Source organism: Erpetoichthys calabaricus, chromosome 5 (assembly GCF_900747795.2).
Source record: "Erpetoichthys calabaricus chromosome 5, fErpCal1.3, whole genome shotgun sequence".
NCBI lineage: Eukaryota > Metazoa > Chordata > Cladistia > Polypteriformes > Polypteridae > Erpetoichthys > Erpetoichthys calabaricus.
In genome coordinates, this window is record NC_041398.2 from 62,245,605 (window position 1) to 62,317,693 (window position 72,089).

General features: G+C 39.4%; 1 protein-coding gene across 1 annotated transcript; it reads left to right on the plus strand.

Moving 5' to 3' along the window:
• The first annotated feature begins 11,462 nt into the window (after positions 1-11,462).
• Positions 11,463-51,437, plus strand: LOC127527998 (uncharacterized). Its single transcript, XM_051928535.1, has 4 exons — positions 11,463-12,177; positions 12,261-12,438; positions 44,922-44,998; positions 51,269-51,437. The coding sequence occupies exons 1-4, from the start codon at positions 11,933-11,935 to the stop codon at positions 51,435-51,437; spliced, it is 669 nt and encodes a 222-aa protein (XP_051784495.1). The 5' UTR covers positions 11,463-11,932.
• The last annotated feature ends 20,652 nt before the right edge of the window (positions 51,438-72,089 follow it).

Here is a 72,089-nt window from a genome sequence, read left to right on the forward strand (position 1 = left end):
CTTCCCATACCCCATTACACCACCACCAGCATCCTGTGGTACGGCATTATGGATCCTAACATTCATGAGGTTTGTGCAAAATTGTGACCGTGACGTCTGTGTGTTTCAGCAGAAATGGAGATTTATCCAATCAGGTTACATTTTTCTGGTCTTCATTTGCCCAATTTTGGTGATCATGTGCCCACCAAAGCATCGTCTTCCTGTTCTTAGCTGACAGAAATGGAAGCTGGGGTGGTCTTCTGCTCTTCCACCCCATCAGCTTCAAGGTCTGATGTGTCGTGTATTCAGAGATGTCCTTCTGTTGTAATGGTCTGCTACTTGAGTGTTTGTGGACTTGCTGTTCATTTGAATAAGTTCAGTCATTCTCATCTGACCTCTCTCAATAACAAGGTGTTTTCCTCTCACAAAGCTGTGAACTGGATGTTACTTGGCCATTCTCCACTGACCACTCTCATTAACAAGGTATTTTCACCCACAGAACTGCTGCTCAATAGATGTTGTTTATTACTTACTGCATGTTTTTTATTTATTGCAGCACTCTCTACAAACTCTAGAGACCACAGTGTGTGAAAGTCCCCAGAGGGCAGCTGTTTTTGAGATGGTGGATCCACCAACTCTGGTACAAACAATCATACCACAGTCAGGCATTGCTTATTATTATGTTTGGTCAAGCAACAGCTAAAGGATTCAGAAGAAATCAGAATCATTGCTGCAGAATGGCTTCTGGAGGACAGTATGGTGGTACATTGAATGGTGACTCGAATTTGGTATGAGCATTCAGCAGTAACTTGGGATTCTGTCCTGGGTGAGCATCTTAGAATCAGCAGTTTCTCAAAATGGAGAAAATGTGAAGTTTATGTACTCTTAACGTGAGTGTCAAATATGTACTGAGATCCAAAGTGACACCTAAATGCATAACACAGGCTGAGGGGGTCTCACCAGTGTTCTGTCAGGCAAATTTATCTGGCATAAACAGATTATCAGATTAATCAAAAATAACCGCCATTCTTAGTTAGATCTGAGATAAGCTGAATATCAGGAGTGTGCAGGGCAAACTAAAAGAGGATGTAGGACTAGCAGAAGTCCGAGTTTCTTTGACTTACAAAGTAGGAGCAGAGCTAGAAGAACTGGAGAACAGGTAAGCTATGCAGTAGCACCACCTCTCACATTAATATCTGCGATGCTTTGACTCCCTCCAGATGTTTTGGATGTGGCTTTGGTAACTACATTTTTCATTTGCCAGTTCTGGGTCAAACAGGTATGTCAGGGGAATGCCTGCAGCCACCTACTAGAGCTTTGAGGTAGGAACAACAGGTCCCCCTTTCCAGGGCACTTCTCAATCTCTTGTTCTTTTCCTATTTTTGTTTTCTTTTTCTCTTTCATCTGTTTGGTTCCTGCCATACTGCCAGGACAGTTGACCAACCAACAAACTACCTTTTTTTTTTCTGAGCTCCTTTCTATAGCAAACACTACTTCATGGCACTACTCAAGTACAGATACTTAATATGAGTGCTCTGAAATATTTGACACTTAGAGAGGAGGCGGGTTACACAGGATCAGTTGAAGGAGCTGAACTAGCAACCACAGATAAAACTTTGTATCTCTAATGTTCTCTTTTTTCAGTGTGGGAATAACCTTTACTTTTTTCCAGCTACCATGTGATGTAAACTTTACCTCTGAAGCCAGACAGTGAATGAGTGTAATTATGTTCCCAGACAACAAACTGACTGGTTTCAAGTGCCAGCATAAGATTACACCTTGGATGCATATTTAAGTGTTGTCTGTGTGTAAAGGATCAGAACAAACCTTCAGTACTCACAGATCGATGAGTAAGATAAATACACTGTGCTTTGGCCTGAAGGGCCTTTCATGGTGTTTCTCACCTTTGAGATGAATGCCAGAGTGTGGCACAGCATGGGCAGGCTTGTTATCTTTCTGGGTTGAAAGTGGACCTCTAGCCTATTGAATCATTCCATCCTATTCCATCTCTGATCACATTTGTCTCCTACTTCACTCCCTCCTGACCTTTCTTTTAGAATTAATGGTCTGCAGTTTAATTCAGGAGATGGCACATATTCACATTTGTTATGATTTGTGTAGCTCACAAAACTCAAAAAAGATCAATATAAAACCAAATAATATAAAAACTGCTTTCCCACAGTTGCCTCAGCAGTTCAGTGTAATGTTGCCGACTAACAGTCATTCCAGGAGAACAATTTCTTTATGAAGAAGTCTGCCGATGTCGGAAAACACACGATCATTGTTGCTTTGATGTTTGAAATCACTTGATCTGATTTTTTCCGCTTGAAGAAAAAAATCGGCAAAGTCGCATGCATGATTGTAGAATAAACATCAGAAATTCACACTTGATCAAGTCAGCACAATGGCACTTGGCATACTGATTAACCATACTGCAGGCATACAATACCTAGCGGCATATTTGAGAACTACACCCTACTCTCCATGCTACTTACTGATTTCTAGAAAGTTTATGGATCTCCGTTGTAAGCACAGCACTGGCATTAGGTTTCTTAAAATCTTATATAAGGCTGGGAGGTTGTCCCACAGCGTAATTAACAAACCAATGTTCTTTGATAAATTACATGATATAAACAGAGCCAAAACACATTCAAAAACAGAATTTATAAAATAATATTTAAGAGACAATAAGAGCATAAAGTAAATGGAATAGACACTTTTATAAAGGATGAAACCTAGGCGGTTTCCTCCAGGTGCTCCGGTTTCCTCCCACAGTCCAAAGACATGCAGGTTAGGTGGATTGGCAATTCTAAACTGGCCCTAGTGTGTGCTTGGTGTGTGTGTGTGTGTGTGTGTGTGTGTCCTGCGGTGGGTTGGCGCCCTGCCCGGGATTGGTTCCTGCCTTGGGCCCTGTGTTGGCTGGGATTGGCTCCAGCAGACCCCTATGACCCTGTGTTTGGATTCAGCGGGTTGGAAAATGGATGGATGGATGAAATCTAGGCTATAGCATAATTTTCATTTTTTTGTAAATCAATTTACTATAGTGGAATGTTGAGGATTCAGGGAGTAGAGTTGGCGAAGGTGGATGAGTTTAAATACTTGGGATCAACAGTACAGAGTAATGGGGATTGTGGAAGAGGTGAAAAAGAGAGTGCAGGCAGGGGGGAATGGGTGGAGAAGAGTGTCAGGAGAAATTTGTGACAGACGGGTATCAGCGAGAGTGAAAGGGAAGGTCTACAGGACGGTAGTGAAACCAGCTATGTTATATGGGTTGGAGACGGTGGCACTGACCAGAAACCAGGAGACAGAGCTGGAGGTGGCAGAGTTAAGGATGTTAAGATTTGTACTGGGTGTGACGAGGATGGATAGGATTAGAAATGAGTACATTAGAGAGTCAGCTCAAGTTGGACGGTTGGGAGACAAAGTCAGAGAGGCGAGATTACGTTAGTTTGGTCATGTGCAGAAGAGAGATGCTGTGTATATTGGGAGAAGGATGTTAAAGATAGAGCTGCCAGGGAAGAGGAAAAGAGGAAGGCACAAGCAAAGGTTTATGGATGTGGTGAGAGAGGACATGCAGGTGAAGGGTGTAACAGAGCAAGATGTAGGGGACAGGAGGATATGGAAGAAGATGATCCGCACTGGCAACAACTAATAGAAGCAGCCGAAAGAAGAAGAAGATTTTACTATGGTCTGGTCTGCACTAGATAGATAGATAGATAGATAGATAGATAGATAGATAGATAGATAGATAGATAGATAGATAGATAGATAGATAGATAGATAGATAGATAGATAGATAGATAGATAGATAGATAGATAGATAGATACTTTATTAATCCCAAGGGGAAATTCACAGGCAGCAGCATTATTGAGAGAAAACATTAAGACATTAGAACAAGGACAGGCCATTCAGCCCAACTGAGCTTGCCAGTTCTATCCACTTAATTCTAAAAAAATATCATCAAGTCGAGTTTTGAAAGTCCTTAAAGTCCTACTGTCCACCACACTACTTGGTAGCTTATTCCAAGTGTCTATGGTTCTCTGTGTAAAGAAAAACTTCCTAATGTGTGTGTGAAATTTACCCTTAACAAGATTCAAACTGAGTCCCCATTTTCTTGATGACCTCATATTAAAGTAACAGTCTTGATCCGCTCTACTGATTCCCTTCATATTCTCAAACACCTCAATCATGTCATCTGTTTTGCTTCAACTGAAAATGATCAACCCGTTTAATCTTTCTTCCTAATTCAACCCCTGTAGCCCTGGTATCAGCCTAGTCTTTCTTTTCTGGACTTTTTCGGTGCTGCTGTGTCCTTTTTTGTAACCTGGAGAACAAAACTGCATACAGTACTCCAGAAAGGCCTCACCAATGCATTATAAAGCATTAGCATTACCTCAATAAAATGGCATCAAGAGATGGTCATGGTAAAATAAACTAGCTAAGGTCAAAACCAGGGGAGTAAGAATTGAGTTACAGGCTCCCAAAACATGATGGAAAAAAAGTGTAGTTAACATTCAGAAAAGGGAAAGTGTAAAGCAAGAATTTGCACAAAAACTAAGCCAGAATGTAAAACGAAATGGTGGTCAAAGGGACAGAAAAAAATTGTATCCAGAATTCAAACTAAGATTTAAAGAAAATAACGCTAGGCTTTCTAGGTTCAATCCACAAACTTGGACAATTAGAAAGTGTGCGATGCTGACCTTTATACCTATGACCTATGACCCAGTGATGTTGTGCATCACACTCTTCCTGTTGACATTGCCTAGCAACGGTCTAGTAACAGACACAAAGAAAACAAAATTGCGGCAACCATAAGAAAAACAAATTGCACTATGGGAGAAAGTAGTTAATGTTTAAAATAACGCAAACACTTCAAATGCAAAATAAATGTATCAACTATATTTCTTTACTATTAAAACCCCCAATACTATATCTCTAGTACTTTTAAAGGCTAAGAAAAGGCTATCAAAAAAACAAAAAAACCTCAGATCATGACAATTTCTTGGTCACACTAAATCACCCATTTTTTTAGTCAACATCACTTTTATTCGCCAGTACCTGAACACACACACACATACATACTTGTATATATACTGGACATACACATTGGAATAAAGAGACGAACAGAGATTTATAGGTCTTTGGGGCACCACAAGTATCAAATAAAACATGTGGTATAGTGCTATGAAAGAAAAAAAAACGTCTCAGCAATGCGAGTCTCCGTCAGACTGATTCAAGATGGCATTTCTTCCGGAGATAAAGGTTCTGGGCAGGAAGTGGTGGGTCCAGGCATGCGGAAATGACATCAGAGATGTCATGATTGTCAAACTTCTGGTTTTCAGAGAAAGGAAGAATATAGGCTTTAGTCGACAGCGCCCTCTGGCTTTCCGGAGATAAAGTACAATTATCTGAGCCCTTAACCGTCCCCTATTCACGTACGTGTGACAACATACACACACCTTCATACAATATATGAGAGAACACATTAGTAAGTGGAGAAGACAGGCTAAATTACTGGTTTGTGAGGGCTATGGCTCTGGGAAAGAAGCTGTTCTATCAGTCTTAGTTTTAACTGACCGAAAGCATTTACCAGAGAAGAGTTTTTAGAACAAATTATGTCCTGGGTGACATGAGTCCATGGTGATCCTTTTGACATGATTAGCAACACTAAATGCGTACACGTCAATTATTCTCTCAGCAGACCTCACAATATTGAGTGCAGAACCATTAATTTCTAGGGGGAGGGATTCTAACTGATGTTTGCGAAAGCTGATTTCCATTTCCATTGTCTGTGGAATTGAGTACCTGGTTATTTGTATTTCACCAAGACACAAGATGAGTCACCTCATTTCTGCAAGCTGTTTCATTGCCATTAGTAATAGTGGTGTCATCAGCAAACGTAAAATCACTGGGCCTACAGTCATTTGTGTACAAGAGTAGGGGGAAAGTGCACCGCCTTGAGGGGCACCTGTGCTAATAAAGAGAAAGCCTGAGAAGTGGGGGCCCATCTGAACATACTGTTTCTTATTTGTCAAAAAAGCTGAATCCATTTACAGATGGAAGCATTCAGTTCAGTATGTAGAAGTTTAGCTAACAACAGCTCAGAGACAATGGTGAGAAATGCTGAACTGAAGTCTACAAACAGTATTCTGGCATAAGTTCCTTTACAGTCCAGGAGCTCCAACACAACGTGAAGGCCAATGTTTATAGTGTTGTCCAAAGATATACTTGCCCTGTATGCAAAGTGAAGTGGGTCAAAGTGAGGAGCAGTAGCAGACTTATAATGGTAAGAACTAGTCAAATATCTTTGCCTTGCCAATGAGCTGCGGAGTTAAGAGATGTCAAATGGTGAGCACTGAGGATCTGAAGGCTGCCTTACGTCCACAATATCTGTGAATGCAAGAGATTTTGAGGAACGTAGAGTGGGATGTATTAAATATTCTTGTACTCAGCTGGTAGCATTGCAATCACTACTGCAATGGGAGTGGGAGCTATCTCATACTGTATCAGAGGAGCAACTTGTCCAAGGATGACAAAGGTGAAGATCCAGAGTGCGGATAAATATAAGGTGGAAACATTCCAAATCTGGCCAGCCATGTCAGCTTTTTAAGTTGAAAGAACTATCACATCTCATGGAGAGTTCAGGTATTATAGCATTTTGGGTATTGCAGACAACCAGCTTAAACCTTCATATGCTATTTAATGCTAGATGAGGGACGTCTGATGTGTTATAGGCCCCACAAGGGGGCCACAGCAACAAAAATGACAAAGTAGCAATTTCTGAAATGTATGGAAGCTTCGCCTCTACCAGAGAATGAGCTACGATAAACGGATCTGGAACTGAACTTCGTTGACCTTCAGTGGTGATGTAATCTGGGTCTTTGGCCCTAAAGTCTACTGTCTGTGGAATACAGGTAAAGTGGAGCAGCAATGAGATCACACAGCTTTCAGTCAATCGTCCAAGTTACATCTGAGGGGCGGGCAGAAGTTTGTCCCCTTAATGTATCTCCAACAGAACCACTTAAGTGTGAAATGTTCCTACTGATTACTGCTCCATTCTACAGTCCGTTTTCACTGTCCACTCTACAACAGGAACCCATTGTTTCCTACATAGCATCACTTCTGTGATATATTAAATTAACAAAGAACTATTGTGGCCACATTTTTTTCAGATGCACACTCCACAGATGTAATCAGACGGAGTGGAAAAGGTTCTGGAAACCTATGTGAATAAGGTGTACAAAAAAAAGAAAGCACATTACAATTAAAGCTTAAACATGTTATCCAGACTTTGAAATGCTGTCTGAATTCATCCACGGTACTGACTACCAGGGGGGTTGCATCTTCCTGTTGATGCCTCTTTTTAAGCTAAAGAATGACTCACTGCATTGTGAACACTGTAAAGGTGAGTCATTCTGAGTACTGGTGTCTTCCTTTTGTAGACACAGTGAGCTGGACCTGCTGTATTCAAATGATCGTGCCTTTAAATATAAACCTGTGGTACATCTGGACAGGTCTCACCATTTTACTGTCACTGTCAAGCTTGTTATTTTCAGCAACAGCTCTTCAGTTCTTATGTGTGTTTGGAGGGTTGTTGTTTGTTTATATATATATATATATATATATATATATATATATATATTCTCTTGGGTTTGTGGAAAATTTTAAAGTATATCTAATTTTCATTAGAATTGACATAAGTGCAATGGGTCTGTAGTCACTGAGGCAGCGTATTTTGTTTCTTTTTTTTTTTGTGAACTGCAACAATAACAGAAGATTCCAAGCAATCTGGAAGGGTACACCATGCATGAGGCTGGTTAAAGTTTGATGTGTTCTGTTTTTCTGCTCCGAAAGACCCGCCTCCCCGCCTAAAGGCGGCGATGTCATGTTCTTAGTTTTATCTTCAAGTGGGCCCGCTGGTACTATTAATATGGTACTATTGCTGCTTCTATTATTACACAAGAATTATAGTGAAGTGAAATAAAACTCTGCGGTGGGTTGGCACCCTGCCCAGGATTGTTTCCTGCCTTTTGCCCTGTGTTGGCTGGGATTGGCTCCAGCAGACCCCCGTGACCCTGTGTTCGGATTCAGCGGGTTAGAAAATGGATGGATAGATGGATGAAATAAAACTTGTAGTTTAATGTAATTAATTTTATTTTCTTATGTGCATATTAATGTGTTCTTTTTTTTTTCTTTTTAGCGACTACATAGCGATACTTTGACAAGTAGTATAATCTATACTAATAAAAGGCAAAGCCCTCACTCACTGACTCACTCATCACTAATTCTCCAATTTCCCGTGTAGGTAGAAGTCTGAAATTTGGCAGGCTCATTCCTTACAGCTTACTTACAAAAGTTAAGCAGGTTTCATTTCGAAATTCTACACGTAACGGTCATAACTGAATCCTACTTACGTACATATATACGTCCATAGCCTGCAGCTCAGTCGCTGTGTGAGGCGGGGTTGCATCCTGCATCCTGCGTCCCCCGGCCTCCCACGTAGTTGGCTACCTTCCTATATTACACGTTTGGAGAACCGCCAATGCCTCTTAAACATCTTAGATTCACAGGTGACGATTTGAGTAGTGGACACTTTGATGTTTATGAATGTTTCAACTCTCAAAAGTTATCGATGAAACCGGTTGTATGATTACAACACTTGACAGATGCAGAATGTCACTTCAGCACAACAAGTCCTGCAAATACTAACGTAAGTGAAACAAACCATGAAACTCAAACCGATTATGACAGCAGCAATCCAAGCTGTGAGAAAACAGTAAAAAGGAGGCGTGTCAGACGTCGTGGTATATTTTCTGATGCAGTTAGATGGAAACAACTTTGTGACGCTGCCGCCAAATACTCGCAGAAAAACCTACAAATTAATAGACACGCTGTCGCTAAATACTTGTGGGCATAACCACAAGTTCATAGAGACGCTGCCGCTAAATATTCGCACGCAAATCCACAAGTTAATAGAGCTTATGTTTCTAGGTACGATCCCAATAATAAAAAGCGGCTCATACGAAAACAACAGGTTTGGCTCAAAAAAGCCGATTGTGTATTTGCGTACAGCCACTGAAACTTTGTAATGGCACGAGACTTCAGGTCACGTGTCTGCAAAAGAACCTAATTGAGGCAACTATTTTTACTGGCAGTAGCTCAGGGGAGAGAGTTTTTATTCCTCGCATCCCTGTTATACCCTCTGATCTCCCATTTCAATTCAAACGCCTCCAATTTCCACTAAGGCTCTGCTTCGCAATGACAATAAGTCTCAGGGACAAACCCTACAAAATGTTGGCATTGATTTGAGGCAAGATTGCTTTTCACATGGCCAACTGTACGTTGCATGCTCAAGAATAAGCTCAGAGCAGAGCTTGGTCATATTACAACCGGAGGGCCGAACTGACAATGTGGTATACAAAGAGATCCTTAACAAATAATTATTTGTATATTTTCCCTCAGTTTAAAAATGTTTACTTTTCTTCTTAATAACAATTTTAAGGCAGTACTTCGCTGCTGCAAAATGCGGGTATTTTGCTAGTAAGTAATATACTGTAACTATAAAATAGTGCTACTACTATACAAGGATTATAGTGAAGTGAAATAAAACAGATGTAGTTTAATCTAATGAGAATTTATTTGTTTTGTACATATTAATGAATGTATTTTTTTTTCTTTTTACCAAACTGGTTTCAGTAATATAAATATCTATAAATAGTCTGGACAGAATTGCGTTATAATTATGTTTGTTAATAATAAATAATAATGCTAACAATAGGAAATTGCAGTGCAACAAGGTAGTTGTACTATTATTAAAGGCCTTAAAAAAAGTCAGTACTAGTATTAGTAACCATTATATTTATTTATTTTTTTGTGTGTCCCTTTACTCTTTCAGAATTCAGAATTAACAGTTTCTGGTATCTCTTACCATGGCCGTCACTAGTGTTCCTATATGAGTCTTTGTTTGTAGTAGCAATGTTCCTCTCAAAACAAAGGTTTCTTTCTTTACTTGACATACTGGTTGATTGTGTTGTTTTAATAAGCCCAACATCACCTGTGGTGTTGACATGTAAGTATTCATAGGTTAAATATCACAAAGGTTAATTTGAAAAAAAATCAAACTTTTTGGAATATTGGGCTTGGTGCCTATAGAATTTGTTCAAAGGTGGCGGTTTATCATCCTGTTGTTCCCTTATTCGTTTTTTTCCCTTTTTCATTTTTGCATGCTCAGTTACTCTTTATTTTATCTCTGTTGGAGGCAACGTCGCTTGGTGCAGACTATATGTAGGATGTAACCTATTAGTTGTTCCCTGAAGGCCAATTTGTAATATTCTGAAATTTCTTTTAATTTCAGTTTTTGGTAACCTAAACTTTAAATGTAAATGTCTGCCAGTTTCCTGCGGATCTGTTTCAGGTCGCTCGTTGCATTTCAGCTGGTTACATTTGAAGAAAAACAGAGGTGTTGTAAAACTTTGGAATGGAACTGTAACTTTCTCTTGGTTTATCTAATTTATCCAACTTGAACCCTGTGCCACAGTTCCGCCGGCAGACCTCCGGCGAACTGACCCTCAAGGCCTCCGCCGAGGCGATCCAGGTCGCCAAGGCAAACAGCCTGAGCGGCTCCGTGCTGTTCAAGGTAAAGTCGGCTGAGATGGTCAGGGAGCAGGCCAGGAGACGCGTGCAGGCAGCAGTTGGTGACTCCTGGGACTCCAAGCTGGTGTGCAGTGCCAGCGAGCTCCAGTTTGGACAGTACCGGGGTCAAACGTTTAAATTGTTGATGACCCGTGACCTCGGCTATGCCGTCATGGTGTTGGCAACCCACCTGAGGGAGCACGAAGATGGCCAGGTGTTGGATAGCCCACTGGCGAGCAATAAAAATGCCCTGGAGTCCTACGCCTGGCTCTTTCCCGACGTGAAAACGGCCATCCGTCAGCGATGGGAGAGAGATGGGTCGGCCAGGACCCTGGACGAGGGCGAGAGGCTCGTCGGCTTCAGCCAACACGGACACCTGACGTTTGAGGACCTTTATGATACAGAAGATCGGGAGGCCAAGAGGTGAGAAAAAGACTTTTGAGTGGGGTCTGAGGGGAAGGGCACAGCAAGGTAGTGGGACCCTGCTTCCATCTGTTCACCTGTTACTGTTCCCACTGTTGTACCCCAACGCAGTTACATAAAATGGCTCCGGCGCCAGACCACCAAAGTTGGGACCAAGATGCATGCACTCCAGCTGTATGTGCGGTGGAGAGAGAGACAAGGCAAAGACAGCAGCAACCTTATCCCTTCCCAAAACCACCGCTGTTGCCCCCACCGCCTCTCTCTCTGCAGCAGCCTCCGTCGTCGAGATTCCCGATGACGTGCTGCTGTTGGCCAGCATGGAGTTGGAGGCTGGTAAGTGACAGCCACCCATGGAAACTGGTGGTGGCTCCTTCACTTTTTCTGTTTAACTTGTTATTTGTTTGAATTTGCTCGTGTCCCACGAGCCGGTAAGTCTCTCCCAACGAGTCGTGATATACCTGTGGAATAACTGATTAGTACTCCCTTTTCTCACTTTCGCTCTCTTCCCCCAACAGAATAGCCTTGGAGCTGACACTGGCCCGGGTTACTAGCACTTGGTCAACCTGGCCTGCAGTCTCTTGAAGCTGCGTCACCATGCCTACATGACGCAGCAGCAAGTGGCGGAGATCGTCGCCCTCTGGGAACGATTGCCAGAGGGCAATAAGGCCCCAGTCCACTTCCCGACATGCCACCAGGAAAGACTGGTGAAGGGGAGGTTCCGACGCAAGCACTCGCAGACCAGTGTCACACCGGGAGTGGAGAGCTTGCGACGGTAGGTACTCAACCTCTTTGGTGTGGCCTCTTTCCTTTTGATTGGATATCGATGGCAGGACTGACTGACTGACTGACTCTCTTTCTCTCTGTCTCTCAAACCCACCCCCCGAATTTTGTAGGTGTATGGTCGGCCAAGGCGGCCAAGCCGCAAAGATGCCAAACATCAGCTGCCTTGTGGCGGCCGTTTGTACAGAGCTGTCCAGGATTCACCCCGAAAGAACCACCATCTGCAGTGTGAGGGTGAACCACTGGGCAGCTGTGATGCGTGATTACATCTGCATTCAACAGAACATCCTTACAAACCCGGTACTCATGGCCCAGACACGTATCCAGTTATTCCCCCTCAATCAGCGCACCCTGGCACAATGGTAAGTACACACTGGACAAGTGGGATCCACCATACCCCCCTCCTCCCTCCCACCCTGACTTACTTTGCTTTCTGTCCCTGTAGGCACTACGTTCACACCAGGGAGCTGGTACGGCGGGTTCTGGAGATGGCCGTGCCATTGCCAAGCAACTCGGCCCTTGCTTCAGAGCCCGCCCCTGCCATACGCCCACGACCCACAGGCCCCAAGCAGACCACTGCACAAGATTTTGTATACCATGACCCACCTGACCTATCTGGTCAGGTGACACAGCGAGCACGGGGCCCCGTGGAGGTGACACCACCAATCGTCGGGCACCCCCCCCGTGCCACATGAACCACCCACCACCCAGCCACTCCCCCCGCCGACCAACACTGCCGTTCCACCAGCTGAAACTTCAGAACCCCACACCACTGCCTGGCGTTGGAGGAAGAAACAGGAGGCGGAGGAGCTGGCACGACAGCAAGGTATCCCTCTCAAACAAAGGAAGAAGGTGGAGGCCTTTGTTTGCCAGTGCTGTGGCCGTCCTAAAACAAAAGAGTTCGGCCACAGCCGCTTTGGGAGGGAAACCTTTTGCTCCACCTCAGCTGGCAAAACTGTACAGAAGTGGCTGGAGGAAAAGAGAAGTGAAAAGCAAAATCGTGCCGGGGGGATTGCCATTAAAATTTTTTTTTTAATTAATTAATTCTATTTATTTATTTATTTAATTTAATTAATTAATCAATCAATCAATTTGTAGATGGGCCCATACATTGCTTCTTTTTTTTTTTTTTAATTTGTTCACGAGGAGGCCTGCTTAAGGTTTGTGTTAATCTGTATAACTGCCTGGCACTTTGTATGTTGGCAGAAAGGGAGGCCTTCTTCCTTTTTCAAGCTGTTTTTCCTTTTTTTTTGGCAATCTTTGCAAATGACTGGCACTTTATATGTTGGCAGGCCTCCTCCTCTGAATTTTCTTTTTTAATTTTGGGCTTCATCTGCAGGTTATGGCCCTGACAGTTATTTTTTTATTGCAAAAATTGTTGTTTGATTTTTATTTATTGTATGTATATAATTATTTCATGTTATTTTTTCTTGGATTGTTGTTTGATTTCTATATATTGTATGTATATAATTTTTTAATTTTATTTTTTCATAAACCTTGTTGATTGAATCGTTGTCTGCCTGCCTGCCTGCCTGCCTGCTTCTGTCCCGCCGCCACTTTAAGGGCTGTCTGTTTACCTTCCCGCGAGCACGTGGCTAATCGGCTATGCGTCCGTCCCTTTCACCTTTTACGGACCGGCTCTGCAGAGCAGGTGGTCTTCTTCCGCCACGAAGATCGGCTCACATTTTGCTGCAAGGATCCAGTTCAAAATTCATGTCTTGACCTTTGGTTCTCTGAATGGTTCTGCTTCTCAGTATCTCCAGTCTTTGGTTGCTCCATGCACCTTTTCAATAAGTCTCTATTCTACCACTGCCTATCTTCTGAGCATCCCTCCTCTTACCAGACATGCCAAGGCTGGACTGTGCTTCTCCATTCTTGCACTAAAGCTGTGGAATGGTCGGCCTTTGCCTATTTAATTCTCTAACCCATGGGATGTCACAATACATTAGACTTTTTTATTCACTAGACATATATTTTACAGAGGTTCGGAACATTGAGGAAATCGAAAATGATCTGTTGGCTTTGCATTTTTTGAAAGGAACTTTTTTTTTACATTTATTGTCATTGTATTTTGAAAGCTTCCATGTTGCCATTTTGTTTTCTGTGGTTGCAGCTCTTTTCTGGTGCCATTGCTGTGATGTGAGGTCCCGTTGCTAGATGTGTGATCAGAGAAGTTGTGATGACATTACAAGATTGTGGATACTTTTTAACAATACTCAAGTTTACATTCGTGAATTGTTTGATTAATGATCTGAAATTAGTGCTTCCATGCAACTATTCTGGTTTAAGAGTAGGATTTGGCATTCTTGGTTTAGATAGAATTAATATGCCTGCATGATGCCTCATTGTGACTGTGACTGCTAAGTCAGAAATGTTTCTTTCTTTTAAATTTACTTCCATTTTAGTCATTTTGGTCTATCTATCTATCTATCCTTGGAACCTAATTCTGGCTTAGGATGCCATCTCCTGGTTTATTTACTCAACCCAATTGGCCTACAATATTCCATTTTTGGCAGGGCATGAGGTGAAAGGAAGCAGGATTAGAATAATCTTAGTTCCTGAATGCATCATTCCTTGTCCACTGCTAGACTCAATCAGATAGGAGTGTTAGGCTGTCCAGCTGAGTGGTCATATACAGCATCAGCCTGGAGTAGCGAGTGTAGGCTCTCCTCTCACACTCTGATGATGAGGTAGTGAGCTGTGCTGGCTGGTGACAATATGACAGCATAGTCAGGCTTATTTATTTACTAGCAAGCCCGCAATTCTCGAAAGAATCGCAAATCCAAGAACGGCAATCACTTTCTGTTCCCTCCGATATTTGGAGGGATGAAATATCATGGAGGGTGGGTGCGTCCTGGGAAAGTTCATTTAATTAAATAAACCTATTTGTACTAAAGTGGTTTCTTTGTGTGGGCGCCTTCGTTCATTGCTTTTATCCATACGGGTTCGTTTACAGGTCGTAGCCATACGGGCTTGTGTTTGTATTACTAATCGTTGAACTCCTTCCATTTGGAGCCGTGCCTCCTTTGCCTGTGCTGTGTCAGAAGCGCGTTGTGGGCGCCTTCGTTCATTGCTTTTATCCATACGGGTTCGTTTACAGGTCGTAGCCATACGGGCTTGTGTTTGTATTACTAATCGTTGAACTCCTTCCATTTGGAGCCGTGCCTCCTTTGCCTGTGCTGTGTCAGAAGCGCGTTGTGGGCGCGCTCGTTCATTGTGTTTATCCATACGGTTCTCGTTTTGTATTTTCGTTAGTTGAGCTCTTTCATTGTGGAGTCGTGACGTCTTTGCTTCTGGTGTGTCTGAAGCGCGTTGTAGGAGCCTCCGTGTATTGTTTTTATCCATGCGGTCTCGTCTTTGTTGTCTGGAGCTGTGACTTCTTTGCTTGTGGTGTTTTTGAAGCGTGTTGTAGGAGCCTCCATTTGTTGTTTTTATCTATGCGGTCTCGTCTTTGTTGTTCTGTGGCTGTGTCTTTAGGTAGATGTCGTTTACTGTTAGGAATTATAATTGAACATGCCACACAGACTGCTGGCACAGTGGATTAGAGCAAGTTTAGTTTACAGGTTGTGTTGTTTGGGCGCCACCTACTGACTCTGGGAAGCAGCTGCGTTTGACTCTGGGGCGCCACGGTGCAGTGCGCATGCGCTTCAGTGCGTCCGCCGTGCATAAACTAAACTGTCGTTTAGTAATATAGATTTGCTATTTGCATCACACCTGAAGGTAAAGTTGCAGAAGTGCTGACTCTCATCTGCTCAGGCATAAACAGTGGCGTGCCATGGGGCCTGGAGCCCAGTTACTGTAGGTCTTGTGAGAAGTGAACACCTTCCTGGTGTTATTAATTAACCTTCTCTTGATATCAGAAGATGTATTGGGGCAGGAAAGTGCTCAGGTTGTCCAAGGTCAGAGTTACTAGCCGCCTTCCTCCTCCAATAATCACATTTGGTTTTCAGTGTGCGCAATTCATTCTGGCAAGTTTTAATGGTTAATCAGTTCTTTCAATATCATGCTGTTTGTTTTTAATCAGAGCTCTCTGACTGAGCTCCACTTTCATAACAGCATGGCAGATATTGAGTTCACCACCAGGTGGCACTTTAAAGAAAATGTATAATTACACTCTCAATTTCTCAGCCTCTGCTCTCCACCTCCCAAAACAATGTTCCCCTCATCTTGTGTTACGTACTGCACTCTGAGCTTTGCCATGGGAACTTGTCGTCACTTAATTATTTAAACTGCAGTCGGCTTATTTAAAATTTAATCAGTCCTGTCAGCTGGAGGCTGTCATCATTCTGGTATGTGCGCAGCTGCAGACTCTTTATGTTTGGCAGACTCTGCTAAAAGTGAGGTGTATTTTGAGGGGGCAGGGAGTTCCTTTTTGGAAAAAACAATGGTATATGTCTTTATAGATATAAGAAAATGCACACTAGACAATTGAAATTTGTGTCTTACATTGCAATTAAACTTCCTGTTTTACCCAAAATTGAGAAGCAGAGTGGGAGATTGTGATTGGGAAATGAACTAAAAAAAGAAAGTCGAGATCAAAACAGGCAGTGTTCAAAAGTCAGAAAGTCAAAAAGAAACCAAAACACCAAAGTCAAGGCATTAAACAAAAAATTAAAGTCAAAAGTAACTTTGTTCCAAAGTTGCTACACTAAAGTCTTAGAAAATGTCACCAAATGCACAAGAGATTTGTTTTTGTTTGAAATGTAAAATGTTCGATACCAGTAGCCGCATGCCACCATCTTAAACTCTTCTACACTAAGGGGATTTTTGGCATTATTTAACCTAAATTGCACATCAAAAAATAAACGGCTGTTACTCGTTTATTGTAATAATGGAGCTGAAAATGGCCGAAGAGCAATTCAGTCTTCCCCGTCCATCCTCGAACCTAGGTCGCCTAATCTGTGAATCCCACTTCTGAACACCAGTGTAGTAACTTCCGTGTCAGGTTCGAAAAACAAGAAAAAAAACAGATGGACGAAGTAAAGTTCACAAAAGTTTACTTGAATAATAAAGAAGAAAAAAAAAACCACAAGGTTGTAAAAGCAATAAAAATTGAACTATTTACAATCTCCTATATTTCTCTCATATTTGCGGTCCTGAGAGACGGCGTTAAAAAAAAACAAAAACAGAAAAAGAAGAAAACACCAACTTTGTACCCCTACAACACAACCTTCTAGCCCCTTCTTCAACGAACCTCTCAACCCTCCTCCCGTCCCAGGTACCACCCCCTTACCACATCAATCATACCCCCGCTGTCTGTCCTCCACGCTGTACTCCGCCCTCCCTCAATCAGACCCAACAGTTACTCCAAAAGGGGCTTCAGCCTGGGATGCTACAATATTTTATGATGCTCAACCCTGGAATCAATGTTCTTTTGTGTCCCAAGTCTGTGTTTTTCATAATGTGTCCCATTATAAGGATATTTTAGATAAAAATAACGGATGGTACCCTCAACAAATATGAGCTGTATCCTGAGATGCAGTCAACCATAGTTTCACGTCTGAAACACAATGCAAGGCAGCTCAAGTTTTGTTAGATTAGGCTGAAGCCGAACCATCTCCATCGGCTCACCTTGTCTCATGTAGGTAGGCCGTGTGCACCTCCATTAATAATGCTGAAGCTACTGCACTGACACTGTGCAATAAAAGAAAACCTGTCTGTTTTAGGTACAAGGGGAAATGTGTCTTGGAGTTTCTGAGATCTTCAAGAAGTAAATAAGCTCCAAGTCCACCTCGCTTACTATTTGTGTCTGCCAGGGTGTTGCCCCAGTTCCCATCATTCAACTTGCTATATGACACTGAGCAAGTCATTCAATCTGCCTGAGCTCCAGTTGTAAAAATGAAATATTAGCAACCGTGCTCTTCTAAGACACTTTGAATTGAAGGACTTGACTAAGTACACAATAATGATTGATGAATTATTCATAGATATCAGATTGTCACGATTACAAGCACATTTGTGGCTCTCACAAGATCATCTCCTGAAAGCCAATACTGTTTTGTTTTCTCTCCCACACTCTCACAGAGAGACAAAAGCACCATTCAGAGAGAAGAAAGTGCCTACAAGAGCTGTCAAGGCCTGAACATCATTGAGTCTTTAGTAAAACAATAAGCTCCATACAGAGCAAATACGGTAACAAAGCTTTATTGTACTAACAGAGTCTTTAACATAATAAAAATCAATATTGTAGTATTGACTGATCTCAAAATGGCCTGGCATGGATTAATGAATCAGTCTTTATTTTATACTTTAGCTTTCATTGAGCACTGTCATAAAGTAAAGTAAAGACATAAAATTGAACTAACAAGACAGAAGGACAATCATACAACATGTAATTAGTTACAAGGAAAAGTGAAAAAATCTGTCCAGCTAAACAGGAACTGATGCTTCATAAGCATAGATAGACAGTACATGATACCAATACAGAAGACGTGGGTTCAGCACTGTTAAACCTGAAGGGTTAAGTTGGTTACTATAGCAACAAGTAAACATATGACTGGAGAAGAGAAGGAGGAGAAGGAGGTTAGGAGCACTGCTGATACAGAGATGAATTAAAGAGTCATGTGACATTTTCATATCTTCTCCATGACTCATCCACCTGAAATTCAAGGGAACAAAAGGAGTAGTGTGATGGTGCAGCGACAGAGGATGACCCCTACTTAACCTTTATAATCTGCATAAGGAAAAAATAGGACAAAAAAAAGTAATTCTTAACAAGATACGCACTGAAGGCAAACTATAGAACAGAAATAAAGCATTAGGACTGCTTAGACTTCTTCATCTTATGTGTTTACTTATATTTATGATGTGGCAAAACTGCATAGTTGTTGGCACTGCTGCCTCCCAGATCCAGTGACCTGTTGTAATGATACTTGCTTTTGAAATGTGACGAATGCACATTTGCAAATATTTTCTTTTTACGCTTTCATTTTTTCCCATTATTTTATTAGCATTATCTGCCATTTTGTGTCCTACTTTATCACATTTGCCACCATTTTGTGTGGCACCGAATGATTGCAGCTATATTGTTGTAAACATCAGCTCCCTGTTGCCATAATGTGACATACTGAAGTTTCAACTCTTGACGTCATCAACCTGATGACATTTAAGCAGTATCCACAGTTATCGGTTTGTAAACTGGAAAAAATCTTGTGCGTGTAGTTTTATTGAATTTACTGAAGTAAGAAAATGTATTTTTTGTGTCTTGTTTTTGACTTTGGGCTTTGGTATTTTTGGTTTCCTTGACTTTATAGCTTTTGATCCACGCTTGTTTTAATCTAGCAATTTAATATTAATCTCCACATGCACTTTTTTCATTTTTCCCCTTGTAGCCTTCCAGCTCAGGCGGTGCACGTGAATTCAAATCCCATGCACATCAGTTTGCTGTGTAGAGTTTTCTGTTTCTGTTTGGTGTTTACATGGGATTTCCTCCAGTTGCTTCTGTTTTCAACCTATAGATTCATCCGTTAAGTTTAGTGGCGATTCTAAACTGGCTGCCTTGTGGGTGTGGGTGTGAGGGGCGTCTGTGAGGACCAGCACCCACTCCAGGGTTTGTTTCTGCCTTTCAGACTTAAATTAGACTGAGCAGGTTTGAGAATGTTATTATTTAACAGCTTTAGTGAAGTAAAACCATGAATGAATGAATATTATTTACATTTAAATTCATAAAAAAAATGTGAAAAGGTGATCATTTTACCAGACAATACCAAGGACCCTTACTCAAAGTACCTTCATTTTTAGGTGTTATCTATAACATGGATTTCATCTACACTTATTTCAGTTCGGTAGACATGCTGGTTAGGTGGATTGACGATTCTAAATTGGCCCTAGTGTGTGGGTGTGTTTGTGTGTGTCCTGCGGTGGGTTGGCACCCTGCCCAGGATTGGTTCCTGCCTTGTGCCCTGTGTTGGCTGGGATTGGCTCCAGCAGACCCCCGTGACCCTGTGTTCGGATTCAGCGGGTTGGAAAAAGCTTCGGTATGCTGAAAAGCTCGATCATTTGCTTTTCTCAAGCAAAATTGACTAATGTTATTCTGTAAGGTGAGTCTGTTCAGTTTGTTCACTATTTTACAGTTGAATCCAGTCAAGTCGAGCAGTCTTTATTGTTGTCACTGATATATATAAGTACAGGGTGACATGAAATTACATGCATTCAGGCCTACAGTGTAATGTGCAACAGCATAAGACTGTATAAAGTGCACAACATTTTACAAGAAGATACAGAAGACAGGACAAGTCAAAACAGGGCACCATACAATAACATCCATCCATCCATTTTCCAACCTGCTGAATCTGAACACAGGGTCACGGGGGTCTGCTGGAGCCAATCCCAGCCAACACAGGGCGCAAGGCAGGAAACAAACCCCGGGCAGGGTGCCAGCCCACCGCAGGACACACACTAGGGACAATTTAGAATCGCCAATGCACCTAACCTGCACGTCTTTGGACTGTGGGAGGAAACCCACGCAGACACAGGGAGTACACGCAGACACCACGCAGGGAGGACCCGGGAAGCGAACCCAGGTCTTCTAACTGCGAGACACACCACTGCGCCACTGTGCCGCCCGTACAAAAACTCAGACAATGCATAAAACAATACAATAACAATAACGTGTGCCCCATGTATAACACAGAAGAGGTGTTTGGAGATCTGGGAATACAGAAGTAAATCAAACGTTGTTGACCAGATTGATTGCAAAAAGAAAGAAGTTACGGACATGCTGTGTGTTCTTACCCTGAGTGACCAGTAACATGTTGTGACAGAAAAAAATTTTATTTAGTTGTTAGGTTATTAAACAAAGTTATTTAACTAATTTAGTTACAAAAATGAGAATGATTGCAGAGTTTAGGCTTAAAAGGAAGAAAAATTTATAAAGTTCACTGATCAGCAGTAGGTAGTGGAGCCATTAAGGAGTCGTTTTTGAGCTTTTTTAGCGATTGAAGGAGAGTTTTGGTTCCAGTTAGGGTCCTCTGCAATATAGCAGCAAGGATTATAACTAGAAGTAAAAAATGTGACTATGTAACTCCAGGTCTTGAATCCCTACCCTGGCTACCAGTTCAGTTTAGTAGTAATTGTAATAATATTCTTTTGACAAGTTAAGTTAAACTTCACAGATTCCGAGGATGAATTAAAGATATGTAGAGAGTAGAGCCTTTAGGTGTACATCACGCAAGCTCTGAAATGACGGGCTTCCTGATATTAGTGAAGGCCCATCTGTCCTGCATTTAAGTTAAGGCTTATTATTTTGTCAGAGCTGCACCTGAGGTTTTTTGTGATTTTTTTAAATAATTGTAGCAGTCATTTTGATTGGGAGCATTTTTCTTTCTCTTATGTTTCACTAAGTTTTCTTGGAATGGAAACATGTGGTGAGTACAACAGACTGCTTCTCAGACTTTTGGGGTATTTGACCAGACCCCTTATCGTTGGATTTTTCTGTGCTGGTACTGGATGTTTAGCTAAGATAGCACAATTAGAATTTGGGACTACAATTTATGAAACTTTCTCAATCTATTAACTCTATCAAACTGTTAATCCATATAATATTGTACATTTTTCTGCACACTGGGGAAATTCCTAGGGTCTGCAAACTAGCCAATATTCTCTTATTATATAAAAAGGATGATCAGGCTGATGTAACTATAGGTCGGTAAACTTAACATGCATCGCAGGCAAATTAATGGAAGGAATTATTAAGGAGAAGATTGAGCAGCACACGGCAAAAGCGTGGGTTTAGATGGGAGAGGTTGTACTTTACTAATAATCTGGAATTCTAAGTAACACAAGAATATAACTGGGGAGGTGCATATGATATTCTTAATATTGATTTTCTGAAGGTTTTTAATGAGGTCCCACATGAGTAGCTAGAGATCAGACTAAAAGATGTGGGAATTGTGTGGAGATGTAAGCAAAATTGGCTCGCAGGAAGCAGAGGGTGATGGTGCGAGGACACTTAACAGAATTGGCTGATGTTAATAGTGGTCTCCGTCGGTGTTCAGTGCTAGGGCCCCTGCCATTTTTAATATACTGTATATAAATGATTTGGATAGGAATATAAGTAACAAGCTGGTTAAGTTGGCAGATGATACCAAGATAGGTGGATTGGCAGATAATGTAGAATCTATTGAATCATTACAGAGGGACTTGGACAGCATACAGGCTGTTATGTAATGTAAGGCTGTTAGGTTATGTAAGTATATATATATTGCGGTAAGCCAGTCCCCCGTACACAGCAGACACGACACCAAATGTCCAAAGAACACACGTTTATTATGGTCTTCAATATTACACGGCACCTTACAATGCTCTAATCAGACAACTCAGTCCCTTCTTTCCTTTAGTCTCTACATACTTCTGCCGCCTTTACTCCTCTCCTCCCAAGCTCTGTCTTCTTCCTTCCAACTCTGGCTCGTCTACTGGAGGGAGGTGGCCTCTTTTATAACAACCCGGATGTGCTCCAGGTGTTCCGTGATAATCTTTGGATCTGGCGGAAATGCTGCATGAGCACCCGAAAGCACTCTGGGTGTACCTGGAATTCCTTCCGGCAGCACTTCGGAGTGTGGTGGAAATGCTGCCATCCAGGGCTTCACAATCATCCAGGTGCCTCCCGGTGGTGACCACAGGCCCCCACAGGGTTGAGCTTCCCAGCTCTGATCCCGTGGCCCCCACACAGACCAGGGCGGCTGCCCTCTTGTGGCCCAGGGCAGGTATGGTCTCTCTCACGGTCCTTCCAGGTGTCCCGGCTGGGGATTATGCCACAATACACACACACACACACGCACACCCACACACACACACACACACACACATATACATTGCAAGGAAAGGACAAGACATTGATAAAGATTTGGGACACAAGACTGGTGACCCCATATAATTGAAGGTGTGTTCAAAATCAAAAACACGCAGTAAGTTGCAGAAACTTCTTTTCAGATGTGAATTCAAAAGAGAACTAACAAAGAAGGTGGAGCTTCTGGTTTTGAGTCCTATGTATGGGAAAGGGCAGGTCCAGGTAGGTGGGCACTGGGAGTGATGTCAGAGGTGTTATAGCTGTCAATCATCTTGTCTGCAGAGGTAGGAAGTGAATGGGAATTAAGACACAGCGCCATCCTTTGGAGTGGCAGTGGAATTACAGTCACTTGATCCCTTCAGCTGTCCCTTATGTTCACAAATGTGACAACACACACACGCACACACAAATTTGAGCTTTATATATTAGATCTAAAATTATATTGTGACTCTAAACGTGCAAATGTATAGTTGTTACTTTCTATCAATCACTGTATTGTTGGAACAGAGAAACTAAACATCTGGTGGGTTCAGGAGTGCATTGAATTTTAGTTATTTGGACCGTTGTATACTAAAAGCTTACTATATTCACTCATCTCCATTAACTGTCAGTCAGTCATTTTCCAACCCGCTATAACCTAACACAGGGTCACAGGGGTCTGCTGGAGCCAATCCCAGCCAACACAGGGCGCAAGGCAGGAACAAATCCCGGGCAGGGAGCCAGCCCACCGCAGATCTCCATTAACTGGATCTTCATAATCCTGTTTCAGAGTCAAGGTGTCCTGGACTCCTTCTGACTTATTTGTTAACATGAGCACTGCTCCCAAAGAATTTGCTTTTGGTTTTTAGTATGTGTTTACACAGTGTAAAGCATTCCATTTTAAAGGGAAAAAAATGAAAATATACAACACATGTTCTAGTGGCATATTAACAAAGAACGATCTATTTGTTGTCTCACCAGTAACAACCAATGATGTAAAAAAAATATGGCAAGACATGTTTTCACTTTGCTAAAGAGTTATCTCATTATATTGGCACCTTATTATCCTAAATATATAAATCATAAAATCCATGTTTTCATTTGCCAATGAATGACCCTTGACTCTGCAATTATAACTGATAAGTATATGCGATTATAATAACTTTACTCTTAGTGAATGCCTACCCTTTGTTAACTTACTTAATATTCTTTGTATCTTGTTAATGTACTTAAGATTATTCCAATTCTTGTGTTATGTATATTTGTGCCTTCTTTGTCTGCTGTGATAACTCGGCCATTTCCCTTGGGATTAATCAAGTTTCTGTCTATCTGTCTATCTATCTATGACCTACATGGTGTAATCAAGGTTAGTCAGGCTCATTGCTTCTTTACTTTATTGAGTTCAGCTACTAGTCAAACATTACACAGCCTTATCAAAAGTTTTAAAGACAAGAGTCCTGAAGTCCCGGATGTCCTTTGGCTGACAGTTTGAGATATGAGAATTATTTTCTGATGCTTCCCAAGTCTGGGTCAAATGTGACTGTTACAAGCCCTTATCTTTGCTTAGCGCTTTGAGTACTGAGAAAAGCGCTATATAAATGTATTTATTTATTTATTTATTTTATTTTGATAACGTGAAGTCCTTTGAGCTCACCTCAGTTTGCAGGTGTTTAATCTTGTATAGCAGTGGTTCCCTGGTTCAGTCTTGGGGGACTACTATGACTGCAGATTTTTGTTCCAAGTTTTTTTGCATGAGGATTTGTGAATGAACAGTCTTTTTCAAAGTCCAAAGTCCAAATTCTCAATTGATCTAGACTTGGATTTGGCCACTCCAAGACATTAACATTGATATTTTAAGCTATTCCTGTGTAGCTTTGACTTTATTCTTTGGATAGTTGTGTTGCCAGAAGACAAATCTTCTACCAAGGTGCAGGTTTCTTGAAGATGATATCGGGTCTTCCTTCAGGATCACCTTATATTTTGCTGAATCCCTCCCCTTCCAAGGCCTGCTGCTGAGAAGCATCCTTATCGTAACATGCTGCCATCACCATGCTTCATGGTGAGGATGGTGTGCTTTTGGTAATGTGCAGAGTTCAAATGTGGAATTTTTGGTGTGATGGCCTAAAAGCTCACCTTGGTCTCATCAGACCATAGAATCTTCTTCCAACTGACTCTTCCAGTTGCCTTCTGGCAAACTCTAGCCAAGATATCATGTCATTTTTTTAACTGTGGCTTTCTCATTGCCAGTCTTCCATGAAGGCTGTTTAAACACCCGAGTAACAGTTGATATGTTCACAGCTTCTCTAATCTCAACCACATGTAGCACGTGACTCCTTCGGAGATTTAATAGGTTTCTTGGTAGCCTCCCTCACTAGTCTCTTCTTGCATGATCATTCAGTTTTTGTGGTAGGCCTGCTGTAGTCAGATTTACAACTGGGCCAGGTTCTTCGATTTCTTAATAACTGGACTCCAAGGGATTTTCAGTGACTTTGATATGTTCTTAGCTCCATCCTCTGACTTGTGCTTTTCAATTGCCCTTTCATGGAGTTGTCTTCATTGTGTAGGTTAGGCCACCATACTGACCACAAGTTGGACCTTCCAGGTAAGGTACATTTAGGATACAATCAAGTGAAACCCCAGACAGGTGATCACTATTAAGCTAATCCTGGGACTTCTAAAACCAATTGGTTGCACCAGTGAAGATTTAGGTGTGTCATGTTAAAGGGAGCGAAAACTTCTGGGATTAATTATTTTGCATTTTATATTTGTAAATAATTTAGAGAGCATTTTGCAGTGATCTGTTTTCACTTTTGACTTCAACAACTCTTTATGTATTAGTGTTAGACTCCTTAACACCAGGCTGCCCCCTGGGACCTTCCACACGGCCTCAACCACCTCTAAAAACAGAACTTTTATACATGCGAGCCACTGTCCTGCAAAGACGAGTGTGCATGTAGAAAAGAACTGAAAATCTCCTACTGACCTTTAAGTATTTTGACACTGTTGTTATCCTTCTGCTGTGAAACATTCTGACCTGTCATTGTTTACACATATGTCTTAAACAACTATTACCATACACTGATAATTTCTGTATTATCTATATCTATTATTTCTTATTTATTTATTATATTACATATCTTACACATCAATATTGCTGCTACTTCTTTGTCTTTGTCTTCTCTTTGCACAATGTATTGTCTTGTTTGTGTTTTAATTTTAATTTAAATTTTAATTCTATTTTTAAATTATTATTTGCATGTCATGTTGTTACACTGTGGACCCTGAGCTTCGCAATTTCGTCTATCTGTATACTTGTATATGGTTGAGATGACAATAAAGTTCACTTTGACTTTTGACTTTAATGTTATAAAGCCAAAGTGAAACGGTTGATTTAATGTTGTATAACCATAAAATGTGAATGTGCTTCTTTATAGGCACTATATAACAGATCATTTAAAAGTTGTGTATGGAGTGAGATAAGGTGAAAGGCACTAACCAGAGAACTGAGGAACAAAGGGCTTCAAGAACGTGTGTCTGTCATCAGCATGCAGAAGCAGAACATCTAAGCCATGAATGTTTAATAATAGACTGAGCTTGTCAAGGATGTCAGTTTCTGTTGGCTGGTGTTATTAAATGGCAACTTAAAAAAGAACTTATCAGGAGAGCCTTGTGTCTCCCTTCACTGAGCAGCAGTGCACCTGCTTCAACACCCACAGATCAATTTCCTCATAGTGACTTTAACAAGGACTTACTTATAACACCATGGATTCTTTATCTGAGAGATAAGGAGGCTCACTAAATAAACATTTGTTTTAGTCAGTAGAGGAATGTCTGCATAAAACTTGGCAGAAAGAAGTTCAAATAGGAACATTTGTTCCTAGCTAGATGATGCACTGCAAAGGATCTTTTATTTTAAGAAAATCCTCAAAAGGTAGATCAGGGGTGTCCAACTTTGTTCCTGGTGGGCCACAGTGGCTACAGGTTTTCATTCTAACCATCTTCTTAATTAGTGAGCTGTTTTTGTTGCTGATTAACTTTTTTTAATTGATGTGACTCAGACCCCTTAGTTGTTTCTTTTTCTTTAATGAGCATCTAAACAATAATTAGACACAAAACAAGGCATCACATGACCGGCTAACCCGAAAATAAAGAAAGGTGACGGTCTCAGTCATGTTGGGTCTGCTCAGGTCACCAAAACATCTTGACGGTGGTCTTAGAAAAAAACAGAAAATCAACAGTCTGCTATGGCAGAATGAAAGCAGCAGCAATTCATGATATTTAATAATGGCTTTAATTACCATCAAGAATTGGCTTCTCATTAAGAAACTGGTTGGAGTGAAATTGGCTGGAGTTTGATGTTCCAATTTAGTTGGTCATCTGTTGGCTCATTTCACATCTCATTTCTGTTTGGCTGCCATTTAATGAAGAAACAAATCAATTCAGAGGACTGAATCCTTAAAAACAGGGCTATTAAAATGAAGAGAAAAGGAGTTAATTAGCAGTGCAAACTGCTCGCTGATTCCGAAAAGGCTTAGAATGAAAAAAACCTGCAGCCATTGCACCCCACCAGCACCAGAGTTGGAAACAGCTGAGTTAGATGATTTAGGGAACACAATGTATCACTAGCATAAGTAGAACATAAAGCTAAGACGAGTTGCACAACTGGGCTTACTTATACCCATTTTTGCCCTAAAGAATGTTCCGGTAGCTTTCCTATTTCATCAATTAAGTGCTCTCCTTCTCTCACCAATGTCTGTGTTCCCTCCCGGTCAAGTTGCCTATTAACTCTTAACCAAATGTTATATTGACTGTGCCAGAGGATAACTTCCATTTTCAGGGATGGTACTCTTAATCTGTGTTGTCTACAACAGGGACACTTTTTCAGCACCTGACATCCCTTCTCCTGGTGAAAGTGTTTGCCCGGCAACACACTACAGAACTTTTTCAGCAGTTTACAGTGGTAGTCTTTACATAATTCTAGTGAGCAATAGACAGTGGTAGTGAGCTCCCATGAATGTCGTTCATCCCCAGCAGCTCATTCACAGCTCTCTGCAATGAGCCACGGCAAAATCAAAATCACGGTATCAATCTCCTGTGTTCACGAGATTTGACAATCAAAAAGCAGTCAGCAGAAGTACGATGCATAAAATGTAACCAGGAAAAATGGAAAGTGGGTGTTTTTGGACAAGAGGTTAGTCTGTCCAATGAAAGGACAGAATGGAGAAAAACAGGCCAAAACTGCGGCTAAACCTACATCACATGGAAAACATTCATATAAACACCAGTGCTGTGAGGCTGGCAATACTCTGGAAATTTCAAGCTGTGTTGAGAAATCATGAAGGACTTGTGTAATTTATCATCCCCTGCAATTTCTTGCTATATAATCTGACATCTTTAAAGCGATGAGATCCAGCAACTGCTTTCATTAAGTGTGTCATGCTGGCCATTACCCAGTGCGCACTGCGTTCTCTCAATAACAGAATAACTGTCCTATAAACCAGTGATATTTTCATAATGAAAACGAGAACTAGAACTAAAAACATTGTTTTTCATTTTACAAGAACGAGAACTGAAATTAAATCAAACAGAGAAACTAAAACTAAATAAAAATAAAAATTAGTGACATGTGAACAAACTAAAACAAGAACTAAAATTGAGTAAAAACGAAAAAAACACCAATAACATTTTCATTCAATCCAGTTCAGTTGTGCAGAGGGGTTGTTTGTACGTTGCCCTGAGTGTTCTGTTACGTTGCGCTGTTCATTATGCGGTGATCTTGTAACTTGGACTTGACCATTTGTTTGTTTGTTGAGTACATTTGGCGCATCAGGTTGAAGCAGTAAGCACATGTGGTTGACGATGGTGAGTTTTGCACAGATGTTTGTGGGTAGAAAGCAAGAGTGTAACATGTGCAAATACTTTAATTACAGCACAGATGATAATAAAAGCAAATGTAGCATGCAAGAAGAAGAAAAGAGGCTTGGAGTTTCAGTGCAGAACTAGCTGGATCAGTGCTTAGTGGAAGTCCAGCACTTCTCTGGCACCTTGACTGCACTTCAGTACAGGGATATGTGGTCAGGGGAGGCGTCATCATGAAAAGTAAAAAAAAAAAAACTAATAATGATAACATAAAATAAATGTGTCCACTGGTCTGTGGTATAAATTTGTTTTCTGTATGATTCCAATAATTTTGATAATTTCTTGGCACATTTTCTGTTCAAATACAGGGGAGAAACTTGAGGAGGTGTGGCAGCGATGAGACAAGCTGAGCCTCCCCTCAGACTGTGCTCTCCCTCACACACAGGGTTGATGCATGCGATTGTCGTGTGCCTGTTGTTGTCTCTCTGTATGTCACCAATATAATGTTTGCAGACACGTTTATTATAAGAGCAGCCTGAAATTCAGACACAGTAAGTACAAAGACAAGAGCAACAATTCATTAACCAGAAAAATCCAAACAATACTCATGAAAAATGTTCTTAACTTCACAAACAATAATGACATTCTGAGGAATCAGTTCCTCAACCTGAATATAAAGATGGAAGGTGACCCATTAGAATTGACATCAGAGCGGCTCTGCCCTTTGGGAGCTTTATAAAAACATAATCCTTACAATCTAACGCTTTACAATAGACAATAAATACTAGTCAAAGCTAGTTGCTGAAAGTTTAAACAGGAGCCAATTACAAAAGTCCAAAATTCATAAAAAAATCCAAAAGTTGAAAGGAAATAAAAACAAATGTCCACACCATAACTAGAACTGAGAAGCCTTAACCAAAATCTGGAACTGTGAAATAGCAGTGGGTGTGGTGTTGTTATGTGTACAGTTAAAATTTTTACTTGCATGTCCAACTAACATGTAAGTTATAACAATATCAGTTATAAACATTGTACATGTATCAGACAGAAGGTGTAATTTAACAATCAGAAGACGTTAACACATCTACAACTGTTCATTGTTATTTCTCAGTTACATTGACTTGACACTGCAGGCTGACACTGACTATAGAAAAGAATCATGGTTGCAGGTCAAGCAATGGCTGCATGAGAGTTAACAATTTCCTGGTGCAAATTGTCACTAGTCTGCTTGCACTAGTGTTGCTGGATGACAGCGATGTCAGGTGGGCAGTTTAGTCCAGGGAGGTGTGTGTGGTCTGAGATGACAAACAGTGCTTTTTTCAGGCATTTCTATTTATATATGATTGTGCAAATGAAAACATGGCTTCAGTGATGGGATATTTTAATCACCAGTTGCAGGAATCTGCAGTTGATTAGGTTGCAGTTGTCGTACCAGACCATGATTAGTCAATTTGCTCTGCATTGTGCATCTGTAGAAGTTACTTGGGATTAGGGACAATGATGAGCGTTAACACGACAGATGGTGACCATGACAGATCCTCAGTAATGTGGACCCTTATGTAAAAACTTGAAACTCCTCTGGTTTCAATAGTTCTATGGCACCTCAAGTCTTGTGAAGTCCACAGTCATCTTTTTAATGATGTTAAGAGACAGATTGCTGTTATTGGACTACTTGGTGAGAAGTTTAACTTCATTTTCTTTAGCTGTGTTGTATTGTCTGGAAAGTCAACTAAACAAAATGTATTTTGAATTAATAAATCAGAAGGAATTATACTGAATACTAAAAACTAGAATAGTGCCATCTCTGATACATTTACAGTATTATCTTGATGGGAATTTATGACTTATAGTAGGTCTCAATTTGTATTTGCAATTTGTGCACTTTAAGTGAATGGTATTATGCCTTAGTAAGAGGAGTCTGACTACATTTAAAGGACTAGAAGATGAAATGTAGTCAGAATAATAGACCAAAAGCCAATAGCAAAAAGTCAATCCTATGTTTTAACAAAACTAGGATTGTACTTAGGAAATCTTATTAAAATGTTCATTAACGAAAAGACAGAAGTGAGAAGCAAAGCACACACTAGTGATTGGTTTTGTTTATAGCCGTAAGACTTGGATAAGGAGGAAATATGCAACATGATGTTTATACCGTCTCACAACTGATGTTATGCACTCCCAGATATCCTTGTATAGCAACATTCTGACAACCATAAAAAGAGCCCAGACTAACAGTAAAAGATCACAGGAAGTGTCTCAAACAATTAAAAAATTAAGCCAATTCATAACATTAGAACACATTAGAACACTCTAGATGAGAACAGGCCATTCAGCCCAACAAAGCTTGCCAGTCCCATCCACTTATTTCTTCCAAAAAAACATCAAGTTGAGTTTTGAAAGTCCCTAACGTCTTACTGTCTACCACACTACATGGTAGCTTATTCCAAGTGTCTATCGTTCTTTGTGTAAAGAAAAACTTAATGTTTGTGCAAAATTTACCCTTAACAAGTTTCCAACTGTGTGTCCATGTTCTTGATGAACTCATTTTAAAATAACAGTCTTGATCCACTGTACTAATTCTATTCAGAATTTTAAACACTTCAATCATGTCACCTATTAATCTTCTTTTGCTTAAACTGTAAAGGCTCAGCTCTTTTAATCTTTCTTCATAATTCCTCCCCTATAGCCCTGAAATGAGCCTAGTTGCTCTTCTCTGGACTTTTTCTAGCGCTGCTATGTCCTTTTTGTAGCCTGGAGACCAAAACTGCACCCAGTACTCCAGATGAGGCCTCACCAGTGCATTATAAAGGTTGAGCATAACCTCCTTGGACTTGTTGTATTCCACACATCGTGCTATATAACCTAACATTCTGTTAGCCTTCTTAATGGCTTCTGAACACTGTCAGGAAGTCGACAGTTTAGAGTCCACTACGACTCCTAAATCCTTCTCATAAGGTGTACTCTCGATTTTCCGACCACCCATTGTGTATTCAAACCTAACATTTTTACTTCCTATGTGTAATACTTTACATTTACTGAAATTAAATTTCATCTGCCACAAATCTGCCCAAGCCTGTATGCTATCCAAGTCCTTCTTTAATGATATAACAGATTCCAAATTATCTATTAACAGGCTGTGTTTCTTGTTTATGTGACATTTGTGGTGAACTACAATATTGTCCATGTGTTCCATATTATTTATGGACTGTTGTGGTGTGAAATTTTGCATATAAGTTGATAAATATTTTGTATGCCTTTATTTGTAACTTATAACACTAATGTCTATAACTGATAAGAACAGCAGTGGTTTGACAGTTAAGAATCAGTTCTTTGTAATTTTACAACAGGGTTGGGGGAAGTGCTTCAAACAAGTTTGGCAAGTGTGTCTCTGTAGGACTCTCTCAATCAACCCCGACAGGAAAGCCAATATACCGACCTGGCAAGCTTCACCTTAACAAATGGTTTTGGGGGCAGGTGTGAAGGTATACTGTGACCCATTGGTCTGAAGTATGGCTGTTTGGAATTGGCTTGCATCAGAAGCCATTAAGTACCATGACACCCTTGTGGCTGTAGGATGTGGACAGAGAATCTATAAATTTGCTTGCTTTACGCCTCCCTAGCTCTCTCTCTCTCTCTTATCAAATGATGAAGGAGCATGTCACAAACTATGAACTGAAAAGGACAACACAATGAAGAGCACAGCTCACCAGCCATGTTGAGACAGGCATATTGCCTGTCCTGAAGAAAGCTGACCAAAAATGAGGACTTAATTAGAGACATTTTATGTAACTAACAAGTCTGTGTGCCGCCTGAAACTACACATCAGCATTTATCAGGCTGTATGGTTGCCAGTGTTCACTTGTACTTTACATATTGCTATTATTTATGAATATTATCAGTAATACATTATTTAATTTGTAACTTAACTCCTGCTTGTCTTTTACTACACCTAATTGCCTGAGGTTATAAATGTAGAAGGGAAGGTGAGGAGAAGTTATATACTAGAATACCTTATAAATGGTGGCTCTGAGGCTAAGGATCTGCGCTGGTATCCAGAAGGTTGCCGGTTTGAATCCCCGTCACTGCCAAAAGAGATCCTACTCTGCTGGGCCCTTGAGCAAGACCCTTAACCTGTAATTGCTCCAGGGGTGCTGTACAATGGCTGACCCTGAGCTCTGACCCCAAGGAGTATGTGAAAACTAACAAATTCCTAATACAAGAAATTGTATAAGGCGAAATAAAAGAACAAAAAAAAAAAAAAAAGTCTGTGAGATTTGAGGAATTCTGACGAAGGCTACACATGTATAATACAAAAGGGGAAAGTAGAGTAATATATTACTCTACCAAGAGAAAACATGGACAAGCTTGCAAATAAATAGGTCTCCCAGCTAGGGACCCAACTCTTTTTTTAATTGATCTATCTTTCCTTTATACAGCACAAAAAAAAAAACTGCTAGGACCCTGATAATACAAATATGTCCAAAAGTAAACGCTTGGCAAATTCAGGTTTAAAATCTGCAGCAGAGCAGCCTTTCTGAGCTCAAGCTTTGTTTTATTTTTTGTGGTCTAGATGAGTTGAAATGCATACTGTATGGTAAGCAGAAGCATGCACTTAGAAGGAAACAGAGTCAAAAGAGGTGAAATATTTTAATTGTTCACTTGCAAAATACTGTATTTAAATTTTGAGAAATATGCTTTGTTCGCTCAGGTGTACATTTGGTGTTTATTCAACAAGTCACAGGGGAAAAAGACAGTAAATGACTGAACTGAACCTCACTTCTGTACTGTTTCTCTAAAAATGCTCTGCTCTGCTTGCTTCAATACTCAGCCCTGTTTACTGCTATGTATAGTAAGGTTGTTCAAGTTGTTAGCTTGTGGCATTGTCTGTTATGTTTGTGAATTAAAAAAAATGTTGTTAAATAATAATGAGATGCAAAGCATGTCAACAAACAACCAGCTAACTCAGGAATCTCAGATTCAGTTCCTACAGAGGCACCGTTTTAGCTCCAACCATTTTTTAAAATTGTATTCCAATTCTAGTTGCTAATTTTACAGGGGATACTTTATTGTTTCCGGCTGACAGATTTCAGCTGAAAGTATTTTGCTTAGCTAGAAAGTGCAGCTTTTGACTCCTATGGGAAAATAGCCTTGAGCATGTGATAATGATTTAGTTATATTTTCTGTGTATTTTGAGAAGCTGTAAAATGACATGGTGTGCTCTTCTAACAGAGCTGAAACCAAGTAAGCCGGGTGTTTTGTGTGTATAAGAAGGAGGCAAAAGCAGACATTTTACAAAAAGAGTTATCTTGGTTGAGTTCCTGCTTTCTTGACACTTTTTTAAAGAGTTCAGTCCAGTTGCTGTTTAGGGAAAAATGTTGGACACTTTCATGGATCTTTCTATCTGCTGCTGTTTAGCTGCTTGACACTTTCCAAGGAACTCTGTGTCCAGGAAGAATTATTTTCATTTTTTTAGTACTGTGGCAGAAATTGAGGATAGTAGACAGTCATTCTGAGAAGTCAGGCCACATGGGCTGCATTTACAGACCCATGGATGTGCTGGATTGTTTCCACACGAGAATGGAGTGAAGAGAGGCCATCAGTAGTTAGACAAAAATTCCATAAACTGAAAAGAAGGCACAAAAAACCCACATTTGTTGCCATTCAGTTTGAGGTGATGAGCAGCTAATACTTTGAAATCTCTGTAGAGACATTCATCATGGACAGCTGGGGTTGGGCTATGCACAACAATGTCATGCAGACACATGACCACCCCAGGGATCCTAACAAAGATAGTTGATATCATCTTCTGAAAACAGCTTGGGGCAGAGCTGAGAAAAAACAGTACCCTAGTATAATAACAACATCCCCCCCATTGTGGGTGACAAAGGCAGTCAAGGGTGAGTGAGGGTGATGAGCTCCTCAGTGGTTGGCGGTGGATATTTACCTGATATTATTGTTTTATTCACAGTCCCGAGGTCAATGCATAGACACAAACCCCTTCTATTTTTTTGGCTGTCACTAGGTTTGAGACCCATGATGAGTTATTAACTGGTTCAATGATGCTCTCCTTAAACAGGCTGTGTAGTTCACCAACCACACCCTCCTGGAGGGCCAGGAGAACTCAATGGAGAGGTTGGATGATAAGGCATATGGAAAGATCAAGCAGTGGCTGGTGGTTAAAAGCCTTAAGACAACCTAAACTTATGAAAAGAGCTGGTCATTCCTGAAGCCCATGTTTGGTGACAGTGAAGACAGCTGACCCATCAGTGTCTAGGAGTGTAAATCCCAAAGCTGTAAATAAAACAAGGTCTAACAAGCTGCACCATAGCAAGTAAAGTGAAATATGAAATCAGGTGAGTACTTTTGGCCACTGCGTACAGAGAGTGTGCACCCACTATTTCAGTTTTAGCACTGCCATTTCCACATAGAACAGCAGTAGGAGCAGTGAGATTCAGGTAAGAGAAAAAGTGTTTGACAGTGGACACCACTGTCCCAGTATCCAACAGCAGAGGAAGACACAAACCATCCAACTCTAAGTTTTGAAGGTAAAAGGGCTGTGGAATGGTTATTGATGCTGCCTCAGTGGAAGACCATTTTTTTCCCTGATACCAATGAAATGGGGGGCCAAATGACCAACTTAAGTAAAGTGTTTAAGCTTCCTGCACCCCTTTGCAGGGCAACTTGGAGCTCTAGACTTATGACCAGCAAAACCATAGTCCCTCTAGCACTGCAACTGCCTTGTATAATGAACATTGGCACTATCCTGAAATAAAAGCATATCCTCACCGGCAGTGCATGCGGCTTCAGTCACTTCTTATGAAGGAATTTGCTGCTGAAGCAGAGAAACAGCAAGTTTAACAGTGAGTTTAGTGACCGATTCAGTTTGAAATGCCATATCAATTGCTTTCACGAGAGTAAAATCATCTGGTGCTATCAGTAGTCTTTCACAAACTTTAGGGTTACTGGCATGTTCTGCAAGTTGGTCTCTGATAAATTTGTCATGTAACTCACAGGACCTAGAAAAAATGGCTAAACCCAATAAGTCATCCACAAACTAATGAATCACCTTGCCTAGCTACACATGATACTGACAGAAGAGGATTCACTGGACGCTGCTGACATGTTGAGGCATAGAGAAATGAGAAGTCAGGAGGTTTACTAATGCCTAATATACAGTTGCAGTTCTTAGACTTTAAAAGATGCGTTGCCATTAGGTGCCAAGGCAGTGTATAAGTATGGCTCTTATACGAGCATCGCTCACCTCGTCCACACCAACAGCTGTTAAATAAGATTAAATTGAGCGAATGAATGCTGAAAGTGGTGACGATGAAAGCCAATGTTATATTGCTAAAATGAAAACAGCACAACAGCACGCACACAGCAACCTTTAACATGGCACAGTATTTTCTTCTTCTTCTTTCGGCTGCTCCCGTTAGGGGTTGCCACAGTGGATCATCTTCTTTCATATCTTTCTGTCCTCTGCATCTTGTTCTGTTACACCCATCACCTGCATGTCCTCTCTCACCACATCCATAACCCTTCTCTTACACCTTCCTCTTTTTCTCTTCCCTGGCAGCTCTATCCTTAGCATCCTTCTCCCAATATACTCAGCATCTCTCCTTTGCACATGTCCAAACCAACGCAATCTTGCCTCTCTGACTTTGTCTCCCAACCGTCCAACTTGAGCTGACCCTCTAATGTACTCATTTCTAATCCTATCCATCCTCGTCACATCCAGTGCAAATCTTAGCATCTTTAACTCTGCCACCTCCAGCTCTGTCTACTGTTTTCTGGTCAGTGCCACCGTCTCAACCCATATAACATAGCTGGTTTCACTACCGTCCTGTAAACCTTCCCTTTCACTCTTGGTGATACCCGTCTGTCACAAATTACTCCTGACACTCTTCTCCACCCATTCCACCCTGCTTGCACTCTCTTTTTCACCTCTCTTCTACAATCCCCATTACTCTGTACTGTTGATCCCAAGTATTTAAATTCATCCACCTTCGCCAACTCTACTCCTTGCATCCTCACCATTCCACTGACCTCCCTCTCATTTACACACATGTATTCTGTCTTGTTCCTGCTGACCTTCATTCCTCTCCTCTCTAGAGCATATCTCCACCTCTCCAGAGTCTCCTCAACCTGTTCCCTACTATCGCTACAGATCACAATGTCATCAGCAAACATCATAGTCCACGGGGACTCCTGTCTAATCTCGTCTGTCAACCTGTCCATCACCATTGCAAATAAGAAAGGGCTCAGAGCCGATCCCTGATGTAATCCCACCTCCACCTTGAATGCATCTGTCACTCCTACCGCAGATCTCACCACTGTCACACTTCCCTCGTACATATCCTGTACAACTCTTACGTACTTCTCTACCAATCCCGACTTCCTCATACAATACCACAGCTCCTCTCGAGGCACCCTGTCATATGCTTCCTCCAGGTCCACAAAGATGCAATGCAACTCCTTCTGGCCTTCTCTAAACTTCTCCATCAACACCCTCAGAGCAAACATTGCATCTGTGGTGCTCTTTCTTGGCATGAAACCATACTGCTGCTCACTAATCATCACCTCCCTTCTTAATCTAGCTTCCACTACTCTTTCCCATAACTTCATGCGGTGGCTCATCAATTTTATTCCCCTGTCCTATTATTACTACAGTCCTGCACATCCCCTTTATTCTTAAATATCAGCACCAGTACACTTCTTCTCAGTATCTTCACAGTATCTCTCGTTTTAAAAAAAAGCGCGCTTCACTAATGCATGCAGAACATGCAGACAGCATGAAACATGGCAGTGTTGGATTCTGCAGATGTAACATGTACATTTTGATAAAGTAGTTGAAAAACTTGTGCAACATGAAAAAAGGGGTTTTCATGTAGTGTGCTGTTATTTCTGTGTGTATCATACCATATAAGACTGGTAAGAAACAAGTAGTGAATAATTAAAATTCATATTTATAATTACACGTCCAGAATTAGGAATGACTAATTAGTACAATATAAATAAACACCTGTAAAATACATTAAAGGTGCTGTATATCTAAACAATAAAAAAAGAGTACAAATACTGGTTAAAAAATTACTGCTCATCCATCCTTGTGACTTGTCAGCACTTCTGGGTCAGACAGAGAATTGAAGTTCTTTAATCAGCCCGGAAATACTTTGGGGCTCCCATCCTCGTGACTTCCTAATACTTCCGGGCTATAAGGGAAGCATGACTCCACCGGTCATTCCACAGCACCTCCTGGCATCACCCATGGCACCCAACAGGACTGAGATAGTGAACTCCAAGTCCCAGGATGCCCTGTGGAAATCTGGGGCACCGCTATACTCCAGGGGAGCTGCCATCTAGTGTCTTGGGGGAGGCAGTGTCCTACTAAAGCTACCTTATCCTGTCCTTTCATCTCAGGGGCATCCTGGCTGGGTTGAGCTGCTGGCCGTCTCTTACAGGGACCGTAGAGGTAGAAAATAACAGTAGGACAGGAGTAGATCCTTGTAGTACACCATGTTCAATGTAATGGATCTCTGAACTGCAATCACCACACCTAATAAAGCCTACCTGTTAAATAAGACTGAAACCAGTTTCAGACACTGTGCAAGAGGACCACCAATCGGCTAAAGTGATTTATTAGAATAATGTGGTCTACGGTTTCAAATGCTGTACTCCGGTCTAATAGAAAAAGAATAGGAATGTCACCTTTGTCTGTATTAACTCGCAAGTCATTTACTACTTTAAGCAGTGCAGTTTTTGTACTATGATTTGTTCTAAAAACTGACTGAAACTAATCAAGAATAGAATGTATATTTAAATAGTCATTTAATTGAGACTCTTTGGTCACAGCTTAGTAGACAGACTAAGGCTGTGTTTGCACTACAATAGTATAATTAAGAGGACTGAAAAATAATGATAACAACCATATTTTCCTAAGCCATATGCTTCAGAGCAACTAATAGTTTCCTCCTTGTAATTTATTAGAGTTCCTTTTAGCTGCAAGTTCTATGTTAATGTGTAAATGCTGTGAAAAGAATCCACATTTATCTATTTACTTTTCAGTTCTCCCTGTTTTCCTACACATATAAAAGGGAAAACCCATAAAGAGATCATATTAAAGATTAATTGTTTGTTAAGATCACAAGAGCAAAGAATAGTTTAAGCCAGCCAATAAAGATTGGTACCAAACCATCCTCCGAGAGCAACTTCTCCCAACCATCCAAGAACAATTTGGTGGCAAATAATGCCTTTTCTAGCATGATGGAGCACCATGCCACAAGGTAAAAGTGATAACTAAGTGGCTCGGGGAACAAAACATTGAAATTTTGAGCCCATGAACAGGAAACTCCGCAGACCTTAATCCCATTAAGAACTTGTGGTCAATCCTGAAGAGGAGGGCGGACAAGCAAAAATTCACAAATTCTGACAAACTCCAAGCATTGCTTATGGAAGAATGGGCTGCCATCAGTCAGGATTTAGCCCAGAAGTTGATTGACAGCATGCCAGGGCGAATTGCAGAGGTCTTGAAAAAAAAGGGCCAACACTTCAAATATTTATTCTTTGCATTCCTTAATATAATTGTCAATAGAAGCTTTTTAAACTTATGAAATGCTTGTAATTATACTTCAGTATACCATAGAAACATCTGACAAAAAGATCTAAAAACATTGAAGCAGCAGATTTTGTGAAAATTAACTTTTGTGTAATTCTCAAAACTTTTGGCCACGGCTGTATACCCCATCACTAATTGCTCCTTAACAACCTACTGCAGTGCAGCACACATGTTTTACTTGCATGCTCTTCCATGTTGTAACAAGAGTATAAGTAAGCTAGCTGTGCATTCTAGCATTCATTTTTAGAATCTGTTTATGTGAATATAAGATTTCAAGTATATGCAGCATATCCTGGCATGATGGGTATAAGGTAGGAACTACTTGTGAAAGTACATGATCTATCTAATATATCTTGAGAAAGCAAGACCATCAAAGAGTTTTGCAAGGTTCAGCAAAAACTAGACATGGTTTTACTCCCACACCTAAATTCATTCACCACAAATGTACAGTAATAAATTGAAAAGAGAGAACAGTACAGTTGGTGCCAGAAAGCCTTTCTGGAAATGACTCCAAGTCTCCAAGGAGCACAATGGATGAATGAACCCAGGCGGAGGAGTCCTCAAGTTGCAGAGAGTGAATCAGTCATCTGTTTAAAAATAACAATGGTGAAACATTCACTGACTCCATGAGGATAGAGTAACAAGCCGGTTAGGCAGAATGAGCTATTGAAGAGTTTACAATTAAAGCAAAAGCTATGATGGCAACTTGACAGGGTCTAGTCATTTCTCAGGATGTCAACAGAAGTATAGATGTTATGAGAGCAGCCAGGAATATGTAAATAAAAATAAAAAGCAAGTCTGGGATTTGATGGCATTTCCACTTTGGAAAACTCCTACAGTGGCAATTAAACTGGATTACCTGTGGGCACTCAGCTTTGTCTGTTTGGTGAAAAAGACCTGAATAATTTATGGATTCTTCATTGGTAATCTACAGAAACGCACACTTTGTGACCTTATCTATTAGATTTTGCTTTGACAAATGTTTTATCAGGCTATGCCAGAATGAAAAGTGGAAATGCTACCAATGCTGCATAATCAGTCAGTATCCTGTACTTAATGGGGGGGTGGTGTTCAACCTAAATGAAGTATGTGGTAGACAGTGCCAGAAGTCTCAATGTCATGCTGCACTTTGAACAAAGGCTTGGAAAAACTGATTAGTTAAGTTGGGGTCAGGATAAAGTAAAGCAGATGAGGTCATGATTTTTTTTATTACTGAATAAACTGTTCTTGTGTAACCTGTAAAAAATGTGAAGCCATTAACACATTCATGTTATTCTGAAGAAATCTCATCTTCTCATAAGCACTACATCAGGGAGGGCCAGAGTGCCTGCAAATTTTCTTTCCATTCTTTCACTTAATAGGAAACAGTTACTGCTGCTAACTTTAAGAACTTCATTTTAATTGAATTGCTTTATTATTTGTTTTTATTAATCTGGCAGCCAAACAATAAAGAAATGCAAAGTATATAAACAGATGACCAGCTAACACAAAGGGATCAAACAGCCCCGGCATGGCCACCATTTTCACTCCACTCTACTAATTAGCTGTTGATGGAATCCGTTATTTAATTCTGTATCTTGCATGCATCCTTATTTTAGCACACCTGCTATTTCTAAAATTGATGTCTTTGTGTCTGAGATCACCATCCAAAGACTTTCCAGACTACAGTAGGTCTTCTCTTTTTATTTTCAAATATGTTTTTGAGAAAGATGCAGATGCAACTCCATCCAAGTTAGCCTGGCCATCAGCTTGTGTTGCCCTGACTGAAGTTTGGTGTTTTGATTATTTAATCTTTTTTTGTTGTTAAATATTATTATGCTATTAACCCTTCAAACTTGACAGGCTTGTTTTGTATACCCAAAAGGTCGGTATAACAGCCCACCAATCTATCTTAATTATCCTGCTGCCCTTAATAATGGCCTATGCATATTTTTAATGCTACACTACTGTCACAATGCACTACTCTCTAAATCTTCTCACTGCCATTGAGACATATTCTAAAAAGGCCACACACATAATATACCACTGTGTAGTTACGTTGTTTTTTAGCTGCCAGTCAATTTTTTTTTCTTGAAGGTTTCAAGAAGAAAATGGAAAGGACTTCATTTGTACTTTAGCAAGGGAGCAACTCAAAACAATAGATACGTAGTATGCACAGAAAAGTACAAGCAGACAATGAGAGCTTTTGTGCCTTCTGCTCCACATAATTTTTCTTTCCTCCTTGAGCTCTCCTGAGGACATGTGCGTTATGGTGTGGCAGGTCTAAAGTCCCAATCAAAATCCTAACCGGGCCACTGTCTCTGCAGCGGGTTTCACTTTGCCCCAGGGGAATTCTAGCGCTTGACACCACAGGCAAGAGCACTGCTAGCAAATAATTGATCGGAAGACAGTGAAAATCATTTGAAGTGTTTTTGTGCATTGCACTAAAAACTGTTTTGAAGCACACCACTCAAAAGTGCACTTTTGGCAAGAAGTCTGTACAATGGACAATACAAATTGATGAAAACTGTGAGAAGTATTTCTGCTTGTTCCATATGTCACAATATGTCACAAAAAGACTTCATAAAGTCAGAAAGGTTTGGGGCAGCCACCCGTATATTATTATCCTGGCTGCAAAAGGTTGAAAATTGATTGAGTAAGTTTACACTACTGAGTCGAAAACAAAACTGAATACTTGGAGGTAAGATGGCGGTTTTAAGGGCTGGTGGAGGAAATGATGTCATCTATACCGGAGCCAGAAGTGACGTCATCAGAGGTGCCGGGACCTGGCAGGATTGCCCGGGAATGGTCTGCAAGGAACTGACAGAGACACCCAGTACACTCTGCCACCCCCTGGTCTGATGTAGTATTACACTTACTCAAGCCCTTTAGCTGTCTCCTGATCTCACGTGTGTGACACATAGTATTAACCTCTCATAAAAACATTGTGATGTATTATCGTCATATAATAAAATGCACTTTTATAAATCAAATTGTTTGATTGCTGTGGAGGATATGGTTGTAGTGCCAAAATGCTGGGGAGAACAGGGGGGTATTTTTCATACGTGGATTAGTCGTTTAGCTGGATGTAATTGTTGACGATTTGGCCTGATCCTGGATCTGTCGGTTTTTCAAAACTCTTGCTGGCAGTGTTGTCATAGCAACACATCCTAATCCGCAAACCTGCTCGGAGCAGATTTGTTCTATGTAAACAAGGATTAGTTTACACACGTGATCAGTGATGGTGCATGGAAGTCATCCAGTCATGGCTTCGCCGTTCATGAATGAGCGACCAATTGATATTGGTGTGCAAATTATAAGAAGAGAATTTCATATAGAGAGGGTTTTGCGTGATCAGCAAGATCCTTTATTGCTCCCGGAGGAAATTCTTTTCGAAAGATACCGCTTTAGCCAAAGGGGAATATTGTACCTCAAAGATTTATTAGCACCTTATATTCGAAGTCAAACTCGGCGAAGTCGGGCTCTCACAACCACACAGACAGTATGCATTGCTTTGAGGTTTTTTACAAGCGGCACTTTTTTATATACTGTAGGCGATGCGGAAAATCTAACTAAAAGTGCAGTTTGCCAGGTAATTTATAAAGTCTGTTTGGCTCTGAAATATTTCCTTCAGGTTTTCATAGTGTTTCCTGGACACCTGCATGTGCAGACAATAAAAGAGGCGTTTCATGCCATTGCAGGTAGGTAATACACAGGTAAAAACACCCACAGTACCATGAAGAATCTCAATCAGCTTAACATTCTCATTACCAGGATTTCAAAATGTGATTGGGGCACATGGGACTGATCAGAGTGGAGTTTGATCAAACATTATTTGGAAAATGTACCTCTCCTCCTGATGAATAATCAGACACAGTGTATTCATGAAATATTTGACCTTCGTCAATATCTCGTTGGTCAGACACAGGTTCAAGGGATATGACATTCCCTGCAACTGACCCAACAAAAAAGAGGGCTACATGGAACATACCTATGGCACACAAGGAGGACAAATATATGCAATGACCATCCTTTACCTGAAATGAAGTGACCACTGCATCCTGCCACTGGTTCTGAGGAGGAGCTTGCCCCTGGAAAGCCCTCAGAAACAGGGCGATGGGAATTTTGCGGGAGAGCCAACTCTTCTGCAGGGGTTAGGTCTGGACCGCGTGGACCTCCACCTGTTTTTTGCTTGTCTGCCTTCTTATTAGCTTTAAAATGAATGTTTTTTATATTATATATGATTCTTTATGTCAGCAATTCTTTAAATAGTTATATACCAATATTTATCAGTTTGAAGTATATTCTTGTACTTCACTTTAACCTGTTCCCATGTTCTCCTTGTGCTCACGTTTGATCTGGAATTATGACATATTAAATAATAATCTGACACATAGGAAATGAAACGCTGCATTCAGTAAGTACAATGCACACTACTTAGCGTTTAATTTGTCGGCCACTTTTTGCCAGACGTCTTTTCTGGTCTGGGCTGCTTTTGCAGTGTTACCCCTTGTGCATATTAAATCTTGAAATTCTTCATGTCCTTCGAATAAAAGGTCTTGCGCCGCATGTGTGAAAAAAAAAATGCGCCCGTTCTTTCGTCATTTTGTTACAGCCTATCAAAGACTTGCTGATCGTGTTTTCTAGACTCAATATATATGGGCTTTTCAATCAGTGCGGGCGCGAGCATTCATCTCGTATGATTAGATCCAGCTCGACTAATCTAATACACGGCTGCGTTTGAAAAACCGACCTATCCCGGATGAGTGTCACCGGCATTAACTCATCCAAGATGAGGTACCTGATCTCGGATGATTTAAGCGACATACAAAAAATACCCCCCAGGGGTCAAAAAGACAATTCTGTTTTTGTTTTCGTTCTGTATGTATTTTGCTTTGTTAATTATTTTTGAATTTTGTATTATTTTAAGATTCTATGTCTTACTATTCTACTGCATGGGGAGCCCAGGGAGGCAGGGCCACTGATAATGTAGCTAGTGGACTTCACCAGCTTTATAAAAAGAGACGCCTCAGATTGTACTGAGCTTTGGCAGTGGGTTTTTTGGCTTTGATGCCTGTCTTTTGATTGCTTCCTTTATATCTGGACTTATTGGCATCAACCCTTGCTTTAAATCTAAGGTACTGTTTGTACTGACTGCACAGAGCAATGGTCATTTTGAATAAAGATGGATCTCCAGTAAAGGTCAAAATTGATAAGATTTAGTAACACAGCCTAGGACATGTTAGAGAACCATGATGAGAAATTCAGAATCCAAAAAGAGTGAATGAATAGACCCAAAGCCAAAATGTCAGACATAAATCTTAGATAAGGGGCATGAAAGAGTTCAAAACCAGAGATTGTTCTAAATGATCAAAAACAAATGCTAGGTATTATATTGTATCCAGAAACTTTGACGTTGAGCGCTGGCTTATGATTTGGTGTGATAAAGATGTCACTTGAGTGTGGCAACTTGTGAATGTGTCCCTAACTACAGGTGGTCAAGATAGCAGTGGCCAAAATGCCATGAATTTACTTTTAAACACCATTATAAATGTGTCAGATTCAAAAAAACAATATGATGACCTTGATGTCTAAACCCCCCACCCCACCACAAATCACATGTTACAATTATTTTTAGACGCCAAGGAGAAACTGTAAAAAAATAAAAATAAACCCCAGATCATGACTTACTTATTGTTTCTCTTACTGTTAGTTTGATCTTTTTATGCAAAACCTATATATTTTACTCCTTTGTCTTTTGCATTTTTTAAAAAGAAATATTCTGGTTTGACCTAGACCAGAAATATATAGTACTCTTTTCTCCAGTCTGGGAGATGTAGAGACCCTTTCTATTTAACAGCTTTCTCTCTATTTCTGGGCCTGTGCAGGCCAAAGCCTGCTACTTGGGTGGGGTTGGGCTGCCTTGGGTGAGGCCTAATCCAGGGGACCCAGACCTGAGTTTAAGGTAGGCCTGGCTTTTCGGTGTGGATTTTAAGGCCCATTCCCCTTTTCTGTACTTTGTTTGGCAGGTGAACACAATAGCTTGATTTGCATCTCATTATTGTTAAAGGAAAAAAATGAAACAATTAAAATGAAAGTCAATTAAGATCAAGACAGTTTAAAATGTTCCATTAGCATTTGTATTTGGTTACTAATGCCTGGAATGAAAACCTGCTGCCACTGCGTCCCTAGAGAACCTGACTTTGACACTCCTGCAATAGATTATTTGATTAGGGTCACTAAGGCTCACTTTCATTCTGGGTCTGGCAGAAGTAGAAACATTTCTGGCAGTGTTACCCAAAGGCAGGTATGGCAGCACAATGACTCCCCGCGTCCTCACATGGAGCAACTGGGTGAAAACCTGGGGCATGACACTCAGTAAGCAGCAGCTTATCCCAGTGCACTAAAGCAGAACTCCCTTGGAAGCAGCCTTCTGAGTTTATATTTATTTGCTTAGCAGATGCTTTTATCCAAACTAACTTCCAAAAGAGGTCAACATAATCGAGTAAACATCAGTCTAGTGGTCTGTTTGGGAACAAATGTTACAGGGCAGGATACAAAATTGATCAGCACAAATGAAGAGACAGATCCTTACTTACAAGAACCTATCAAAATGAATATTAGTTAGATAGAAATTCACCACATAAGACTCTTCTTATGCAAATTCAGGCCCAAGACCTTAACCTCTACACCACTCTGGCACCTCACTTGAAAGACCACATACAGAGATTTGAGAGTGCCACTGGCTGCAGAAAGCTGCATTCATTATTGCAGACAACAGACTGCACCATTTTAAAAAGACAAGACAGTGTTATGAAATGGGGGGTCTCTAGATGTTTCAGGAGGATGTTGTGGTCAGCTGTGTTAACAGCAGCTGTAAGCCCAAGAAAGAGCATTGTAGAGGGACACCCATCATCAGCTTCAAAGAAGATTTTACATCACCAGTAAAAATGCAACACCCTGATATTTTCTAAATAGAAATGCTGTGAGAGGGCAGCAGTAGGATTTGAGATTACAGAGATTACAGATCAGACAGTGGAGGCCAAAGAGACCTCCTTTTATACAGTGGCCAATCGGACTTCTGAATACAAGGTTGCTTCTTACAAACCAGCAGGCTTTCTGTCACAGTCTTTTGCCTCAAGCTACAATAGAACTTGAAAGTGCAAAATAATTTATTAGTCAGCATGGTCTAATTCTTATCTCAGTTTTGAACTTGCTAAGCCATCAAATCGTACTGTACATTCAGAGCCCTGTGTGAACTACACATACAAGGTAGTAAACATTTATGAGTCAAAGCCACTACAAATGTATTTGTTTCAGCAGTCACTAGGTGGCTGCTAAAAGCAAACAAATTCCACAGTAACCTTTGACATATTTGTATTTTCTTTAGTTTAGTTTAGAACTTTTTTAACTTATTTGTTAACATTTCCGTCTACTCTGATGGAATTATGTTGGTGCTACTTGAAAGTTTCAGACACTCTTTTTAGCAGCTCTAATTGCTGAAGTCTGGTGCTGGCAGAATCACAAGATTCAAGGTGAGACACCATCCTCTCAGTATCTGAAGTAGATGTGAGTGTTTGCTGGAGCCCCACCCCTAGCCACTCCTTTTTCGGCTGCAATTGGTCCTTGGCCCCTCCTGTCAGTCAGGGGCAGTCATGTGATGGGAGGGACATGTGAAATAAAAAGTGGGAGCTGTGCTTAAAGAATTCTGCGTTTTGTTTTTTCTTGATGTTTTTCAACTTTATTGTCTCAACTATGATTTATTTGACTTCATTTACAAATAAAGGTAAGACCATAAACAGTTTTCGATTTTATAAAAAAAGGGATCAGACTAAGAAAAAAAATCCAATACTTAAAGATTAAATTTTGACCTTAAATAAAATATTCGTTTGCTTTTCTTGCTATCCTTTTGTTGAACAGTCTGTATTAAGATTGATTAAATCATAAGAATTAAAATCTTTTAAAAACAACTAAATATTTCAATTAAGGTCAAAATTGAAATTTTTGTGCACCACTCTATACTTCATTTGTATTGAATGAGTATAAATTGTGAAATTGCAACGACAAATTTAGAACATATGGAGGGTGCAGAGCAAATGTGCTCTCTCTCGCTGCTATAAATGTAACGTTCTTTCTTAGCCAAATATGTGTGTAAAGAATACTGATGATATATTAAACATAACCAGTAGTTAATGTGCATGCTGCCAATCGAATACTGAATAAGATATGGGTTCACATATTTGTAAATCTGATTCGGAAGGAGTCAGTGCCTCACGAACCTCACCGCACGTCACTGCTTCAGTACTGGCAGCAGAAATCGTCAACATACACTCTGCTGGTGCTAGTGGCCGAGGACCTTGTCTGTGCACCTGCATTACAGGCGCTCGTCAAGCAAATGTTTTCACTGTATGGCTATCTGTGCAATGGATGTCATTGCAGCATTAACAAATCTCTCAAAATGCGTGCTTGTTTAAAGCTCAACAGCAATGTGCTTGCAAAGAATGGTTTCTTGGGTTGAAACATTTGATCTTGCTGACTACACTCATTAGGCCACTTCAACTGTTTGATCATTGACAGTCAAGCTGTGTTTAACGGCATTATGAACTGTGAGTGTATTTTGTTGACTGAAACATAACTTGCATCGAAATATGTGTAGGCCAGCATTTGTGGTCTTGCAACAGAAAAAAAACTAAAATTGTACTAATATTATATAAAAAGGTCAGAACTAAATAAAATAAAAACTAAAATTTTAAACAAAGAACTAAATAAAAATAAAAATTGTTGACTCCACCGAAAACTAGAACAAAATAAAAATAAAAATTAATTTTATAAAATAAAATAAAAACTATAACTAAAATTAATATCAGAGCTGAAATATCACTGCTGCCAACTCCATGAATGTGCTTAAGAAGTGACTGAAAATCTTACAGTTCTGTGAATATCTCAAATTGTTATTTGGACATTTTTTGTTATGCTAGCGTTATAGCTCTTCACTTTATGGTGATCAACTTTTGTAACCTGTCCTGCTACGATTGTTCAAAACTGTCCCTGGACTGATGTTACTCGAGTATGTTGACCTCCTCTTTAAGTCACATTGGATAAAAGCATCTGCCAAACATGTAACTGTAAGAAAAGTAGAAGAGTACCCATCTTCCCTTGAGCTCCTTATTTATTCTCAATTCCAGCTTCTTGTCCAGTGATATTCTTTCTTGTTTTCAACAATCATTTGGAAAAGTTCCATCACCCTTATGTAAATTGTCAATGTGCCAGAGGTGGTTGTCATCACTGGGGATTTTGTCTAGTGACAGTAAAAAAGTGGTAAGTCCTTACAAATCTACCCATAACTAAATATTTAAGGGAATATAAAGAAGCAGGCAGGAATTTTGCTCAACATGCTGTTCATTGTAAAGGTCCAAAGTTTATTTCATTGCCTGCTTCTCAAACTGATAGTTTATGATTGTCAATTCTTCCTTCATTTTCAAAGCCACTTAATCCAATTCAGCCTAGTACCACAGTGTTTTGTAGCTCAATCAGATGGTAAGGGTTAAATGAAACCATCATTTTAGATGGACTACTGAAAGGTGGGAATGTACAGTGTGAAGGAATACTGTAGTGAGAGCAGTGTGAAATGTTTGGGTAATGTAGTTATTAATTTATTTTATAATAATATATATATTGCAACAACAAAAATGCTACACACCCCATCAGAAACTAATTCAACAGTTATTAGCCTCATAGCATAAAAACAAGAAACAATAAATCATATTTTTACTTGTGTTAACCCCATACTGCTGTCTCATGATGAAGCAAAGAAGCAAAAAATGTTTAGCTCAGTGACACATGTGTAGAGGCTATCCTTAAGTGTGTCTTGATGTATATAAAATAACACAAAGGATTTGTAAGAAACAAAGAGAAAAAGGTAATGTCTGACAAATCCATATTACTAGTTTTGTAACATTTAGTTTTGGCCTAAATATTAAATGCTATGTGAATTAAATTAAAGCAAAAGAGTGCCATGAAATATGGTGTAATGTAGGCATTCTGTTATGAGAGATGTTTTCAGTTCTTTGTCTTGCTCCAGTTTAAGACTGTTGAAACTAATGGCGCGCACACCCAGAGATGCAATAGAAGATGCCAGACACTCACATCACAAGAGAATTTAGCAGTTGTCGGGAAGAAGAGAAACTAGAAAGAGAAAAGTCAATGAGTTTTGCTCCCCCACTACCAGCAAGAAAGCCCAGAATGGAAAGAAAGCCATCTTTTCAAGTGTCACAAAGTGGCAAAAAAATAGTGACCTAGTTACTGATCGAAACTAATTCTCTTAACACTAGAATTACCAAAGCCTACGAAAAAACTTATAAACCCAGCCCACCTTAAATCCCATCGCATCTCTCCGTCAGCGTCGTTTGTCCTGTAAATGTGCTGATCAAGACAAGCAGCAAGAAGCCTACTATTCCATCTCCCCACCGCTGCTGAACGTGCACAAAGTTCTCCCTGTTCCAGCCTTGATTATCTGGGAGTGAAGTGCTGGAGTTTTAGAGTAGAAATAATAGATTGTTATTTGGAATACATGCATTTCTTGTGTGTTCCGTTTCTACAGTAATCTGTGTAAACACATCGTCAAAACAGAATTTTTTCATATTTTTGTAATAAATGACAAAATGTAGACATATACTATATAATATGTGAAACCTGAAGTCCAAAGATCAAATAAATACTTTCACAAAAGGTTCAAGGAGGATACAACAGTTTCTGTGATGCAGCGGTAAGAATTGCTGATTTGTAATCAAGAGTCCCTGGTTCGATCCTGACTGTCTCGTATGTTTACCGTTTTGAGTAGTGAGCTGCTCTTATTGTTAATATCATACAGTAAACGCATACATTTGGTTTGCGTCTGTAACAGCCGCACATTTATAGTAATTGTAAAAGTTAGCGCCTTATTTTCACTTTTATTCTCTCAGTCACAATCACGATACATACTAAACAGGGATCTGACACTGTTAGTTTCTATTTGAAACTGGGAATAACTGTAGATGTGAGGGGTGTATTGAGACAATGGAACTGGCTATTCTCTGATCTCAATGGATAAAAGCTGATACACAAACGCTGGTGAATCTGCCTTCTTCGTATTTCACTCTCACTTGATTTTTTTTTTTATTCAGTGTTCCTGCTCACGCTGAATTAGTATGCACCTTATGGTCTATGAAGTCAAAGCCACATTGACAAAAAAACAAAGACATAGGTATATATGATATTTGGAATTATTCATTTTATGACCTGTATAGTACATTTTGGCATACCATCTTGCGGCTGATATTAGTGATCGCATGTTTTTTTTGTTTTTTTTTTTTCAATCTTGCCAGTCTCCATTTTTTGGGTGCATGGCGGTGTTTCTTTTGTCCTCCAGGACATGCAGAGGAAAGAATAGTATAGAGAGGTCAGTTCCGTGCTATTTGCAATCATCAAATTCAAACCTTATCAGTTCCCACACACCCAAGGACCGTCCTTCCTACAGTTACGGCATGCATACCTGGTGAAGATGTGAGCTATACTTTCAGGAGATAGTCAGCCTCTGAGCAAGCGGCAGTCCAGGACCAAAGGACGTCCTTCCTCAGTACTGTAGTTGTGGTGTAATGAGGCTGTGGTGGTAGAGTACTGTTTCAGAAATTGAAGATAGTAAGTTGTCATTCCAAGGAGTGAAGCCACTTGGGCTCCATTTGTGGATTAGTGATATGCTGGATTGCTTTCATATCCATTGGAGTCACACAAAATCCAACAAACTCCATGCAAGGCAACACATTTATTGCCATTCAGTTTGAGGTGATGAGTAGCTAATGCTTTGAAAACTCTGTGGAGGTATTTATCATGGGCAGCTGGGGTTGAGCTATGCATAACAATTTCATTCAGAGAGATTAACACTCCAGGAATCCAGGCAAAGATAGCAGACATCACCTCCTGAAAATAGCTGGGGGCCGAGCTGAGATCAAATGGTACCATAGTATAATGAAACACCACATTGTGGTTGACAAAGGCATTGAAATCTCTGCTTTTTGGTGGAGAAGAATCTGCAAGTGCATCTACCGAAGGTCTAATTAGAAAAATACCTTGGAGTAATGGAACTGGGTGGTGAGCTCTGTCAGCAGTTGGCATTTACCTGGTATTACTGCTTTGCTAACAGCAGAGATGTCAATGCACAGGCCTCAAACCCCCTTTCTTTTTTTTTTGCTATCACTAGGTTTGAGAACCATTGCGAGGCACTAACTGGTTTAATGATGCACGCCTCCAACAGGATGCGTAGTTCACCTCCTGGAGGTTGGATGATAGGGCATATGAAAGGATCAAGAAGAGGCTGGTGGCTGAAAGTTGAGAGACAACTAGAACCTATGAAAAGAGCTGGATGCTGAAGTCATGTTGAGCTGATAATGAGGATAGCTGACCCATCAGTGTCTAGGAGTGTAAATCTCAGAGCTATAAATAAGTCCAGGCCTAACAAGTTGGCATCATAGCGGGCGACCAGAAATATGAAATCAGGCAAGAACTTTTGGTCATAGGGTACAGGCAGGGAGAATTTGCCCACTATTTTAATTTTAGCACTGCCATAACCAGATAGCACAGCAGAGAGTGCAGTGAAAGTTAGGTGAGAGAAAAGCTGTTTGACAGTGGACACTGCTGCCCCAGTGTCTAACAGCAGAGGAAGATACACAACGTCCACCTCTAAAGTTTTGAAGATGGGGGCTATGGAGATCACTGAGTGAATGATCGTTGATATAGTCTGGATGGAAGATGACTGTACCATTTGTACAAATAAACCAGGGACTGAATAAGAGACTAACACAGTGGTTAAGCTTGCTGTAGTTTCCCTCTGCCGGGCAGCTTAGAGCTCTAGACTAATGACCAGTGGAGCCACAGTTCATACAGAATTGTCTAGAAACTGTTTGCAAATGACTCATACAGTGAACATTGGCGCAGTTCTGAAATGAAAAGTGCACCCCCTCCAGCAGAATAGGAGTCATCAGTCACTTGTCATGCAGCAGAGTGGTGCTGAAACAGAAAAAAGGAAATTAAAAGTGGGTTTGATAATGGATGGATGGATAAAGCCTTGAGTTTGGCAGCTGATTCAATTTGAAATGCCATATCAATTGCTTTTGTGAGAGTCATATCATCTGGTGCCATCAGGAGTTTTCATGAACTTTAGGGTCACTGGCATGATCCATGATAAACTTATCATGTAACTCACAACTACCCTGCAAGTCAGCTATACAATGATGAACCGATTTACCTGACTGCTGATGGCACTGACGGAGTCATTGGACCACGACACTTGGAGCTATACAGAAATGAGATGTCAGGAGGTTTACTGAAGTGTGATATCCAGCCGCATTTCTGAGGGTTATAAAGATGCGCTGGCCTTCGGTGTATAGGCAATGTAAAAGTATGGCTGTTTTATGAGCATTTTTATCTTGCTCAGACCAACAGCTGTTAAATATGTCTCAAAAGATTCAATCCAAGCTCACCCAGCGATGCAAGGAATGCACTAAATGCATCCTCGTTACCAGCATTATATTGCAGAAATGAAGACAGCATAATGATCAGTAAGCATGCAACAGCTATTTACTTGACACAGTATCTCTCATTTTTAGGATAGAGCGCGCTTCACTAATGCATGCATAAGACAGCATGAAACACAGCACTGTCGCACGGATGTGCAGATGTAACAATCTCATGTCTGTTCATGGCAAGAAACAATGTATGGAGTCTTGTTAGGTTTGCATTTAGGCAGCTTAGGAATGTGAATCTTCTGTGAAAAAAGCTAGATCTGATTATTTGATGATATGATTTGAGTTTCATTTCCATGATCTTATTAAAATCCAGCCAACTTCTGCAAGGTTTTTAATTAATAACACACTAAATGATTTTGATTAATAACAAATCCACTTCCTCTATTCCTCCTCATTTTGCACTCATGATGACCTTGTGATATCTGATGAGTAAGTGATCTGCTTAGCTATTAACCAACATTTCCATGCCATTGCATATCTATTTGAGAAGGCATACACCAGGCTTCTAATTACGCCTACTGATCAGGTTCATTTTGTACCTCATTTAATTTTTCACTCTTTTTCTACTTGTGTTGTTGCTGTATTACAAACTATTAATCCTAGAAGGCCAACTGGTGAGGATAAAGTAAATATTTTAAGTAATTGTTGAGTCCATATTACATATTTTTAATCTGTTTCATCTGGTATGGTTGCTAACTTTTGGAAGTCTGTTCATAAATAAGTTGAAATAATTAATCTCAAAAATTATAGACCTATTTCCAAATTGACCGGTCTTGCAAAAAATCCAGAATCGTGAGAGAAGGATCAACTTAAATCTTTTCTTTCTGCCCTGAATCCTTATCAGGTTGATTTCATAGAAATATGTAGACCTATCACTGCCAGTATCAGTTTAAAATAGTCTTATGAATTCAGTAGACAGAAGGAAACATTGTATTGCTCTTTTTTTAATCCATCAAAACCATTTGACAACAGTTGGTCATTTCTTACTTCTGGAAAGATTACGTAGCATTGTTTTTGGTCAAATACATTAACATTATCTTTCTAATATACAGTAATGTGCAGCCACAGGAAAATATTAAAAGTGAATTTCCATCAGTTATTGAAAGTTTCCCACAAAGTTTAATTATAGACAGTTTGTAATCTGTACTGAGGATATTGTTTCATCATTAACAGCCTGTAAGCCACATCTTTACACTATGCTTTTCTGTTTCCCTGACTTTGTATAATACAGTGTTGCAATTTATGGTTATAATGTAATTTGGAATGCTGATAAAAGAAAATGTATAGGGAAACAATACAAAATAAACTAAAGAGGGGTTGGGGCACCAGTGGGTGACCCCATTAAAAGTCCAGTATGATCTGTTGAAGAAAAAATAGAAAAAAGTATATGTCAATATTGCTGTGTTTAGCTCTTCATGGACTTTCGTTCCTCATGAGGGCTAGGTCCAGAATGCCAAGGGCTATCTGGGTCAGGTGGCTTATGTGAAGCAGAAGGGGTGGAGCAATTAAAAGAACAGCACCAAGCAGAATTCAAAATAACATAATCATGCTGTACCATTCTCAAACCTGCTTAATCCAGTTCTGGACCACGGGAAGCCAGCCTATCCTCACAGCATTATGTGCAAGGAAATGGCCCTGGAGAGGGTGCAAGGCCCACTCATACACAAAGTCACATCCACACTCACCTAAGGCCATTTTGGAATCGCCAATTAAACTAACCTTCTAATTTGTGAGGACAATGAGAAAAAAATGAGCTTACCTGTGGGAACACTTACAAACATGGCTGATACCTTAAACTGTGCACCAACAAGGTGCGGGGTTCAAACCAAGATGTGATATACAGCCCAATTAAACCATTAGAAACCCTCTAAAAGTGTGAAAAATCAGAAATCAGCTTTAAAATCTATTAATTATTTTCTTGTTCTTAGTGATGCTGAAAATAGGAGAGCAGAAAGTAATGGAAATTGCTGATACCGGACAGCGGCCACAATACTTTACCCTTAAAATGACATGCTTCTCCCTTTCATGTTCTTAATGAACTAGAAATGCAAGTGGTTTATTGGTCATGGCACACCATTTCAGCATTGAGTACACAGCATCTAAGAAGGCAAGTGTCATGAAAAATGTCTGTTTTGCCTTATGCTGAGCAGAAGTATAAGGCAGTTTGTCATTTTTTTCTCAATTGTTTTTCTGTGTGTGATATAATTCATTTACTAAACATATGCAAGTCTTAACTGACAGTATTCTCCATAATTAATTTATTGTATATTCCACAGTACCATAATAAGATTTCACTGTTCAGCCAACATGGAGCACTAACAGGACTCCTTGATTACCACAGGGTACTTCTCACATTGTTTCAAATGCAGAATGTTTGATCTTAGCAACTCAAACCACTACACTGCAGCCCTGATTAAAAAAAATAAATTGAACATATGTGACAAAAGTATCTGTTAGTGCATGAGTGAATGGAAGTTAGGTTGAAATATATGAGTCTTTGCTGCTTTCTTATATTCAGAAAAGCTAAAATTGTTGGAACAGAGCTTTAATTCACTTAAATAATGATATGCAGTAACATCATGAATACTGTATATGTTTAAAAGATGTGGACATTGGATGGATGCCATAGGAGACTGGCTACAGGGAGATGGTATCACCAGTGGAATCAATGGGCTGTATGTAGCAGGGGTGTCAGTTTCATGTAAGCCTAACATAATCCCGTTGATTATTCTGAAGGATGTTGAAGGTCAACAGTTTGAAGTTCAAAGTTGTCATTGTCATATGTGAACAGTACAATGAAGTTAAAACTCTCATTTCCCCTACTGACTTGTGACAGTAGTAGGGCAGGTTACACAATAAATACACCCAACAGGAGACAATAAGCAAAAGACCAAAGATTAAGTACAATAATTCCTAAAATACACTACAAGTACATATAATGTTAACAGTAACATCAATTATGTGTGGCTGTTGAGTAGCTTTTGACCTGAGAGTAATAACCAACCCAATTTAGTATGCCATTTGCCATAATAACAGCTTAGGATAGCTTTAGCCTTTAATAATACTAAGGCAGTATGTAATATAAATGTCCTGAACAGATGAAGCTGTATGTAAACGACATCCTGTGCCGACTCCTGGGTTGAATGGGTCCCATACCAATATGTTATACAGCAAGTTTATATGACGTACACTGTCCACATTTAGAAGAAATAGTGACATTTGAGCTTTCATTAGACATCTGAGCAAGTAAAGACATTGGTTTTTCTCACTGATGATAGCTGTGATGTTTCTGCCCATGTTAAGTTAATCATGATGGAAACTCCAAGACTTTAAAACCACTGACTCTCAAAGTATCTCTGCCAAAGAAGATTAAAGTATGGTTTTATGCTTCCTCAAGCCTATGAACGGCTTCTTGTTTTCTTGAATATTAAAAGAGCCATTGCTACAGTACTACTGTGTCTAAAAACAAGCATTCATTATTTTTACAACAACAACAACATTTATTTATATAGCACATTTTCATACAAAAAGTAGCTCAAAGTGCTTTACATAATGAAGAAAAGAAAAATAAAAGACAAAGTAAGAAATTAAAATAAGACAACATTAGTTAACATAGAAAAGGAGTAAGGTCCGATGGCCAGGGTGGACAGAAAAAACAAAAAAAAACTCCAGAAGGCTGGAGAAAAAAATAAAATCTGCAGGGGTTCCAGGCCACGAGACCGCCCAGTCCCCTCTGGGCATTCTACCTAATATAAATGAAATAGTCCTCTTTGTAGATAGATAGATAGATAGATAGTAGTAGCCCTCAGCAAATTTACTGATGGAGTTGGAGCTGTCTATGACTACAGAGTCATTGATGAGCAAGGATTACTTGTGGGTTCCTTTGTTGAGTTTCAATGTGGATAAAATGATGCTGCTAGTCTTCACAAGCTGGGGTATTTGTAGGAAATGCATAGCAATATTCTGCATAAAAATAGCAGCCAAGAATCAGCCAGTAACATTTTTTTCTGCTACGCTATCAAAAGTAATTATTTTTTTTTAGAATTTACTGCCTGTCACAAGCATGGTTGGGATCCTCCTTTTTCTTTTTGTGGTTTTATTATTATTATTTCAAATATTATTCATACACTATTTAATGTCACCTTATTATCATTTTAATTGTGTTTTTTACACAGGCAGCAATACTTGTGTGCTGATATCTTGGGAGCATACAACACTTGTTGTGGTGCTATTTAAAAAGATGGAGTCATGCACAGTATGGTGTTCAAGCTTAAGACTAAAGACACTTAAAAAACAACAACATTTAGGATAATGATGGAAAAGATCATCAAATGGTGCTAGAAACTTTGGGTTTGTTTGTACTCCAACCTTTGTCTTTTACTTTCATACTTTGACATTATTTTCTTTATGTTTCTTTCCAAGTTTTTACCCTGCCTAACTTCTGGATACTCTTTTACTTTGCTCTAAAGAAAGCCTGTCATCTATTGATGCAGTTTTCACATTTAAAAGCTCCTTAATGGCTTGCCCTTTTACTATCTCAGCCACAACACTCTCTCTCAATAAATTTCACCAATATGTGTGGTAAGTTGTCAAGCCTGGATGGATTTCCATTCAAATTCTAATGCTCATTCTGAAAATTAGCATGCTTTATTTAATGACATAGGAAGGGATATAAGATTACTCTGTCTCTTCAGTCGAGATAAATATTGTTTTAATCTCCAGTTGTAAAGAAAAGCAGAAAAATAAAAAACAGTTACAGTCCAATCTCACTACTTAATTGTGACTTAAATGCACCTTACAAACACAAAAGCCTAAATCAATAAATTATTGATGCAATAAATTAAGAGTGTATAGTCAGGATGTTTTATAAAAAATTGACTGATATTTGTGAAGATTTTTTTGTTCCTTTTCCCTTCATATCAGGGTTTTGAAATATGCAAACATGCCTGCGCTTTAAATATTTTTGGATTTGTTTTTCTACAATTGACATGTTTTCCTGTATTTCTTGATTCCGTTTGTTTTCTTTATGGGTTTTGTCATTTGTTGGGCTGGTTGCTGTGGTAACTAGCTTGGGAATTGACATCACATGTTGTTATGTCATTGATGCAACAGAATAAAGATAAGTCTCAAGTATTTCTGGGTTATCATTCATTGGATTAAAACCAAAACACTCTATTTATTTGGTCTGGGCTTTGCAGTAAGTTCTGATTATTTAGAAACTTTGCAATAGTTATTTCAGTGACGATTTTGGGGTTTCTATTTGTATTTTGTTGGAATATAGGGCAGGCTTTCTTTTTGGTGAATTGGGCTCTGCTCTCCTTTATATTTCATTTTACAATCCCTCTTAAATTAAAAATAATCCCCTTTTCTTTAGTGTAGGCAGAATTAAGAGTGAGGTGTCTTTATCAACAGTATGAAAGCACTAGTATTCAGTATATTCTTTGACTTTTGATTGGCTTAGCTAGACTTCTTTTTATTAGCTTTTCATAATCTTGGTTATGGTAACTTAACTAGAAGCTCAGAGTTGTGCAATGTGTTATTGGGTCCCCCTGAAGTGAGATGCAATTGTTGCAAATGTTTTATAAAAGAATGAAAGGTTTCGAGCATGCAAAGTTGTTCAGACTCCGCAGGTAAGCTTTTAGTAAACCAAGTCTGCCTCCCAGGATGTTCATTACTCAATGGTTTTTGGTATTCTGGACATGACACATACTAAATAAGAGTACGGCATTTTGGCTGATCTGTACCTAAATGGCTGCTGGCAAACTTCCCATTTTTCATCTTTGTAAACCTTTGTTTTTCATGACAACATCTTTTGTGTTAGTGGTTCGTCCTTACACTCCATTCCACTAAGGATACTTTCTCAGTTATTTAAGCTTTTGTACGTTACCATATTAGTTACTATATTTAGATTATTTGAACTAATCTCCTTTCCTGTAACAGGGGTTCATTAAGTGAAACATATTCATTCACACCATATGCTGGGGACTTTCATCATATTTAAAATACTGGAGAATTCCCAGAAGATGGAGGCCGCAGTCTCCAGGACTGTGAACATATCTATTTTAACTGTACCTGGGCTGTCCCAGGGGTTTATTTTCTCCAGGGATGCTGCTGCCTGGAAATTTTGTTTCTTCCTCTCCTTTGTCAACTGGACATATTTCAATGAGACTATTACAGGACATATATTGTTAAGATTAATTCATGTTATTCAGTTTGAAATTGCTTTGTTTTACCGTTTATTTGAACTAATCTGGATCTTTTTCTGTGCGCTCTATTTGCAGTAATTAGAAATTTGTAAAGTTTGCTTATGAACTTGCTACAGCACAAGGAGCCTGCACTCAGTGAAGAGTGCACCACAAACATAAACTGAACTGAATATTTTAACATTCATATAAATCTCAGAAACACTAGTGCTGTATTATCTAAACTCAATAAGGTAGCATGATACCAAAATAAGGCTTTTCATGGTGCTTTTTCTAATATTTGTGTAATGTCAAACAGTATGATGCATAAGATATTTGCAGTATTCTATTCACTGTACTTGTAAAATAACTTTAAATGTACAACATGTTTTGTACCACCACACTTGACTTTAGGGACCTGTAGCATGTTTTTAGGAAACTGTAGCACTTATTAAGTGTTTTAGAAAAAAATAGCCTTATAAACAGGAGATTTAATTGGGATACCCATATCCTAGCAAACAAACTGACATTGGGCCCAGTGTGGACAAACATATTAGTTCTATGTGGGCAGCCAAAAATTGAACAATTGGGATTTGCACATTGGGACACTTTGGCCACAAAACATTGGCCTAGTGCAAACAGACAGGGAGACCAAATTTAGTCATGAACCTGAAAAAAGTCCACACTTTATTAGTCCATCTATCCATTTTCTATACCCACTTATGCAGGGTAGGAATGAACAGAGCACCCAGAGGAAAACAATATGGACAGAAGGAAAACCTGCAAACTTCATGCAGGAAGGACCCAGGATGTGACCCTCAGTCTACCACTCAATCATCCCTTGCTGGTCCTTTCCTTGAAATGTTTTTAAGTATATACTGTAATTGATTTTTAAAAATTATTTTTTGTGTAATTATAAAGGATTAATACGAAAATTAATAAAAAATGCAATACTAATGTGGCTTTAAACTATTTACTCTTACAAAATGCCTTGGTAATAGTCCAGATTTTTTGGTGGTGTTACTGAATACAAAAACATGCCAATAATATACAAACAATTGTGAAATTTTAGCCAATATAAAAACAATACATTCTGAAGTCATATAAACTCCTTTTTTATTCTTCTACAATCTAAAATCTAAAACCCACTGAAAATACTAATTCATTGTGTTACTTACTCTGCAACAAAATTAATAAGTGAGAAAGTATGGGAAAGTGATTACATTGGCCATTGTTACTAAACTATCACTGTGCCAATGAGGGACTTACTGAACTTGAACTGTCAATGATGAACCCATTTTGAGCCACTAGGGGGGCTTTGCCCCTTGTAGTAGCCCTCACATTGGGCCAGTGTGGTATTTAATTGGGCTTTCACAAGCCCACTCTGTCAATGATCTGCCCACTTTGCTGGGCTACGTTTCCTTTAGAGAGTCTTCTGCATGGAGGCTATAAGCGGGACTTTATCTCATTTCAAAAAGAGATAAGTAGGTTTCATAAACTTGCCCTGAACTGACCTTCCATACTATAAGTCTTTCTCAACAATCAGCTCCCTCTTTTTCACAATTGCAATCTTGCTTAGATTTACACAGTTCAAATGACTTGATCCTGATATTAATGAATTCTACTGAAAAGCAAACCTCCCATAATTAAATTTCCTTCCACATGCCACTGAACTTCAGCTCCTTTTAATGTATACGCTTTTAACTACAATTTCTTGTTAAACAATAATACATCTGCACAATTCTCAGCAGAGAAAACTCTTTCCTTGCGGCAGTTAGATATTTTAGACAAAAAGGTGAAGACAGTGAAGAGAGGGCTACAATAGAAATCAAGTGAAAAGCCAATAATAAAAGTCACAAACTATACCCTATATCATTTATTTTAAAGCATTGTAATAAAATATACTACCTGCAATTGATTTGTCTTAAATACAAAAGGCAGAGTTTTCCTTTTACAAATGTAATTGTGTAGACATCTCCTTGTAAGAAATTCAATCTGTGCATGACTGCACCTTACTTTCTTCCCATTCTTAAAACATTAATGACAGATTTTATTTTATTTTTTTTGCTTCAGGCTGTGGTTGTGTTCAAGATATTCAATGCAGTATATTTACTACACCTGATCAGACAATTATTGGGCTAAGCTGTGGCATGAACTTGGAAGTACCTTCGCATCTGTCAACCTTCAGGTTGTAGACATTAAGGGCAGATGGACATCCTTTATGAATAAAACTATTGATTAGAAAAATGTTCCTCTTAACAAAAAGCTTCAAGGAATCAAAAGGCAAATCAGAAATTGCATAAGAGGCAGTCCCAAAGCAAGCAAAGTTCCAAAAACACAAATCTAGAAAGAATGGTCAAGTAACAAAGCATGAAGTTTGCAAATCCTGAAATCACAAAAAAGCACAATGAATCTGTAGACTTCACCAAACCAAAAAGCTCGTTCAAATGAATTGCATATAACCAGTGGGTCTCCTCAGCCTTCTTAGAGCTGGGGGCTGTGAGGGGAGGGGGAGGGGGGTTTCCAAACAGAGACAATCAGGTGGCCCAGCCTCTTTGGGGGACCACACACAAAGCATAAGGGACATAAAAGAACATGTGACCACACATAGAAACCAATTTTCACAATAATGAAATATTGTAATAAAACATAAAACACATGATAAACATATGCAACATACTTTAAATTACACAAAGAAGACATAAAAAGGATAGAATCATACAGAATCATGACAGACTGTATATGTTCTAATGATCTGAAAATGATTGTCATTTACTGGAACAATTTTTGCAGTGATATTTCTTTCTTTTACCTCAAAGTATATTTACAGCAGTTTCTATTTGTATACATTATGCACAGAATCCTTTATGTATCATAGAAATCTGCTCTTGTCCCATAAGTACAGTAGTAATTCAATACCACTCAGAACTCCATTAACACTGCCTCCCAGCTCCAGAGTCACCTTTGGGTATTTCTTCTTCCTACGTCTGTTTCCTCTGGACACTTCAGTCTCCTCCCTCATCTTACAGACACAGAGGTTAGTAGCTGTTAGTAGTAGGTGGTGATTCTACACTGATTGGTATATGTGTGTTTTTATTATAGTCTGTGAAGGACTGGCCCCCTGTCTACGGCTGGACCCTGCATTTTGCTCAGCAGTTGCGTCCCACAGCCCTGTAATAAAATACGCGATTTGAAAACGAGTATTTAGTTCATAATTAAAGTTTTTCAATATATGTCCAACTGCTTATATATAACTGGAATTAGTTTAAGTAGCTATGTTTCTTTATTTTTTGTAAATTGTAGTAAGTTTGATATGGTAGTGTTTAGTAGGTTGTTTCCTGTTTATTTTACTTGTCCTTCAAATGTTTGAGAGAGATTTTCTTGGGATTCTAATTTTTTTTACCATCCACAGACATGTTGTCAGGATGGTTGGCTGCTGTAAATTGATATATGGATATAATTGAAATATGGCTGTTATGTATCTACTTGCATTCATGTGTTTTATTGCTATTTTTTAATTATTCATTTTAATACTTGTATACATTTTCTGATATTTTTTAATAAGGTGCGGTCTTTTTAAATGTGCCTCCATTCCCTGTGTTTTGTGGGTGGAGCCCTAGGAGGCGGGGCTACCCAGACATCAGCCCTTTTCATCATGCGTGTGACTCTCTCTCACTGCAATGTCATAATAAATGTAACAGAGACGGTACCCTTGTAGCTTGCACAATGCAACACACAATCTGTGGATTAGAGAGCAGCACATTAATAGAGTGGAAATGCTTTCTATTTACTGCTTTCTCACAAGAAGGAGGATGGGACTGCATTCTGGGTATGAGAAACTTGGTAAGAGAGAGAGAGCAGTTAGGAGCACACACTGATTCAGCGCATTGCCCCACCCACCACATGACAAATCAACTCAGGATCCCAGATTAGGACCCGAGTGCAGCCATGCAACGGGTGACACCTCAGCACCACACTAGTTCAGATGGAATGGAACAGTGTGAGGTTTTTTATGGTGTCTGGAGTGCCAGTTCTGCCACCAACTAAGGTCTGTGTATATTAATGCAAGTCACACCCCCATAAAACATCAAACTGATGCACCACAAAATGAGGAAAGCAAATTACCAGGATGTTTTTGAAATTGAGGCCAGCTCTTGTAGGTAGAAGGGAAGACTCAGAAGAACAGTGTCTCTCCTGTGCGCTGTTAAGTCTGTGGTCTGTGAAAGAAAAGAAAAACAAAACCAACACAAGATAAGGTCAATGAATGGAGGAAAAAGAGATTGCTTAGCTTATGATACACAGATAATACTAAGCTGAAGCTAAAAAGAAAAATCTAGATTACTCTGAAGTTGATACATTGGTAAAATTATTTTAGATACGTTATCTACCTGCATATCCTGTTTTTCTAGTAGATTCTCCATTTCCTCTTGAGCTCTGTACATCATAAGCAAGCCCACAGTAGAAGTGTCCAGTGATGTTAGGAGTAATTTCATGATCAGTGCAGGTTATGCGTAGAAATTCTGCATAAACCTATGTGTAAGCAAGACAGCGAGTGAGGACTGAGTTAATAAACTTCAGAAACAAACCAAAGGTGTTTAAGACATTAAAGTGACATGTGAAATTTAATACTTACCTGTTCTTCAACAAAAAGCCCTGGCCATCGTTGTTCAATTGTGTATAACATTGGCTGATCCTGTTGCATGGAAAATTTACAATAGCAGCACTGCATTGACTTTTGTTGAGAATTAAACATCTAAAATAAAAACACGACCAAAACAAAAAGTTATGTATTTAGGAGATTTTCAAACAGTAAATTTACATATAAAGACTCAAACTAAAACATAATGGTGCTTACATTAATCTGATCACTGACAGAGAATGTTATAAATTAAAGTGAAAGTTCACCCTGGGCAGACATACCCAGTGTTAAATTCAAACTGGATAATGCATCCAACTGGAGTACTGCATAGATGTGTTACAATGTGCTGAGAATGTTGTACATATCATTAATAACATTAATTGATTAGAAAGTTATTCTTAATAAAGCAAATATAAATATTAATCAACTTCTATACAAAGTAATGTCAGATCTGCTAGCTATATAACAAAGTAAAGTAAACTCTGTACCAAATGATTATTAATACCCAAACTTTCACTAAAAGAATAACAAAATGCATAATCTTAACTATACTGTTTGTTAGTTGATTGGTTTATTAAATGGAGAGAAAAAATGAAATGGGAAAAGCTTCCAAGGCATGTCTCAGTTGTCACACTGTGCAAGGATAAAAATAATATGTGTAAAGCCAACCACCTAGTTTTAAAATTGTAATTACCACAACATAAGTGTTATCAATAGATAGGCAATTGCATTAATGCATGTGCGTATGTGTATTATACATGTGTGTGTATATATATATATATATATATATATATATATATATATATATATGTGTGTGTGTGTGTGTGTGTGTGTGTGTGTGTATTTATTACTGTTGTATCATCTATTTACAGTTGTGCTATCTAAAATACATGTTGTTTTCTGTGTCTTTTTGCTTTTTGATGTTGGTAGGCTTATGTGTTTTCATGTGCTCTTCAGCTTGAGTTTGCTGGTCATTTGCCTTATGCAGAAGTTGTGTTAAGCCATGTGAAGTGTGTTTTGGTGTAGGAGCTCTGACACTACTTTGACATTCATGACGATACTTCGGGGGAAGATGAACTATTGGGCGTGTACTTAATATGCACTAACTACGTTTTCCATTGCTGTTTTTTTAAAGCACGCTACCTGCCTCGCTTGTTCAAACTGAGGAATCAGAGATGATAGATCTGTATAAGTAGCAGGCGTAGGGTCACCACTTTTCCTCCAAAGTGCCAACAAAGCATGCGTGCAAACGGCAGGATACATAAAATGCTAGTTTCACAGCATTTCACATCTGAACACGTATCCTCCACGGTGACAGAATGAACCTTACAACAGAACTGCCGTGTTGTGCATTTACTGCTGAATTTACCGTAGATGCCAAAATAACGCAGGAAACCACTGCTGTGCTAACGCACCTTTACAGTAATCCACCAAAGTCCCGTACCTTACGATAGTGAGTGATTAAAGACCTACACAATAGTTTCTCAAAAAAGCGGAAGTTTGGACAGGGGCTTGCAAAAAGCATATGTCGGCTTACTCGAAAATGGCAAATGTGGCGGAAAGCAAACAATTGTATTGTAATCATAAAAGTGATGCATTTTTGCTGACCTGCACAGCTGTGTTAAAAAGAGTAAGCAAATAATATTAACTTTACAGAAAACTAAACTGAAAACTAATTACGTTGCTGACCAAGTTAATGTTCAAAGTATTAATTGTTAAAATAACAGTGAACAAAGTATGCAATTTGCATTACTGAACAAAATTACACATAAGTGTACAACTTCACTTACCTGTTAATGTATGACCGTACATTTAACGTTGCTTTTGACAGATTAATGCACAGAAATTGCACAGTTCGTCGTTTGGGAAAATCCAGAATGTTTGAATTTACTCCTCAATTTGCGCATGCTCAGTAGATGAAAAGTACCAGGATTTTGCTCAGCCAACATGTATTTTTTTGTCAAACCTGAAAAGCTGACTAAGTACAGAAACATTATTTCACTTAATAAAATATTTTAAGTTGAATGGCAATTATTGCATATTCATCTATTCAACACATTTTTCTGTTTTAGGACAACATTTTTTAACTCAGTTGTTGCACCAACATTTTTTTCTTCATAACCACAAATTTTCCTTTCTTGGATTTTTTACAGTGTGGGTACATAGGTGGTTTTGACATTTTTTCCTATCCACATATTAAGAAAATTACCAAAAAGGTTTGTTGGTATTTTTCATGTTAGATGTAATTCACAGGTGATCTAATAACACGAGAAAATGCCAAACTTCTAAACCAAAAACACAAAATCAGAAATCCTAGTCAAAAGTATTTGAAAGCAAAATGTCCTCAAACTAACTAATGATCATTTCCCCTAATTAAGACTAATCTTTGTGATGATTCAGTACACAGAAAACTAGATCCTGGATGGCAGCATCTTTTATATGTAGAGTGAGATGACACAGCATGCCATGTGATCTCCATGTCATGTGAACAGCAACATGGCCACAGCCATTAGAAAACTTAACAAAATGGTGACAATTTTCACAAAAATGGTACTGCAGTGATACCACTGTCAAAATGACAAATAATGTCAAAAATGACCCTCAATGCCCAAAAGTGAGATAAACAATTACTGGAAGTGCCCAAAGAAAGATGAATCACTGTATTAAGTTGTGCTATAATGTTTAGCATATCACTTGATCTGCCTGTGCTACAAATGCAAAAAAATAAATGTAAACATTAATACTCAGATTTCTACTCTTAATAATTCATTCTTAGTAATTCATTAATTTATGTTGTGCACCCACCTTGCATAAAGTAGCAGTGTCGGGCTCAAGGCAACATCCCACCTTTGATGGGACACCAATTGTTCACTGACTCTCACTCATGCTGGAGTAGTTTAGTTTTGTCAAACAACCACAGGTGAAAACCTAAGTAATGTCAAGCTACTTGGATAAAGCTTCCACGTTATCCTACATCCTCATCATCTCCTATAATAACGTGCTGTGGTTAGTACTTTGGGACTGTGAGTGCAAGTAAATGAAAAGATAAACCTGGGCAGGGTTGTTGAGTTCACTCTGCATATTCAGGTTAGCAACAACAACAACAACAACATTTATTTATATAGCACATTTTTATACAAAAAGCAGCTCAAAGTGCTTTACATAATGAAGAAAAGAAAAATAACAGACAAAATAAGAAATTAAAATAAGACAACATTAGTTAACATAGAAAAGGAGTAAGGTCCGATGGCCAGGGTGGACAGAAAAAACAAAGAAAAAACTCCAGAAGGCTGGAGCAAAAATAAAATCTGTAGGTGTTCCAGGCCACGAGACCGCCCAGTCCCCTCTGGGCATTCTACCTAACATAAATGAAATAGTCCCCTTTGTAGTTAGTGTTCTCATGGACTCACTTGATGCTGATGGTCATACAGACTTCTGGCTTTTAATCCATCCATCACTGTTGGAACATCATGGTACTTTGAGTAGATAGTGGTGGCGCAAGCCACCACCAAAAGGATGACACAGGTACCCAGTGTAGTGACATCAAAACTGGAGAGATATGCTCGAATTTTCTTTTCCTGGTTAGGATTCTAGCAGCTGGATTCTGCACTAGTTGCAAACGATTTATGTCTTTTTTGGGTAGAGAGGAGAGCGTTACAGTAATCTAGTCGACTGAAAACAAACGCGTGAACTAATGTCTCAGCATCTTTCAATGATATAAGAGGTCTAACCTTTGCTATGTTTCTTAAGTGAAAAAATGCTGTCCTAGTGATCTGATTAATATGCGATTTAAAATTTGGATTACAGTCAACAGTTACCCCTAAGCTTTTTACCTCCGTTTTGACTTTTAATCCTAATGTATCCAGTTTATTTCTAATAGCCTCATTGTATCCATTATTGCCAATCACTAAGATTTCAGTTTTCTCTTTATTTAACTTGAGAAAGTTGCTATTCATCCATTCTGAGATACAAGTTAGACATTATGTTAGTGAATCAAGAGAATCGGGGTCATCAGGTGCAATTGATAAATACAGCTGTGTGTCATCAGCATAGCTGTGGTAGCTCACGTTGTGCCCTGAGATAATCTGACCTAATGGAAGCATGTAGATTGAGAAGAGCAGTGGACCCAGGATAGAGCCTTGTGGAACACCATATAGGATATCATGTGTCTTTGAGTTGTAATTACCACAACTAACAAAGCAATATGGCAGGAGCTTGGAGTATAACTGAGAGGAGCTCTTTGATATACTTTGTACATTCAGTTAGGATGGTGTCAAGAAACACAGAAGCAATTAAATCTCTCAAATAACTTGGGAGCATGTGGGAATTCCTCAGGAGGAGCCACAGACTATTGTTCAGGATAGTGTGAATAGGTCTGCCTAGTGGCCTGCTGTAACAACATCCAACAATAATGAGATACATAAAACTACAGTGAAGTAAACTCTTCAATGTCATGATTTCATTAAATTGTGCAGCTTCTCTTTGCAAGGAACTTTGCCTCTGCTCATTCATTTTTAGGACTTTTTTCATTGCAATGAGAGGATTGAATCTGTCCTCGAAGAAGGGTTGCAATCAAGTTTGGATTGACCAACAGTCAGTACTAGAGAACAAAATACAAACACCTACAGTCATTTACAGAATTCTATTTAAGAGTCTATATGCAAGTTATTCACAGCTCCTCCAGAAAACCCATATACCTGTAGATACAAAGAGAAAGCACAAAGTCCACAGTTAATGACCTACCTTGAATTTGAATCCAGGCTTGTGGAACTATGATGCTACATTGTGGCATTTATTTGATGGCTTTAGTGCCCTCTGATATGCCCACTTAATATCACACCCGCCTTTCCATGCATTCTTTTTTCAAACCTGCTTAACTCAATCCAGGATGAATGCCAGAGGCAGCCTTGAATGATATGCAAGTCTATTGCATGGCACATTTGCACAGTTTAGAGGGTCTAATTAACCTAATAAAATGTCCAGGAATGTATGAGAAAAAAACATCCAGACATGAGAATGAGCAAACTCCCCCCAATAATGACTTGAGCTAAGGATTTAAACTAAGTACCCAGCAGTTAAATAAACATTCTTCACCATGAGCAACCTTCCACATGCAATAAACAATATAAAGGAAGAGGTCAGCATAGGAAAATGTCAATCAGTCTACTACAAAAATTAAAGAGGACACCACGAAGATCCCCAGATGTACTCAATATTATTGGCAAACTGTATGTCCTGTTTGTTATGTCCTTAACAAACTTGAAGTCTTTTTCTTTGTGTAGCACATGGGGCAGCAAGGTGTCCAGTGTTTGACTTTGGGTCCCTTATCAATCGTGACTGTAACAGATATGTCCACTTTCTGCCTCTTTAGCTTAGAGTGGAGTATAAATCTGCATGACCTAAGCATAAATTAACTCTTGTTAACTGAGTTGCCTTACCCAAATGCCACCATGTTATTCACCTCATGCTCTTTGTGTGCCACCACCAAGGTGTTCAGCCTCTTCCTTGAAATTCTTTCATTAAATCCCTCTTTTATTGCTCCTTCAAACATCGTAAGGTTCCAAGGCTGCTCTGGAGTGCTGTGGTGTCTTCCTATGCTGTGCTCTGAGCGCATTCTTCATTTAGATATTGGGGATCCTCTTTGGCTGTCTGTGCTACTCTGTTAGGTGGATCTGCGGCCCTCCTTGTTTACTGCTGAGGTTGCTGGTCAGTAGTGATGAGCACTAGTGTTAGTGTTAGGTTTCCATTTGCATACAGTTTTGTAGGACAGAACCGACTATAGTTCCTTAGAAGGCTGGAGTCTTTCAACATCTGCAATAAGATGCTGCAGATGTTCTATCAGACGGTTGTGGCGAGCACCCTCTTCTACGTGGTGGTGTGCTGGGGAGGCAGCATAAAGAAGAGGGACGCCTCACGCCTGGACAAACTGGTGAGGAAGCCAGGCTCTATTGTAGGCACGGAGCTGGACAGTTTGACATCTGTGGTGGAGCGACGGGCGCCGAGCAGGCTCCTGTCAATCATGGAGAATCCACTGCAACCACTAAACAGTATCATCTCCAGACAGAGGAGCAGCTTCAGCGACAGACTGCTGTCACCGTCCTGCTCCACTGACAGACAGAGGAGATCGTTCCTCCCCCACACGATGCGACTCTTCAGTTCCACTGGGGGGTTTTGGGGGGGGGGGAGGGTTAAACGGTAACATTATACAAAGTTATTGAAAGTTATTGTCTGTTATGCCTGCATTTTTATTACTCTTTAATTTAATATTGTTTTTTTTATCAATATGCTGCTGCTGGAGTATGTGAATTTCCCCTTGGGATTAATAAAGTATCTATCTATCCATCTATCTCTGTCTACTAGGGTGTTATACAGTTTTGCAAAGACTGACACTAAAATTCACTAAAACAATTGCCAAACACAAAACTCCTTTAGAAAGTTTGTTTGGAAGTTTTCGATTTTTTCTTTTTGTTGTGGAGGATAAAAAGGAATATTGCTGTCTAGGTCTTTATTCACATTTCTGTGTTTGCCTATGTTCTTTTCTTCATCTGTGCAATGCATGCAAGTAAAATTAGTTCTATTTATGCCTCTTATTAACATTACTGCAGAGAGCAGCACCTTTTTTAAAATTATGACATGCTACATATTTTCTACATAAAAACACACTAAAAAGTTGCATAGTGCACATAACTGTGTTTTTCCAAAGGAAATATCAATACATCGAAAGACGCCATTTCCAACCCATATTACCAGCGACCTCCTTATTGTATTTGAGGATATGCACACTTCTGGTGATTTTTTTTCACTAGGGATCTTTATTTAAATTCAAAGTGACAGGCAGGCACATATGCAATTATGCATAAAAACCACTGTGTTTGGTGTACTCCTTGAACTGAAGGACAAACAAACTGTGATTGCCTTTACTTCACTATTGGCATGTAGACTTATCTTGCTCAACTGGAAGAATCTTAGCCCACCTCTGTTAAGTCAGTGAGTAATAACTGATGTTATATATTATTTAAAACTGGAAAAATCTATTTCTCATTTAGAGGATCGGTTCAAGACTTTTTAAAAATATGGCAAGAACTAATCAATAACATTTTAGAATGAGCTTCCATTTCAGGAAAAGGATACCCTTATTTTTTTACTCCTTTTATAGAGTAGTTTCGGTTGCTGGCTCCTCTCTCTTTCTCTTTGGTGGAGTCAAATTTTGCTTTGATTTGTTAATTTTGTCTTGACTGTATGGAATGTTATCTGTTTCTAATTAAAATCAATAAAAATGCTTTTAATCTAGTACTAAATGTCTGTCTTCTTGTATAAACGGCATGAATTTTGCTAGAAGTGAAACAAAAATTAATTTTAGATTTTTAAATGAAATGTAACATTGAGTTTTGCCGTATGTTCATTTTGGCATGAACTGTTTTGCTCATCACTAGTGGTCAGACCTTACTGCATCATAAAAGTGTACACATAAAGGAAATAAAATCATTTGTTTAAACAGATGGTGTTCCCATATTGAGCTTGAATCCTATTAGTGGTTGCCTTCAGCTGTAGCATGTTCTATTGTCTTGGGCACTCTGAAATGCTCTCTTCAATTTAAGTAAGTGCAGCCCATACTTCCAGCTGGACCTCTCACATTAGCACAAGAAAGATTGATAGCCTCCAGCTACGCAGTTTTCATGCCTGTATACATTTTTTTCCACAACATTTAATCAGTGTGATCATTCATGTGCACCCATGCTCAGCCAGGAAAACTACCCAAACTAACTTGTGGCAGGTGCCTACATTTAATAGCCTTTTCTCCTTATTCACTCTTCTGTAAGGCCATAATGACCAAATGGCATGCTCTAGTGACACCTCTGATCACGAGTTTCATAAATATTTTGAGACCCATTTCTTGCAAAATCTTCTTCAAAGAGGCTTTCTTAAAATGGATAATCCCTCCTGCAATAGAAACATATGCCTCCATGTCTGACAAAGGCAGTGATTAGAGAATATGGCTGACAATAATCTGGCCTGGTCTTTCCAGCCTGGACATGGCTCAGCTGTTTGCGTTGAGAGGGCTGGATGTGAATGAGTGGAAGACAATGGATATTGAATGACAAAAGAGTCACTCATGAAACCTGTTAGGAAGATTGGAAACATGGCTCAGTGGCTAAACATTTGTTTCAATCAACTCTTAAAACTCTTAACTGAACGACTCACTTAAATTTAAATGTACAATAACTGGACATTTTTTTAAAAGTATCCAATGAATAAATGTCCTTGTACAGTTTCTGAGATTTGAATGGACCGGAAAATAACCTGATGAGTGCTTTTTTTTACCATATATTTGGAAGATGCCATCAGCCATCGTGATCATTGTAAACTGCAACGACTCATCTAGGGTCACACAGAAAACGAGAGAAGACAACTGAACTGACACAATGGTGATGGTAATGTCCAGTGCCTTGAAAGCTAGGCTGGAAATCTATAATCACAGATTTCAACTCAAAAAGAATTCTCAGAGAAGAAGGTAATAAACATTTTGTCACATAAAAGATAATACAGAGCGGCCATTGGGTAATGCAGAATTGGGAAGTGTGACAGATTAGCACGGAATTGAATCCTCAGAGTGTTGAGGCAATTGAAATGGATATAATAATTAGGGTAAGCAGCACCGCGTGGTAGGTGTCATTT

Excerpts from the sequence above, each read along its gene's own strand:
- LOC127527998 (XM_051928535.1), top strand. The coding sequence starts at position 11,933 with ATGGTCGGCCAAGGCGGCCAAGCCGCAAAGATGCCAAACATCAGCTGC. Across the intron at positions 12,178-12,260 it reads CAGCGCACCCTGGCACAATG|GCACTACGTTCACACCAGGG; the intron begins GTAAGTACACAC and ends CTGTCCCTGTAG. Across the intron at positions 44,999-51,268 it reads GACCCAGACCTGAGTTTAAG|GTTTGAGAACCATTGCGAGG; the intron begins GTAGGCCTGGCT and ends TGCTATCACTAG.